General features: G+C 38.3%; 3 protein-coding genes across 6 annotated transcripts; 1 reads left to right on the forward strand and 2 right to left on the reverse strand.

Annotated features, from left to right (window-relative positions):
- The first annotated feature begins 14,054 nt into the window (after nucleotides 1-14,054).
- On the forward strand, nucleotides 14,055-17,852 carry LOC103957129 (leucine-rich repeat receptor-like serine/threonine-protein kinase SKM1). The gene is given in 5 exon segments (XM_048580308.1): nucleotides 14,055-14,158; nucleotides 14,274-14,331; nucleotides 14,469-15,997; nucleotides 15,999-17,079; nucleotides 17,280-17,852. Coding segments are annotated over 3 exon segments (2,943 nt in total). The 5' UTR covers nucleotides 14,055-14,158; nucleotides 14,274-14,331; nucleotides 14,469-14,503; the 3' UTR covers nucleotides 17,648-17,852.
- An 18,598-nt stretch (nucleotides 17,853-36,450) lies between these two features.
- Nucleotides 36,451-43,108, reverse strand: LOC103957082 (homeobox-leucine zipper protein ATHB-8). Its single transcript, XM_009369165.2, has 19 exons — nucleotides 42,788-43,108; nucleotides 42,355-42,590; nucleotides 42,054-42,213; nucleotides 41,363-41,475; nucleotides 41,114-41,204; nucleotides 40,283-40,378; nucleotides 40,066-40,179; nucleotides 39,877-39,960; nucleotides 39,468-39,623; nucleotides 39,294-39,368; nucleotides 39,011-39,117; nucleotides 38,734-38,923; nucleotides 38,339-38,524; nucleotides 38,124-38,207; nucleotides 37,821-37,955; nucleotides 37,384-37,709; nucleotides 37,125-37,224; nucleotides 36,861-37,010; nucleotides 36,451-36,771 (listed from the first exon to the last, which is right to left on the reverse strand). Exons 2-19 carry the CDS (start codon nucleotides 42,573-42,575, stop codon nucleotides 36,625-36,627), a joined length of 2,535 nt encoding a protein of 844 aa, XP_009367440.2. The 5' UTR covers nucleotides 42,576-42,590; nucleotides 42,788-43,108; the 3' UTR covers nucleotides 36,451-36,624.
- Nucleotides 43,109-56,445: 13,337 nt separating this feature from the next.
- On the reverse strand, nucleotides 56,446-59,059 carry LOC125475511. 4 transcript variants are annotated; one of them, XM_048580312.1, is made up of 5 exons: nucleotides 58,750-59,026; nucleotides 58,593-58,637; nucleotides 58,253-58,322; nucleotides 58,120-58,161; nucleotides 56,446-56,708 (listed from the first exon to the last, which is right to left on the reverse strand). In XM_048580312.1, exons 1-5 carry the CDS (start codon nucleotides 58,906-58,908, stop codon nucleotides 56,680-56,682), a joined length of 345 nt encoding a protein of 114 aa, XP_048436269.1. In that variant the 5' UTR covers nucleotides 58,909-59,026; the 3' UTR covers nucleotides 56,446-56,679. The 4 variants fall into 4 exon arrangements, with proteins under 4 accessions (XP_048436269.1, XP_048436266.1, XP_048436268.1 ...); XM_048580309.1 differs by lacking the exon at nucleotides 56,446-56,708 and adding an exon at nucleotides 56,715-57,276 and having other exon boundaries at nucleotides 58,750-59,034; XM_048580311.1 differs by lacking the exon at nucleotides 56,446-56,708 and adding an exon at nucleotides 56,715-57,345 and having other exon boundaries at nucleotides 58,750-59,031.
- Nucleotides 59,060-60,948: the final 1,889 nt, after the last annotated feature.

Genomic DNA, 60,948 nt, shown 5'->3' on the forward strand with positions numbered 1-60,948 from the left:
CCAAAATTGCATCAAATTACTCTTCTAAATATCATAATGGTGATCAAGCATTAAGATAATTAGAAAGTTAAGAACAGTGAAATGAATAAGTTATGCATATTCATAATTGAAATCATAGAAAAATATTATTATGAAGAAAAGAATGAAAACACCTTAGAGTAAAATTCTGAAATTCTCCAAGAACCCTAGCCAATTTCCTAACTCCTAAGTTGCATAAAAGAGAGGTAGAAAAGACTAAGGCCGGCCAAACCTTAAATATCCTATAGCTAACGCATAAACCCTAATTCAAAGTCTTTTGTTCCAACTAGGAAACCAAATAATAATAAAATATACTAGAAAATAAAGTCCTAATTAGGTTAGGAGAATCTGCAAGGGATTGTCCAGCAACGTTTTAGCTTCAAATATCCTCCAAATCTGGCCCATGATAACTTGGTTTAAAGATCGGAACGTTTTAAACACATCTCCAGAAGGCCACGAACCCATTAGAGGTCATCTTGGGCTCCAAAAACACAATTCAAGCCCCGAAATATCATTTTCCAGTACCGCGCACTGCTCGTTTATTCCATCACCAGAAAATAACTGTTTGGTGAAAAAATCCAATATTTTGACATGATTAAGCTAAGCAACTCATGAACATCCTTCAATTAGAATTGCTCCAAAATTCATCCATTTGGTTATGTTTTGCTCCAGATGAAGTCGAAAGTCCTATATTGAAAATACAATTCAAAATATCAAAATTCTTCCAAAATATACTAAGAATAGGGTTACATATATAATATAAAATCTACTCGTCAGTAAAGGACCTTTCATTTATGATAAGGAGTTGGACTCTCCTTTTAGTGCCAATTGACTTTAGACTACATAGAACTCAACTTCATCTATGATATTATAGCATGTTAGTTCACATGTGAACACCTAACAATCACGTTTATCACATAGTTAAGTTGAATGCCGTGACACATAAAGGAGCGTATAAGAATACAAAGTATTGTCCGGCAATAATAGGACTCGTCATTAAAAATTCACCTCTAGAAGCAATTAGCCAATTGGGCGATTCCTGAATCACAATGCAATTAATCCAAGGAACAAGCTTTAGCCCAAAGTAACAATGGGCTGAAGCCTGAGCTGTGCAAACTCCAAGTGTCATCGTCATCTAAACCTTGCCAAAAAAGAAAAGTGAAAGGAAAGGAGGAAAGACAAAGATTAATCAGGCTTAAAACGTATGGGGTTCATGTTCGTTACTGGTGCAAAATCTCATATCGCTCGTGAGTTTCACACGTGCAATATGTATACCATCTACTTTAGGTTTTCAAAACTTGAATTTATCATGGAGCATGTGGATGCAAATTTCTTCCTCCTTGTTCTTGGCCAAAATTGCACCTATAAAACAAATAACACCTTAGGTCAAGGCCAATAGCCTCACGTGCCCACGATGAATTGGGAGGGGGGCTTTGGTAGAAGAACCTTTGATGCCAAAGTTAAATTTTTGAGGGAAAAGTGTTTAGAGAATTTTGAGTATTTAGCAAGAGTGTAGACCTAGCTTTTTAGAGAAAATGAGGTCAAATATATAATGCATGTCCGGTCCCTTTGGGAGAGAAGGTGACCGGCCTCTTGTGTAATTTTTTGGTTGTGATTGATAGTTTAATTGGCAATTAATGGATTAATTAGGCAATAATTCCCTTATTTAACCAATTAATATAATTTAAAAGGAATGTTTTGAGGGTTACCTTGTGGAGAATATGGATGAAATAGGTTTTCAATAAATACCTATTTTGGGCACTTTTGACTTGATTGAAAGATGATTGCCCACTGCTTGCGTGTAGGAATCCCGATGTGCCTCAAGGGTATTCTTGTCTTTTTCATCTAAAGATCCACGTGTCGCCTTGTGATTATTTTTGGCTCCACAAATGCCCCATATCTGTTGGGCTGCTTGCAGAAAAAGGGCAACAAGTGTAGAGATTTTCTTGCTTTAGGAAACTTAGGACTGCTTCCTATTTTGATGCAGATTCCCTCTTTAATAAGAAATTAGATCCTTCTAGGAAAGGGAAATAAATTTCTCTCAAAGCCTATTTAAGTCCACCTTAAGTGGATTATTAAATCAACTTTGGAGAGCAATTTATTCTACCCTACAAGAGAGAGAGAGAGTTTAGAGGATATTTGTTCCCCCTCCCCTAGCAATCTTCTACATCTTGCTCGTTCAAAGGACAGTTTTTCATTGCTTTCTTCGTCTTCTCCACGCAGCACCGAGGTAAGAAAAATTTAATTTTCCTTGTCTTCTTCTTAGATAGTACTGTCGTGGGGCAGCTGTCGAGGTGGTAGGCATGTCGACTGGCAGGGGCCAGGAGTAGGCTCGACATGGGCCAAGGAAGTGTTGTGGCAAGGACCACTGCTTGGGCTACTTGGCTTGGCTAGAGCCAAGGGCAGCCGAATTGAGGCGCTAGGGCGCAGTGTTAGGGGAGCCGCATGGTTCATGTTCTTTGGACTCTTGGTCTTGACGCAGGCCAGGCCGATGATGGAGAGAAATGAAAAGGCTGCGGGCCTCATGGGCTACTAGAATGTTGGGCATGCAGGCCTCCTGCCTGCTGGTCCAAGAGAGAAAATGAGGGAAAAACCAATATGGGTTGAGCTTCTCTGCTGAGTACCATAAATGGTGTTAACTGCTTAGTTCTCTTCGCTGGGAGAAATGTGGGCTGCTCCCGAGAGAAAAGGTAAAGAGGATCAAGGCGGATACGTTGACTCGTCTGAACGCTATCGTGAAGCCTACTATGAATAAAGCTGGCAAGAAGAGATCTTCCCCGCCTACTTAAGAGATGTCGGTTAAGAAAACTGAAGATTTCATCCGCTGCTTGTGAGAGTCCGCCTGCTGCCAAGAGTTCTGTGATTGACATGACTTATTCCAATAGGAAGAAAAATGAGGCTGCTAGATCTGAGCATGTGGCGCCTGCCATGTCGAGAATGGCTTGTATGATTGCTGATAGGATTGCTCAGCGTAAAGGTCCTATCATGCCCCTAGTGCTGAGGTCTATACCAAGTCGTCTGTTAGGCGCTAAGTCCGATTCACTTTTGGAAAGGCTTGTTATTATGAAGAGCGATAAAGTGGACTTTACTGCTAAAGTGGAGCCAATGCCCACTTTTTCTGATGCTAAGACTGATTCGCCTGCTGGGAAGGAGGAGACTGCTCGCATGGGCAGCTGTGAGAAATCCATTAAGCCTGTTTCTAAGGAGACTGCTAAAAGCTGTGTGTTCTTGAAACTAGATCTTCTTAAAGACATGAACGCTTGTGCTAAGTTTGTTGATGGCGTTAGAAATGTTTGTTTGCCCAAGTTCCTTTGCGAAACATATGACCCAATATAGCATGACTGCTTTACTGGCTATGATGCAGATATAGCAAGGCTGCCAAGAAGGTGACGAAGACTATGGCAGCTGAAGCTTATTCCTCAGCTGAGGAGATCAAGAGGTTGGATTCTGAGCTCGTTGTTTTGAAAGGGTCTAATACTTCTGCCTCCACTTCATAGCAGTTTAAGACCGCTCGCCAAGAAATCGTTGACTTGAAGACTAGGCTTGACACGATCCAAGTTAAGTATGAAAGTGCAGAGAAAGAGATTGGATGTTACATAACTCAAATTCAAGATTTTGAGTTTACAATTTCTGAGCTTTGTTTCGCTACTTATGCAAAGGATGAAGAGTTTGATTGCTGCTTATAATTAAATGATCCACTTCAAGAGAATCGTTGATAAGCTTGAACCTCAAGTGTTGGAGCTTAAAGGTGTACTGAAGATCAACAAAAGTCTGAAGAATGAAGTGGATAAGCTTTAGTGCGTCTGTATTGGTCTGCTCGAGGAGGATGAGCAGTTGAAGGGTGAGAAGGATGGGCTCGAGGTTTCGAGACCTTCTCTATTTCTTCGAAAGACTTGCTTGCTTTTACTTTTGAGTCTTCCATTAGTGAAGTAGTTGGAGAAGTTGGTGCCCAGGCTAGGGCAGTCGGGGGTGAAGTGCTGGATGATGCCGCTATTAAGAGTATCGCGGCTGTTGAAGGTGTGGCAACCAAGTAGTCGTGGGATATCTAAGCTGCTGAAGTGTAGTCTTCTAGGTAGCCTTTTGTACTAACTTCTTAGCATCTCGGTGCATGGTAGGCTAGTAGTAGCCTGGGTTAAGAGTCTTCTGTGCTAAAGATCGACCTTCCGAGTGATTTCCATAAACTTCTTCGTGGATTGAGCTTAGAACCTTCAAGTCATCGGGAGATGCTAGGCAGCGGAGATATGGTCAGGTATAGGATTTTCAAATGAGAATGTCGTTCCACATGTAGCAGCATGCTGCCTTGATTTGGAACTTCCTAGACTCCAATCTTTTCGTGGGGAATGTGTCATTGACCAGGTAGTCTATAATGGAATCTTTTCAGTTTGAAGTTGTATTAACTTGTGACACCTCGGCTGCTAGCTTTGCCTATATGTTTGGCTCATCTAGATACTCCATCGAAATAGAGTGTTTGAGTTGGTGGTCGAGGCGAAGCCTAGGCTGGCTAGTGCGTCCACGTAAGCGTTGTTTGCCTGTGGAACTTGAGTGAGGGTGTAAGTCTAAAATGCCTCAAGTAGTCTAGCTAGTGATTAGTTGGGAATCAGAATGAATTATGAGCTTTTTCACTGCCAAATCTTTTGCCATTCAAAGGAATACTAGTAGGGTCTCGTACTCTACTTCGTTGTTAGATGCTTTGAAGCCTATAGTGATCGCTTACTCGAGTATCGAATCGTTTGGGGTGACAAGGACTACGCCTGCTCTTGAACCTTTGTAGTTGGATGCGTCATTGACATGCAAATGCAAAAGTCTTCATCGGGTGGAGCAGGCACGGCTAGGGCCTGCTAGGCTTCTTCCGGGGCATTTCTGGGCCGCTCTATTACGTTGTGAATGCGTGGTAGAGAGTCGTGGCGCTAGGGCCATGTTACACGTAGCAGGAGGTGCTCAACTGCCGGTATTGGACCGCTCTAGAGCTAAATTATGGAACAAGGGTTAGCTAGGGCCGTGTGACATGCAACATAAGGTGGTGCTCAACTGCCGGTACATATTGCTCATATCTAGAATCTTTTGGGGTGGCAAGGACAAAACTTGCATCCGAGTATGTCCTTCCAGTCTTTGTCTACCCTTGGCGTGTCTTTTAGGCCGAGTTGTTACGTTCGTCAAAAAACTTTGCATCCGCTAGAGTCTACGTCTTTATCTTCGCAGTCTGGATTGGGCGAAATAATGCGTCATGAGGATGACTGCGTGCATTTGAAGGTAAAACTTGAGCTTCCGGGTTGTAACAACTGTCGCCAAAATTAGCTTTTAAATTTCTGATAACATCGAGGAAAGCTTTTAAACTATGTAATACAGGTAGTCGGCCCCCATCTCTTCTCGTATGATGGAAGAACTTATTGCTGTTTTAGATACCATCAAACATGTGAATAAGTCATCCGTTGCTTCCGGTTTGGATAGCAAGGAGATGATGTCGGGTACTTCTTCAAGTCCTTGAATATGCATCGGCGAGCCTCATCCTAAAGTGTATCCTTCTCTGCCAGAGCGAAAAAGTCTGCCAGAGTTAGATCTTCTTTCATGATCAATTTTGACCAGCGGGTGGTCTGCTGGAAGTCCTTTTTGGAAGGCTACTCTAGCTATCTAGTCGTTGCATCCGATTATCCTTGCCTTCTCTGCTTTGAACTTTTTCACATAATCGTAAAGTGACACTTTTGGGTTTTTCTTGACGTTGAACAAATGGTCGGACTTCTTTCTGATCGAGCGATAGGATGAATATTCTTTGGTGAAAACGAAAGAAAGTTCGTCGAAACTCCTAATGGATTGTGGCGGCAGGGTGTAGAACCAATCTTGCACCTCGCTTTATAGAGTGATGGCGAATATCTTGCACAGTAGATCGTTGTTGTTTTGATAGAAGATCATTGCGTTTCAGTAGTGCTTTAAGTGTTTCTCTGAGTCTTCATCCCTTTTGAAAGATGTGAAATATGGCATGCTGAACTCGCGTGGAGGCTCTGCCTGCTTAATCTTGTCCGTGAAAGGTGACCTGCTTATGTTGGTCATGTTTCGTCATAGTGCCTCGTCGATGACCTTGTTGTTTTGGAAATTTCGCAATCGTTTGGTCAAGAGTCTCTTTATTTCTTCCCGAATTTTCCTTTGTTGGGGTAGTGGAGGTCTCGACTGTCCCCAGCCATGACTTGCTGGTCTAGGCTGCTCTTCTATGTGTTTGGCACTTCTATGTCGCGGATGCGGTACGTATGATGCGTTCCTAGTAGGCGAGTGAATTCTTCACAGACTACCGGTTAAAGTTAAGGCGGATTCAGTGACTGCTTATCTCCATTCGTCGTGCTGCCTACTCCAATGTGAGGTGGATGATGCTCCTTACGGGCTTAGCCACGAATGAATAGTTCGCCTAGAAAGTTGCTCATGTTAACTATCGGAGTGTGACCTCAACCGTGTATGTATGATCGTCCGTGGGCCTAGTCGAGAGTGCACGCTCCTCCACGTGCTAAGACGGAAGTATACGCTATCTAGGGGGCCCAATCGAGAATGTACATTGCCTGAACGCTCAATTCGTGGCTGGTCGAGTGGCTGCTTACCGGGATGCTGCTGGAGAGGTTGTTTCTTTACCCTTATCTTACTTCGAGACACCTCGTCTGGGGCACGTTGCATTTCGGTGCACTGCAAGAGTTGGTTCACCAAAGTCGTCTGATGTGCGAGGGCGCTCGTTAACTCTATGACTTGTCAAGACAAGTGTTGCTCTCCATTTGGGTCGGAACAACTTGGAAGGAATGCGCCTCCTTGAGCAGTGGAGGTGTGGTAGACTCTAGGCACGAGATTTGAGTTGAGAAATGTTAAATCTGTAGAAAAATGTGGTGAAAATGCTCCCAGTTTGATCATCGGTCTGAAAATTTGGAGCCGGGATGATATAACTAATTTTGGATCGATTTGGGCTGCTTAGAAAGCCACGGGAGTAAGCTGGGCCATGGGAGTAGGCTGGGCCATGAGAGTGGGCTGCTTGGCGTGTGGCGCATGTGGGTGCGAGGTTTAGGCTCGGCTTGGCAACGGTTTGGGCTTGCGTTGGGATTGTAGTGACATGGCTTGGGCCGTGGCCTTGGTGTCGTGAGCCTTGGATGGCACAGCTTAGGCCGTGGTGGTGACACCATGGACCTCGCCACGGGTGGCTACCGTGGTGGCCATCGCGATGGTTCTTGTGGTGGAAACTCGTGGTGGTGGTGCCGTTCCACTTATTGTCACATTTAGCCTTGTGAATCGCCGCGGTCCTATCTCTTGAATATTGGAATTTTCACTTGTTAAATTTTCTAAATTTCTAGCCATTGTACTTCTCATTTACGTTTTATCAAAGAATTTTTGTAAATAAAAAATTCTGAAAATAAGAATGTACGAAAAATCTACAAATGGACAAGAAAATAGAAAACCTTGGATGTAAGAGTCTTCTACGAGTGTGGGACTCAACTCTCAATGAAAGCACCAATTTGTGGATGCAAAGTTCTTCTTCCTTGTTCTTGGACAAAATTGCACCTACAAAACAAATAACACCTTAGGTCAAGGCCAATAACCTTATGCGCCCACGATGAATTCGGGGAGGAGAGCTTTGGCTGAAGAACCTCCGATGCCCAAGTTAGAATTTTGAGGGAAAAGTGTTTGGAGAATTTTGAGTATTTAGCAAGAGTGTAGACCTAACTTTTTAGAGAAAATGAGGTCAAATATATAATGCATGGCCGGTCCCTTTGGGAGAGAAGGTGACTGGCCTCTTGTATATTTTTTTGGTTGTGATTGATAGTTTAATTGGCAATTAATGGATTAATTCGGCAATAATTCCATTATTTAACCAATTAACATAATTTAAAGGAATGTTTTGGGGGTTACCTTGTGGAGAAGATGAATGAAATAGGTTTTGAATAAATGCCTATTTTGGGTACTTTTGACTTGATTGAAAGGTGATTGTCTGTTGCTCACGCATAAAAATCCCGATGTGTCTCAAAGGTATTCTTGTCCTTTTTTTATCCAAAGATCCATGTGTCGCCTTGTGATTATTTTTTGCTCCAAAGATCACTTATTATTTCAAACAAAAATGTTAAAACCCAAATTGCATGTTGCATGTGAATTCTTTACTTTTTAGTCTTATATCCTGGCTCATCGATCTCCCAATTTAAACTTGGCGGGTCCATAATGTGACAGTCCGACATTATGCTAAAGCACTTGTGATATTTTTGTTCAATTCATTTCGCAATCTTTGCAGAGCAAAATATTATGTAAAAAAAAAATGAAAAATCGAAATCAAATTAAAATTTAAAACTTTACGAAAGTAGCTTTCAGTTAAAGAAACCAAACAATTCAATTACAATATTATCAATAATTAAGTATCAAATACAACACAATTATAATACGTGCTTGTCAAAGAATCTATTTGATGCATATTCGATACAAAAAATGCTATTTGTATTATTATTTGTACCATTTTTCTAATAGAGATAAGATCCACGTGTGTTGGTAGACCATACCTCTATTAAAAAGATGATACAAATAATGGTATGAATAGATTGTCAGTGTAACACTTCTATTTGATATTATTAGGTTTGTTTGTTTGTTTGTTTGTTTGTTTTTTATTTTATTTTATCGTGTGGCTCAATTTGGCTAAATTAATGGCTATGTAAGTCAATGTGAGTCAAGGAAAATGATCCTCGTCGGATCTTTTTCCTGGCGATTCTAGAGATCTAGTGATCGTGACCGTTCATCGTACATCATGCAATCAGTTTTCGTTAGGTACTATTTATATTTAATTTTAAAATTTAAATTTTGAAATAATTTCTAACCACACGATGTACGATGAACTATTACGATCACAGGTTCCTAGGATGAAAAGGATCCAGCGAGGATCCTTTTCCGTGAGTCAAAATGGTAGTGGACCTTTCCGCTTGACATTTGCAGTCATAATACATTGGAAAGCTATTGTTTTGCAAAGAACACACAACGAAGTGCAAGCCAAAGTTGTTAATAATAGTCATTAAATTAAACAAAGCAAAGTAAATATAATTAAAGTTTCGTCCAAGTGAATGAACTAGGCCACTAACTAAGAACATGAAGCCCTACAAATTTCAAAAGAGATTATTGAGACCCTTATTCAAGGGAAATGGGTCGGCTCCACGTCATGCATACAACTCACTGATCAAATTAATCAATGAATAAGAAACAAGCGGAGGCTGAAAAGAATAATACTTCTACCATTCCTAATAAAGAAGAAAGTTCTCCAAATTGCATGAATATTTTATAGATAATCTTTAGATTATGACAAAAATAAATGATTCTAATTATGATGTTTGTATGCATAGTGTATTAGTGTTAGGAAGAAATAAGGACTTTCTGCAGTGGAAATGACGAAAGCATTATCCTTAAAAAAAATTACATATAGAGATTGAAAAAGGTGTATGTAATGAAAACTGGTACATATTTACTAGTATAAATACAAAATTAATCACTAAAACCTGGTTTTGGACTTAATGCGCTCTTTACAGCATATTGGCACAAGTTAACTTTTCAATGCTAATATTTGCCAAAAGGATTTTGAACTGAATTCACAATTAAAATAAACATATTCGACTATAATGTCGTATCCACATGGTCACATCCAACTCCAAGTAGTGGATATATATGAGAATAAATTAATTAAGTAAATAATTAATTAATCTAGAGCCTGTTGTGTTTGATTGGGTATATATATCTTATTGCTATATAGCTTCTTTTCAATTTCCGCTTTTGTTTGGTGCAAATAAAGAAGTGTTAGAAGCAAATATTCTTTCCCTGCTTGTCACTCTCTAGCTGCCGAGCGCACTTACCATTTTTGCCCCCAACCAGCAGGTCTTTGTGTCAATGTGATACAAACTAAAAGTAGTATACTTTTGTATTTTCTATTCCTAATGGCCTTTTCACATGAGAGACATAGTGGAAGGAGCACGACTGCACAGTGTTTTCAGAAGGCTGATAGCTAGGTTATAAAGATCCGATCCAACCAATATAAATACAAAAGCTCGATCACCTAGGGTTACATATGAAAAAAATATAGTGGGAATAAGACACGTAGAGGAATACAATTTGTCGACTCGTAATGTTACCTAATCCATTTACCTTTGGTTGCTATCAACTTTTTTTTTTCACTCAAACCTTTTTAATTTACCTTTTTCTTTTCATCCTACCATGTAACTTAAAGAATATACATGCCAAATTATCATGTAATATTGTAAGATGAGAATAAAAACCGAAAAAATAAAATCAAAAGGTAGCTTGTATTTTACTCGTCGAATAAAAAGTTATGGATGGTGAGCTGATACTTGATAGTGGGGAAAGGCCCGAAATGCTGAGTGTGGGCATAAAACTAGAGAAGGAGAGAAAGAAACGGAACCGAAACTGGGCAACGTAAAGCCCTAGAAAATGGAGATGAGCAAAGCATGCCGGTTATGACAAAGACCACACGCTGTATATTCCTTCGAGAAAAAGACTTTGGGTCCCTCTATCCCCTCAGTTGAGAGAGAAAGGCAATAGAGGAGGAGGAAAGTGTGCGCACGAGTACTGCCACTAAGTGTATGTATGTAACGTAAAGACCCCCCACTTTACTACTTTAGTTTCTCTTTTCAATCCATCCATTCCCCTGTTTAGACTGCTTTGCCCTAATAATTCTCTCTCTCTCTCTCTCTCTCTCACTCTCTCCTCTCTGCCTTTTGGTTTTAGCCCCACTGCGACTGTTCTTTCTTCTGGTTCATTATTTACCTTCACTTGTAATTCCTTCCATATGTTTGTACTGTACTCACATCTCAGAGGCTATTTCTCTCCAAAAGTTTCCTTTCTCTCCTTTTTTCTCTCTCTCTCTCTGCTCATTAGGAGAGAATCCTAGATAATAATAAAAAGCTAGAGTCCAAGCAAAAAGGGTTCAAGAACATTGCTTTTTACATGCAGGGGAATTTCATCATGATCAGCTTCAGCTCACTAGCTATACCTACCAAGTTGCCCTTGCTTACGCACTATAATTACTATAAAAATACCAAGGTTCATTTGTTCTATAAATTGTATACACACACTAAAGTGGGATTGAAGAATAATTTGGATTTATTAATTTGTCATAATTGTGTCTGACAAAGTAGTCATTTAGAAACAAACCAATGAATGACTGCACAAGTGTAGATATTGCAACAATGATTAGTGTGAAACTCCCAACCAAGCCGTTGAATGGGTTTGAACAATTGTTGTTGTTAGGCTGCAAACAAGAGACGTGCTTTAATGATGAAATCTGAACGGATGTAGCGTTGTCAAATTTAACATTTTGAAATGATATTTGAATGGAAAATGTTAGAGAGGTCAATTTTTTTTGAAGATAATTGGATATAGAACTAATTCTTTCATTAGTCATTTTTTTTTTTAACAAACGATATTATCTACTCTAAGACGGAAGGGGTTGGCTAAGCCTCACAATAGGCTAGCAATAATGTAGTTCAAATTACAATTGAAAAGGAATACCACTAGATCTCTCACTCATAATTGAAGAAGAATATCATTAAAGCGTAGTACTAAGTGACAATTCTTTCATCAATCATTAGGTTTAATATTTTACTTTTAAGTATAGGTCTATTGACTTTTGATCTAACTAAGAAACTTTCTAAATTTGTGATGATGTCACCCTTATTAAATTGAGTGCTTTATAATCTTGGGGTCTTTTGATATGGGTTCAAAATAACTAAAAATTAGAACTATTTCAAAAGTCAAAAGTCACTAAAAATTGGACCTATTTCAAAAGGTGGTTTATAAAATTGGACCTATTTCAAATTTTCCATATAATCTTTTACAGAATATCATTTAAACCATTGAGCAAGTTTGGATGTCTAAATTCATTTTTTTTCTTCTTCATAAACTATTGAAATTACGCAAATGACACTTTACCATAGTAGCCAGAAACAATCATATTTATGCACCATACTACAGATTCAATCTTCACTGATCTCCCTCCTTCCTAACAACTAATAGTTTAACTCACTAATACTATCATTTGTATAAAATAAATAAAAAATAAAACTATTGAGATTATATGCACCACACACACACACACACACTATATTTTGTTGACTGCCCTAGTTATTGTGTTTCAGGCTGGGTTAGATGTGAATCATAATGAAAAGTTTTGGTTTTCTTTGGTTAGCATGTTTGGGTTCTTTCGTATTCTTATTGTCGGAGGGGCAAAAGTGGTATGAAACTTGATATCTGATATTGTTTCAATGGCATCGGCATAGTAATATGTTTATATAGCCCCCAAAGAAACAGTGTCATGCACAATTTTTTTTTTCTTCAGATGTTCATCTCTAATTTGGGTCTCATCCTCAATATAGTGAAATTTCAGTATGAAATGATAGATTAAAAATTCAAAATATACATGTAAGTGTCATGATGTAGACCACAATAATAACGATGGTATCTTTAAAAATTCAAAGTATTAAAATATACATGCTGAGGTCGAGTCGCACAGGTTCACTATCGTTTAGAAGTCTACTATACAGGCTCATTAATAATAGAAACAAAGGCTCGCACAACTTCACCAATATGTAAAACAAACGGTAATAATTATGCATAATTTGACGTGGCATGTGATATTTATATGCTACGTTAATTAATAAATTTATATCATTGTATATTGGTTGTATGTATTGCTTGCTACATTATATGATACATCAACGGGGTATAAATATAGAGGCGGAGCCATAAAGAGGTCATGATGGTTTCATGCCCATCTGACAATTTTTTTACACAGAAAATTTAGTATTATGCTTATATTTTCAAGATTTTTCCGTAGGCTTAGGACCCAAACTGACTTTTACTTTAATTTCTTTTTTCGAGTTTGATTTGAGGTCGGCGACTCCTATGGAGTTCATACAATCGATTTCTTGTGAGCTTTGAGGTGGACTCTGGTCTAGGGATAGTGGAGGGAGAGAGGAAGAAAGTCAAAGAAACTTGGGGTTTAGGCTAAAGGAAGAGGATGCTGAGGATGATACCATACTAGACCCAAACAACGATAGTCAAAGAAACTTGGGGTTTAGGCTGAAGGAAGAGGATGCTAAGGATGACACCATACCAGACCCAAACGACAATAGTCAGTTGCTCACCAGAGTAAATTTTGTAAGATCAGGAGAGTATTTTAGATTGAGACTTTTGGGTCCCTCCAAGACTAAAATCTTAGCTCAACCACTTTATAAATATATGGACTTCCTAACATTTGTCTACTTTAATACAAGTCCTTCTAGGAAAATGATTTATGCACATTATTTTTCTCTTGTTGCACAATCATGTTTATTTTTTTCGTCCTATAATATTCTTTTTGCTTTCGATTTGAAAGACTTAAATCTTCGAGAGTATGCACAATTAAATAAAAAATTTGTATGCAAAAATCATTTTCCCTTAACAAATCCTACAAAAATACTCCAAGTTTAATCTTCTTAATTGCGTTTTTCATGATCTTGAATTTTGATTTAGACTATGAAAAGCACTTCTACTACACATACCATTACGATTATTACTTGCACACCCATCTCTCCTCTAAAGGCAGAGTTTGTAAGTAAAAACATTTCTCCATCCAATCAACTTAATTTTCGTTCCTCATTAATCTTCTTGTTGAAGCTAACTTGTTAACAGACTTCTCTTCTTAATTTGTAAGCAACAACAAATTTGTAAAAGCACTTCAAAAGTTCTCATTTTTCTTTCTTTTGAGAAAAAACATAAAAAAGTTTGGAAGGTCTTCAACGGTTACAAATACATGCCAGTCAGTCAGTAAGTCAAAAGAGCATTTTAGTAATTAACCCGACAAAATCAGTCTTTTTTCCCAACATCTGTCCCTGTTGCTCTTTCAACCGTTCGTGTTCAAACTTCAAACCATCATTCCAAAGAAAGTCAAGGTTCCATTTCGTAATTATCTCCAACTTCCTTGCCCACTTTCCCCATCTTTTGATCCCTCTCATCTATTTAAGCAGTCCAATCTCCCACTCTCCCTCACTGAACCCTCTTCACCAAATAGTTTCATTTCCAACCCCTCTCCAATCGATCCTTTCTACTTCAAAACACATATTCTTCATCATCTACAGACAGAAACCCTAATTAATAATAGGTACGTCATGGACATTTTACCAAAGATTTATTTATTTATTTTTATATTCATTCAATTTTGTTTCCCTCAGATAATAGTTATAATCTAACTATGTGTTGTTCCAATCTTTGTATAGGATCTTATAAAGCTATTCTGGGTTCGTGTTTGATTATAATTTCATGAAAGCTAATGTGGTAAGTATATTCTTCGTGTAGTTTTGTCAATTTGAAATGAATTTCTTTAATTTTGAATGAAAACATTTACATCAGCTGCTAAGATATGAACTACGTGTTAATTATACATTAAATAATACTACTCTCTCTCATTTCAGTGCTGTTTTACGTGGATATTAATTAATTTGAGCTGATGATTAAGATGGAAAAGGGACAACCTCATCAAACACGTCTCTTATGGTGCATTCTCGTGTTCTTATTCTTCTCAAATGATACTTGTGCATTGGATGGTATTGATGAGCTTCAGCTTCTCTTATCCTTCAAAGCTTATATCAACGACCCTTTACACTACCTCTCAAACTGGAACACTTCAGCCAACACTTTATGCAATTGGCATGGCATCACATGCAACGTCAACAACAACATCAAAGCCATCGAGCTTCCCGGAAGAAACATCTCTGGCAAGATATCATCCTCCGTCTTCCACTTGTCCCAAGTCGAAACTATCGACCTCTCCAACAATCAGCTATCCGGCCAAGTCCCCAAAGACGTGTTTATAAAAGGGTCTAATTCGCTTCGCCATCTCAACTTCAGCAGCAACAACTTAACCGGCACAGTTCCACAAGGCTCACTCACAACCCTAGAGGTACTAGACTTGTCCAACAACATGATTTCAGGCACAATCCCAAATGACATCGGATCGTTTTCGAGCTTGAAATTTCTTGACCTTGGAGGAAATGTGTTGGTGGGAAACATCCCTAGTTCCATATCAAACCTGTCTAGCTTGGAGTACCTAACTTTGGCCTCAAACCAACTTGTTGGAAGAATTCCTACACAATTAGGCCAAATGAAGAACTTGAAGTGGATCTACTTGGGCTACAACAATCTCTCCGGCAAAATCCCTGGACAAATTGGTAACCTTTTCGGCTTGAATCATCTCGATCTTGTTTACAACAACCTCACCGGCGAAATCCCATACACAATCAGCAACCTTTCTAATCTTCGGTACCTTTTCCTTTATGGAAACAAACTCACAGGTCCAGTTCCACAATCCTTATTCGGTCTCGAGAAACTCGTTTCTCTCGACCTTAGTGACAATTTTCTTTCGGGAGAGATACCGGAAAGTGTTTTCCAACTCCAAAACTTGGAAATCCTCCACCTTTTTTCAAACAACTTCACAGGAAAAATTCCCAACGCTTTGGCTTCTCTGCCAAGGCTTCAAGTCCTTCAGTTATGGTCAAACAAGTTCTCGGGCCAAATCCCGAAACGTCTCGGAAACCAAAACAACCTCACTGTCTTAGACCTTTCCTCAAACAACCTTTCTGGAAAAATACCTGATACGCTATGCGACTCAGGCCGGCTTTTTAAGCTCATCCTCTTCTCCAATTCACTCGAAGGCGAAATCCCCCGAAGTTTGTCCTTTTGCAGGAGCTTGAGCCGAGTAAGACTCCAGAACAACCGGCTTTCCGGTGAAATATTGGCCGAGTTCACCAAACTCCCACTTGTCTATTTCCTGGATATATCGGGCAACAATCTCTCTGGCAGAATCGATGACAAAAAGTGGGAGATGCCCTCTCTTCAAATGCTGAATATGGCGAGAAATCGATTTTTCGGGAAGTTACCGGAAAATTTTGGAAGCGAAAAGCTCGAGAACTTGGACTTGTCCGAAAATTGGTTATCGGGAACCTATCTCACTGAGTTTCTGGAACTTGTCGGAACTAATGCAGTTGAAGCTTTCTCGCAATGAACTCTCTGGTCCCATCCCTCAACAATTGTCTTCATGCAAAAAACTCGTGAGCCTCGACCTCAGCCACAATCGCCTCACCGGCACGATTCCCACTAGCCTCTCTGATATGCCGGTTCTCGGGGACCTAGATTTGTCCGAAAACCAAATATCGGGCGAGATTCCACGGAATTTGGGAGCTATAGTATCGCTTGTTCAAGTCAACATTTCCCACAACAAACTCCACGGCATGTTGCCGCCCACAGCAGCGTTTCTTGCCATAAATGCCAGCGCAGTGGACGGCAACAACCTCTGCGGCGGAAGTGACACCATTAGTGGTCTACCTCCGTGCAAGGGCGTTAAGAGAAACCGTACTTGGTGGTTTATTGTCACTTGTTTTCTTGTTGCATTATTGGCTTTTGGAGTCGCCGGTTATTTATTTGTGTTAATGAGGAGGAGGAGAAAGGATTTGGAGGTTAAAACGGTGGAGAGCAAAGATGGGATTTGGCAGCTGCAGTTTTTCGAATCGAGGGTTTCTAGATCGGTTACAATCCATGACATTTTATCGGCAGCCAAAGAAGGTAATATCATTGCAATGGAAAAGACTGGGATTTTATATAAAGGAGAATCAGTTTCCAACGGAATGCAATTCGTGGTAAAAGAGGATTCTGTGAAAGCAATTCCACCAAGTTTATTGTCACAGATTGTTGCACTTGGGAAGCTTAGGCACCCCAATGTGATCAAACTGATCGGAATATGTCACTCCGAAAATGGTGCGTATGTGCTCTATGAGTATTATGAAGGGAAAGTGTTGGGTCAAGTTTTGAGGGATTTGAGTTGGGATCAGCGCCGGAAAATTGCTGTTGGAATTGCGAAGGCTCTACGGTTCTTGCACTGTTGTTGCTCGCCAAGCGTTGTAGCTGGTTGTGTGTCGGCAGAGAAAGTGATTGTGGACGCAAAAGATGAGCCTCGAATTCGATTGAGTCTCTCCGAACAAGTTCGGACGGACTCCAAGGGATTCGTTGTTTCAGCATACATTGCTCCGGGTACGTACTTGACTAACATATATTCATGCATGCATATACATTGGTTTAAACTCTATATACTATATGTAAACATGTCATATCTTACATGTTTGAATAAATAAATTTGAACAAATAAAACACAGTCCCATCTATTTTCTTTTGGCAAACAATCTATAACTCTAGAAATGCTCTATACTAAATTCTAAAGCTTCATTTTGTAGAAGACAAAGAAAGCAAAGCCGGCATTACAGAGAAGACTGACATCTATGGGTTTGGGCTCGTCTTGATCGAATTGCTGACCGGAAAAGGCCCCAGTGACACTGAATTTGGCGCGCACCAGAGCGTCGTCGAGTGGGCTCGGTACTGCTACTCAGACTGCCATCTTGATGTCTGGACCGACTCGATGATCAGAGAACACGTGTCGAGCAATCAGAACGAGATTGTGGAAACCATGAACCTAGCCCTTCACTGCACTGCTAGTGACCCCATGGCTAGACCATGCGCGAATGAAATATATAAAACCCTAGAATCTGTAATGAGGACAAGTAGTTCTTGTGTTCCTGGATTAAAAGCTACTTCACCTTTTTGATTTCTCCCTCAAGGAATTTTTGTTCCTGTTTTCAGCTTCTTTTAGCTTTTTTATTTTCACTTAATTTTTTTTCTTGTGTTTCTTTTAACGTAATGTACGTGTTAATGAATTAATTACCACCTTTTGTTGTATTTTGTAACATAAGGTGTTAATTAATTGTTAGTATTATAGCTCAAATGTTTTGTTTGATGGTATGTTTGACATACTACTGAGTGTAAAACTGTAGATATGTAAAGTAAATGTTACCGCATTAATATAATTATGCAACTGTTTCAGAATCCAATTGTTTATCAATATTACTCCATTGGTAATTTCTTTGCTAAGTTTTCTTCACGGAATGATTTACCAGACTTCGTCAAACATATGCTCACTATACAAGTATATATGAATGTGCAGATCATTTGGAATGATCTTGGTAAAAATTGTTGGTTTTTGGAATCACCCTCATCCCTTTCTTTATGAGATGCAAGGGAAAGGAAACAGATCCTATTAATCTAGGAGTAATTTTTCTCGTGTTAAAAAAAAAAAAAAAAAAAAAAAAAAAGGAGTAATTTTTCTCTTAATTTTCTTTTATTTTCTTAAGGAAGGAAGAAAAGAAGACCACCAAAAAGATGAATGAATGTACCGTTCCTAATCGCATGCGTGAAAGTCAGTTTCATTGTTATGACCTAACTTGTACAACAAAATAAAATAAAAAACGTTTGAATTCTTCCTACTATATTCTTGATTCCTATAGTGAGTGGGTATCACACTAGAGCTCTCCTCCTCTCATAAATTTATTCAAAGGGCAAAAGAAGGGTTTACATATGGAGGTAAAGAGAGGAAAAATATAGGAAGAAAGGGGAGTAATTAAACAAGATAGTAAACTTCTATATATACTTGTAATTTTTCACCAAAGAAATGAAGAAAATTTCAACTTAAGTATGCTGATTATATCTTAATTACGCAGAATTTCCAATCAGTTGTTTACATTGGACTAAATTATAAAGTTTTTAATTGAGAATTAGGACGACATATGTATATATACTAGCATAAATTTGTTTAGAGTGTCAATAATAGCTCGTCATATAGAAGAAAAAGAAGAAAGTAACTAGGACAAGCATAAAACAGCTACAGATGGTTGAATTTGTTTGGCTGCTATTACTCATGGAAGAAGAGAAAATGCGGCAACTGAATGGTCGTGATCAGCAAGTTAGGTCAAAGAACTAGCGGACATCATGTATGGGCACTTCTTTTGCAGGGAACAACTGTACTAATATCTGATCCCTCGATGATTATTTTTTGTCACATTGTCGGACTCTTTTACGATTGAAACAGGCTAAAGAATGGTAACTCTACAATCGCAAAGCTGCATCTAGATAAGTAAAAGCTGTTGACAAAAAAAAAAAAAACATGTTAAAGCTCATGCTAGACAGTGAAGAAGAAAACCCTTTTTTGCTTTTATCCCCACAGTAGGGTTTTTACAATCTCAAGAGAATTTTCCTCAGAAGAAGGTGCAAACCTTTGATCATTAACCTTTTTCTTATATTCTACTTCATCTTTAACTTAAAATTTGACTACATAATAACTTTTTGCAATACATGATTGTAACGGAATGATGATCAATAGCTCTTAATTCATTCAAGATATTGTTATTTTTTTCAACGTGTTTATTGGCTCCTAATTGAAGCTTTGTTCAACTTACAATCTTATATTTAAATTATATAGATTAGATGGTGGAATGGACTAAAGATCAAATTGAAAGGCTCAAATCCGACAATAAGATCTAAGCATTTCAACTTTGAACTTCAATGTCTGATTTGAGCCCGTGACCATCTATTTTGAAGAGAACAATGATGCAAACAAGACCTAGAGCTTTGCCCTGACATATAGGCATTTTGGTCTAATTCTATCGTATACTAGCTCAAAAATGAGATTTTAAGATTTTAGAATATTTTTCGGTATCTTGTTATATGTTCATTTTGTTTATGTTTGTACTCTAGAAAGTCTAAGGCTAATAGACGTTACATATAAACAACTTTTAGGGTGCTATGGCTTGTTATCCTTCATATTATCAATTAATAAACATTGAAATTTTCTCATATGTCTCTGGTGGATTCCAGTTTACTATCACTTGATTTCTTCTCTATGTCCTGCTGCATTAATTAAGATCTTGTTAAATGTTGGGTCAAAAGATCAAAGAGTGTTAACATTGATAGGGCTGTTTCCGACGAGGCCACCATGCATCAGTCTTTCTTCTGACTTACATTCTCTTCGACGTAGCAATTATGGTGCTTAATTAACAAAGAGTAATGTTAATGATTTCCATTAATTCCTTATTCTTCTATTCACTCTATTTGCTCTTATAGCAATGATGAAAGTGCATGATACAAGAATCCTTTTCTTTGATTTGTACAGCTGATAATCTATCAGCTGCAGAAACTCCACATCATCATAAGGGTTAAAATAGTTAGAAGATTCCACTAAAGAATGTATGTCTAAACACATAAGTTTAAAGTAGCTGACATTTTTTAGGAGAAAAACCCAGCTCAGTTTTGCTGGCATGCACGGATACGATCATCTATATTTTGAAGGCTTTCATCTTAAAAGCCTCAAAATCTTAATGATGGTTTCTTGGAGACCATGCAAAAGGTTATGTGGCCTTCTTCTTTCTCATTCAAAAAGCTCCTTTTAATATATTATTCAATTTCTTGGGGGGAGCTGGGTGCATATATAAGATGATGATCTCTTTACATGCAGCATTTTTCTTCTCCTTTTTACGTTTACTTTGTAGATAAAAAATCAAACATTTATGGAGTGGGTTTCTTTGACTAAAGATAGGCGTGTTTTGTTTACGACTTTTTTATTGTAATGATAATAAATGGATACACGTGCATCCCATCTCAAACATGATTATGGCATATCACAGCAAGAACCCACTCATATAAGCACAACCCAAAACATAAATTAAAGTTAGTAAGTTTTGGTTAATAAATAGTTGCATACCGTTCCATAGCGATCGAATTTCGGTTATTTGAATTAAAATCGTGGATTTCTGCCGCCAATGTTGATGATAGTATGCTTAGAAGTGCTTTTGACGACATGGTCGAAAGTGCAACTATTTATGATTTATATCTCTGAGGATACAAACAATGAATAAGCACGTCTGGAAAACGAATGAAGGAAACATTAAGTCGTAGTGTAAAAAGCAAACATCTTTAACAAAACGAATGTCGGCTGACATGCATTCACGTACTTCTACGGAAACCAGGTCTTGTACTATACATGATAGATGTGGAACCAAAAATAATCACAAGACGACACGTGGATTTTTGATGAAAAGGACAAAGTTAATCCTGAGACACACCGGTTGTCCTACGCGCGAGCAGTGGACAATCATTCTTTAATCATGCCAAGAGTGTCCAAAATAGGTACCAAATTCCAAATTATCTCATCCATTCTCATCTTAGGTAATTACTTCATAACCTACAAATTAATCCATATAAATTGAGATTAATTGGCTAATTAATGGATTAATTTCTAATTAATCCATTAATCACCAATTAAATCACCCATTTTCACACAAAAAACCTCTAAGGGCCGGCCACCTCCATTCCCTATATATATGACCCTATTTTCTCTAAAAAGCTAGGTTCATACTCTTGCTAAAATTCTCCAAAACTCTCAAACACTTTTCTCTCTAAATTCTAACTTTGGCATCGGAGGTTCTTGGGCTAAAGCCCCCCCCCCCCCCCAAATTCATCGTGAGCGCGTGAGGCTATTGGCGTTGACCTAAGGTGTTATTTGTTTTGTGGGTGCAATTTTGTCCAAGATCAAGGAGGAAGAAATTTGCATCCACAAATTGGTGCTTTCATTGAGAGTTGAAATTCACACTCGTAGAAGATTCTCGCATAAAAAGGTTTTTTCTCTATTTTCTAGTCCACTTGTATTTTTTCGTACGTTCTTATTATTAGAATTTTTTATTTGCAAAGATTCTTTGATAAAACGAAAAAAAGAAATACGATGGCAAGAAATTTAGAAAACTCCGTGAGTGAAAATTACAATATTCAAGAAATGGGACCATGGTGATCCACGAGACTAAATGTGATCTTAGGAGGAGTGGCACCACCACCACAAGGTTCCACCCTAGGAACCACCGCGGTGGCCACCCGTGGCGAGGTCCATGGCACCACTATCACGGCCCGAGCCGTGCCATCCAAGGCTTATGGCACCAAGGCCATGACCCAAGCCATGTCACTCCAAGCCCAACGCGTTGCCAAGCCGAGCCCTAGCCTGGCACCCACGTGTACCACACGCCGACCAGCCTACTCCTGTGGCCCAACCTAATCCAGCCGAGCAACCTGCTCTCGTGGCCCAACCTGCTCCTGCTAAGCAGCTTGCTCTAGTGGCCTAGCTTGCTCCTGTGGCCCAACCTGCTCTAGTGGCCCAGCATGCTCCCATGGCCCAGTCTACTCCCGTGGCCTTCCAAGTAGCCCAAATCGGTCCAAAACCAGTTCAACCGTCCCCGTTCTAAATTTCTGGACCGATGATCAAACCGGGAGCATTTTCACCATATTTTTCTACGGATTTGACATTTCCCAGCTCAAATCTCGCGCTCGGAGTCTACCACACTTCCACTGCTCAAGGAGAAACATTCCTTCCAAGCTCTTCCAATCCAAATGGCGAACAACACTTGTCTCGACAAGTTATGGAGTTGACAAGTGCCCTAGCATAGCAGACGACCTTGGTGAACCAGCTCTTGTAGCACACCAAGATGCAACGTGTTCCAAACGGGGCAGACGAAGAACCTCTCCAGTAGCGTCCCAACAAGAAGCCACTCGACCAGCCACGAGCCGAGTGTTTAGGTAGAGTACACTCCCGATTGGGCTTCCAAGATAGCTTATACTCCCGTCTTAGCGCTTAAAGGAGTGTGCATTCTCGACTAGGCCCACGGACAAGCATACACTCACGGTTGGGGCCACACTTCAATGATCGACATGAGCAACCTTCCAAGCGAAGTGTTCATTCGCGGCTAGGCCCGTAAGGAGCATCCTCCACATCACATCGAAGTAGGCAGCATGACAGGCGGAGAGAAGCAATCACTCAATCCAACTCAAGTTCTACCAGCAGCCTACGAAACCCCTCGTCTGCTAGAAATCCACCATATGCACCGCTACCGCGGCATAGACGAGCCGAGCACGTAGAAGAACAGCCTAGACCAGCAAGTCAAGACTAGGGGCAGCCAAAAGCTCCGCTACACCAACAAAGGCAAATTCAGGAAGAAGTAGAGAGGTTCCTAAACAAGCGATCGCGTGATTTCCAACGCAACAAAGTGGCTGACGAAGCTCTATGACAGGACATGACCAACATAAGCAGGTCACCCTTCACGACGAGATCAAGCAGGTAGAGCCTCCATGCGAGTTCAGCATGCCACAATTCACATCTTTCAAAGGGGATGAAGAACCGGAGAGACACTTAAAGCACTACCGAAGTGCAATGATCCTCTATCGAAACAACGACGATCTCATGTACAAGATATTTGCCATCACTCTACAAGGTAAGGCACAAAATTGGTTCTACACCCTGCCGCCACAATCTATCCGGAGTTTTGACGAACTTTCTTTGGTTTTCACCAAAGAATATTCATCCTATCGCTCAATCAAGAAGAAGTCCGACCACTTGTTCAACGTCAAGAAGAACCCAAATGAGTCACTTTGCAACTATGTGAAGAGGTTCAAGGCAGAGAAGGCAAAGATAGTCGGATGCAACAACTCGATAGCTAAAGCAGCCTTCCAAAAAGGACTTCTAGCAGACCACCCGCTATTCGGAAAATTGATCATGAAATAAGATCTAACTCTAGCAGACTCTTTCGTTCTGGCAAAGAAGCATGCACTTTGGGACGAGGCTTAACAATGCACATTCAAGGACTTTAAGAAGTACCCAACATCACCTCCCTACTATCCAAACCGGAAGTAAAGGATGACTTATTCACATGTTTAACGGTATCTGAAGCAGTAATAAGCTCTACCATCATGCGAGAAGAGCTGGGGGCCCGACTACCTGTATTCCACAGTTCAAAAGCTCTCCTCGATGCTATCAAAAATTCAAAAGCTAACTTTGGCGATAGTTTTTACAACCCGAAAGCTCAAGTTTTACCTTCAAATGCACGCAGTCATCCTCATGATGCATTATTCCGCCCAATCCAGATGCATGACAATAAAGGCGTAGACCCTGGCAGATGCAAAGTTTTCTGACGAACGCAACAACTCGGCCCAAAAGACACGCCAAGGGCAGACGAACACTGGAAGGACACACTCAGAAACAAGTTTTGTCCTCGTCGCCCCAAAAGATTCTACATAGGTGCAACATGTACAAACAATTGAGCACTACCTCCTGCTGGGTGTCACAAGGCCCTAGCCGACCCTCGCTTCATAATTTAGCTCTAAAATGGTCCAATACCGGTAATTGAGCATCTCCTGCCACGTGTAAGGGCATCTCCAACCGATGGCTGGCTAGAGGGATCATTTTAGCCCTCTAGCCCTCCAAGATTCTCCAAGATATTAATATTTTAATGAATAGTACATGCCATATTTGCCTCCGTCTCGAACCGAGGGCCAAAGGGCTATAGGGCTCGTTTTAGCCCTATCACGAAAAACCATCTCCAACCGAGGGACATATGGCCAAGCATAATTTATTATTTAAATTTAAAAACTACAAATTAAATTCAAATCCAACAACTTAAATTTAAAAACTACAACGATAACTGGCCCAAAAAACCAAAAAAATTAGAACTTAAATTTAATGAATGGTTTAGGTATTTATAGGGGAAAAAAATTAGAATTTTTAAGAATTTAAAAAAAAAATTGGCCCAAAAAACCAAAAAAAAAAAAAAAAAAAAAAATTGAATACAATGGCTAGATGACTAGCCGTTGTATTCAAATTTTTTTTTAAGCAATCATATCAGTTATAACCGATAGGAATACATTTAATTTTTAATATAAATATATTCTGTTGGTATAACCAACTTGAATGCTATATTTTCTGGCCAGTCCCAGGCTAGCAGCTAGCCCTCCAACCCTCTATCCCTCTCCAATTCCGTGGGGCCCTCTTAGATTCCACAGCCCTCTGGCCTAGCCCTCGGTTAGAGACGGTTTTCGGGCTATTTTCAGCCCTCTGGACCATTCGGTTGGAGATGGTCTAACATGGCCCCAACTTCACGACTCCCTACCATGCACCAAGATGCTAAGAAATTAGTACAAAAGTGCGACCACTACCAGCGCTACAAGCCAATACCAGCACTGCCTGCTAGCGAGCTACACTCGCATACGAGTCCTTGGCTGTTCGTGCAGTGGGCAATCAACCTAGTAGAACTTATGCCGCCTGCTACTAGGGGCAGAGGCATGATGATCTTGGCAATCGACTACTTCACCAAATGGGTAAAAACAAAGCCCAAGACGACCATGACTCAAACGGACATAGAGCACTTCATATAGAGGAACATCATTTGTCGATTTGGCATCCCACAATCCATCTTCACTGACAACGGTGCGTAATTCGTGGGCAAAAGTATGGCGAAGTTCTTCCAAAAGTATGGCATCAAGCAGCACATGTCCATGTCGAGATATCCTCAAGGCAATAGGCGAGCCAAAGTATCCAACAAGATGATCCTCGACTGCCTCAAGAAATCCCTCTCCAACAAGAAGAGAAAATGGCCAGACGAACTCTCCCGATGTCTATGGGCATAACGCACCACCAAAAGACGAGCAACCCGTGAGACTCTTTTGTCTTAGGCATTTGGCTTAGAAGCAATCATTCATCCTAATGTCATCAAATCAAGTATCACCACTCTACTACCAAGCATTGAGAAGAACAGTAAGGAGATAGCCACAAGCTTATATCTGGCAGAGAAGAAGTGCGAGCAGACCATCACCCGCATAGCAGCCTACCAGCAGCAGCTCCTTTCCAGCTACAACAAAAGGGCCAAGATCTGGCAGTTTTAGCCCGAAGATCTAGTCCTAAGAAAAGCCTTTATCATTGCCCACAGAGAAGGCTCCAAAAAGATGGATCCTATCTGGGAAGGTCCGTACAAGATCAACAGAGTAGGCGGCAAAAGTAATTACACCCTCGCCACCATGAAACGACAAAAATATCGAAAAGTAGTGGAGCGCCTACAATCTAAGGAAGTACCATGTGTGACCTCCCACTACATCAAAGCCCGAAGACTTAAACTGCTCAACAAGGACCACCTCACAAACGGAGGACTATCTAGTTGTTATGACGTTCTTACCTTATAGCTAAATTGTCGTTCGTTTCACTAGTTTTTCAATGAGGAATTCAAAAGTAATCACAACTTGGCTCGGCTGCATGCTTACAACAACTGATCACTCCTGCACTTCAAAAGAAGACCGCGCCCTTCTTAGGGTCTCATCGCAGGAATTGCGCCCCCCGAGGGACCAACCATGCTCTCGAGTGCAAGAGGGTAAACCAATTCCTCAACATCCACATGGTTTAACTCTCCAAGACAAGAGGATAAACCCTACACTCCGAATATGCAGACGTGAATAAGCCTGGCTGCCCTAGTATAACTAAATGCACGATGGCTTGCGCCGGGATTCCTAGAAGTAGCCACAATGGTCTTTTTCAAGGCATAGTTAACTGAAGGATTTTGGGTCTCTTGGCCTAATCTGTGGGGAACCGGGCCCTAGAGATGGAGAGAGGCACATTATGCAGTACATCCGATGGATGACTACCCTGTAACCCTAAAACTGCTACTAAGTGCACTAAGGTAGCCTACGGTTTCCAGAAGACTGCCTATGGCTTGCCCTTCGAGTAGTAAAGCCATGCTAGACTTATACAACCACACATTCTTGTGAAAGGTTAAACAAGCTAGCATGCATATAAGAAGTTTTATCCACTGCCAACATGCTACGTAGTCGATAAGCTTCACCTCTGCCAAGCGCGGAACAACTTACACCAAGTCCTAAAGTGTTGTGATACTTGCTATGCAACCTACGGAATTGGAGAAAGCCAAGGTTAACAGCCTAGTGGTTACACGGATTTGTCTGCTTCTGTAAGTAAGGCATTCGGTTGCCAACCCTATGGCTAACAACTTTGCAAAGTTCTATACCAACACCTACGGCTGCATAGACTACACGGGCCTGTCTACTAATAGAAAAGTAGACGCCTGCCAATGGTCTATAAAGTCTAAAGGTTACGGCATGAACAAAAGAAAGCGAAGGAATGATGTTTATAAACAACTTGAAAAAACCAAAGAAGTTCAAGAAAAACAAGAACTACAAGGAAAAACAAAGAAAATGCTAAAGGCTATCTAGAAGACTACACTTCAGCAACTTGGACATCCCACAACTACTTAGTTACCACATCTTCAACAGTAGCAACGTTCTTAGCAGCAGCATCATCCAACGCTTTCACCCTCGGCTGCTCTAGCTTGGGCACCAACTTCTTCAACTACTTCACCAATGGAAGCCTCAAAAGTAAAAGCAAGCAAGTCTTCCGAAGAAACAGAGAAAGTCTCGAAACCTCGAACCCATCATTTTCACCCGTCAACTGCTCATTCTCCTTAAGCAGACCAACACGGACGCGCTGCAGATCATCCATTTCCTTCTTTGAACTTTTGTTGATCTTCAGTACATCTTGAAGTTCCAACACTTGGGGCTCAAGCCTATCGACGATTCTCTTGAAGTGGATCACTTGATTATAAGCAATAATCAACTCTTCATCCTTTGCATAAGCAATGAAATGAAGCTCATAAACTGTAAAGTCAAGATCTTGAATCTGAGGTATGTAACATCCAATCTCCTTCTCTACATATTCATACTTAACTTGGATCGCGTTAAGCCTAGTCTTCAAGACAACGATCTCTTGGCGAGCGGTCTCAAGCTGCAGAGAAGTAGGGGCAGAAATATTAGACCCCTTCAAAGCAACGAGCTCAGAGTCCAACCTCTTGATCTTCCCAGACAAGGAATAAGCTTCAGCTGTCATAGTCTTCACCACCTCCTTGGTAGCCTTGCTATATATGCTTCATAGCAAGCAAAGCAGTCCTTCTATTTTGGGTCGTATGCTTCACAAAGGAACTTGGGCAAACAAACATTTCTAACGCCATCAACAAACTTGGCACAAGCGTCCATGTCTTCAAGAAGATCTGGTTTCAAAAGCACACAGATCTCAACAGCCTCCCGAGAAGCAAGCTTAGTGGATTTCTCACAGCTGCCCACGCGAGCAGTCTTCTCCTTCCCAGCAGGCGAATCAGTCTTAGCAGCAGAATAAGTGGGCCTTAGCGCCACTTTAGTAGCAAAGTCCACCTTATCGCTCTTCATAATAGCAAGCATTTCCGAATGAGAACTGAACTTAGCTCCCGACATACGTCTTGGCACAGACTTCGACACTGGGCATGACAAGACCTCTACACTGAACATTACTATCAACAATCAAATTAGCCATTCTTGACATAGCAGGCGCCACAAGCTCAGATCTAGCAGCTTCATTTTTCTTCCCATTGGAAGAAGTTATGTCACTCAGAGGCTTCTCGACAAAAGGTGGACTCTCACGAGCAACGGAGGAAATCTTCAGTTTTTTCTTAACCAGTATCTCTTAAGCAGACGGGGAAGATCTCTTCTTTCTACCTTCATTCACAATAGGCTCCACGATAGCAATCAGACGAGCCAAAGTATTCACCTTGATCCTCTTTACCTTCTCTCGAGAGAGAAACCCACACTTCCCCCGGCAAAGAAAACTAAGCAATCAACGTTATTCACAGTACTTAACAGGGGAACTCAACCCATACTGGCTTTTTCCTTATTTTTTCTCTCAAACTAGCAGGCAGGAAACCTGCATGCCCAACATTCCAGCAGCCCATAAGGCCCTCGACCTCCTCATCTCTCTCAATCATCGGCCTGGCCCGTGTCAGGTCTAAGAGCCCAAAGGAGATGAGCCATGTGACTCGCCTAGCATTGTGCCCCCAATGCCACAATCTGCAACCTCAGCCGCACAAGCTACCCTTGGCTCTAGCTAAGCCAAGCAGCCTAAAGCAGTGGTCCCTGCCACAACACCTCATCGGCCCATGCCAAGCCGACTCTTGGCCCCTGCTAGCCGACATGCCGCACCATCCCGACGGTTGCCCCACGACAACACTATCCAAGAAGAAGACAAGAAAAATTAAATTTTTCTTACATCAGTACGGCATAGAGAAGACAAAGAAAGCAACGAAAAACGGTCCTTTGCATAGGCAAGATGTAGAAGATTGCACAAATATCCTTTAAGCTCTCTCTCTCTCTCTTGTAGGGTAGAATAAATTACTCTTCAAAGTTGATTTAATAACCCACTTAATGTGCACTTAAATAGGCTTTGAGAGAAATTTATTTCCCTTTCCTAGAATGATCTAATTTCATATTAAAGAGAGAATCTACATCAAAACAGAAAGTAATCCTAAGTTTCCTAGAGCAAGAAGATCTCTACAGTTGCTGCCCTTTCCTACGAGTAGCCCAACAGGTGTGGGGGTATTTGTGGAGCCAAAAATAATCACAAGGCGACACATGGATTTTTGGTAAAAAGGACAAAGTTACCCCTGAGACACACCGGTTGTCCTAAGCACGAGCAGTGAACAATCATTCTTTAATCAAGCCAAGAGTGGCCAAAATAGGTAACAAATTCCAAATTATCTCATCCATCCTCAACTTAGGTAATTACTTCATAACCTACAAATTATTCCATATAAATGAAGATTAATTGGCTAATTAATGGATTAATTCCTAATTAATCCATTAATCACCAATTAAATCACCCATTTTCACACAAAAAACCTCTAAGGGCTGGCCATCCTCCATTCCCTATATATATGACCCTATTTTCTCTAAAAAGCTAGGTTCATACTCTTGCTAAAACTCTTCAAAACTCTCAAACACTTCTCTCTAAATTCTAACTTTAGTATCAAAGGTCTTCGGCCAAAGCCACCCCCCCCCCCATTCATCGTGGGCACATGAGGCTCTTGGCCTTGACCTAAGGTGTTATTCTCAAACACTTTTCTCCAAATTCTAACTTTGGCATCAGATGTTCTTCGGCCAAATCCCCCCCCCCCATTCATCATGGATGCGTGAGGCTTTTGGCCTTGACCTAAGGTGTTATTTGTTTTGTAGGTGCAATTTTGTCCAAGATCAAGGAGGAAGAAATTTGCATCCACAGTAGACTGCGATTAGGATTGAGAGAGTTGAAATCAATACTTTCAGAACCACAGAAAGTGGTCCAGTGGTGAGGGCACGGACTGCGGCCTCGAATAAACAAAAAATTTAGGAGGTTTCGAGTTCAAGACTCCAAGTTGGTGAGTCTACTTGATCCTAGCCACAAGCAGGGTGAAATTCCCCATGACCTTTCGGGGCCCGAAAATTATGAATAACCGTGACTTACCACCAGTTGTCCCCTTTGCATATAAAAATATAAAATATAAAATATAAAAAAAATCTATACTTTCAACAAATTCTTTTTCTTCACTACCAATGATCGAATGCAGTCCAAACATAGCAATCAATATCATTAACTCCGAAGAAACCAGGGTTTAAGTGCTGTCAGTATAAAATTTTATTAGACTCATTATCCTTAATCAAAAAGATTCTTTAGTACGTACTAGTTATTCAAAGAAAAAAAAGAAGTGTTTGTTCTTTGCCCGCGAACGTAAAGATTGGCTATAAGTCCAATCATTTAAATCTTGTGTTTTGTGTTGTTTTGTTTGTGCTTTTGGCGGGGTTTGATGTAAACAATATAATTTCTGAGCGCAGCAAGGATTTGACAACTTTCAACATGGCAGGTAGGATTGCTTATCTGGTTAATGTAACAAGTTTAATCAATGCGACAATAAAGAGTACTTAGCAGAAATGATACCAATTATATTATATACGTTATTATGATATTAAGTAAAGAAAAACTAGAGAAGGCATGTACTCCAAAGGCAGATTTGTGGTTGATGACAATTACGTACTCTTCTTTAACAGTGACAATAGCGCATTGATTGATGAAGGAGGATGGACCTTCAGCATGAGATACTTAAATAGTTTGATAATACCAAATGCTTACCAACTAGTATTACAATCTATATTTTGATTTTTTTATTACTTGTAAGTTGGGAGAAGTAACAAGTTCAAATCACATATGACGATTAATTATGTGTAATATTTGTCTTATGAGCTCCTCTCTTGTCAATTGTTCATTCACAGTGCTGGTTTGCCACCATAATTAAGTTGGAATCCCCCTTGTAGACTAGAGGGCTGATTTGGTAACCTGTAGATTATACTAATTTACGTTTGAACTGGGATGTAATGAAGTGCAGATATCTAAGGACTATTTAGCAAACGTCGGTTTGGAATTTGGTATTTTGGTGTTGGCATTGTAGGGTTTTGGCATATCTTAGAATTTTTGGGCTTTACTATTTGTATTTTATCATTTTGGGATTATATAAAATGACATTGCTTTGCTTTTTTCCTCAAATATGAAATTCTTGTCAATAATAACTCTAACAAATGTCGTAAAGAACACTGTAAAGGTGCATTTAGAGGCAATTTAGAGGAGACTGAAGAATAAGAGATCATATAAGAAAAAAAAAAAAAATTGGAATACTGGTTTTGACCCAATTGCATTCATGTCATCCATCTATTACTGGCACCAATGCCAATGACAGTGGTCCCAAATGTGCACTAGTGAAAGGGAGAAAGTAGGAAGGTGGGAGTAATTGACAACTACATTGAAGCAGACCTTGAACAAGTAAAATGCTCGTTGCCCCTCAGAACTCGTTTGGTTTATAGACTTGGATTGGGATAAACAATAAATTACTGTTTTTAAAGTATGATGAAAGAAAAAAAAAATTGTGTTCAACTTAGAGGTAGAAGATGAATCAATTATGAAGAAAAATGATTCATTAATATCAATCCCCTCAAATTGGTATGATTAGAACGAAAAGCCCATGTTACTGTTCACTCTAACGAAAAACCACATTTTTACACTAAAAAGTCAAACCTGATACTATTCACTTTACTTTTTATTTTGTCCTTATCGTTAAAACTCAAAGTTTTCAAACTCTTTTCATTAGTTTTCCTTTACTTTTATTATACCTTGGATTTAAAGAAATATCCATTCCAATATAATCATAGAGAGAAGAGGATATACACACGTTAAAGGTGAATTTCACTCAGCAGTGAGATCATACAAAGCATTCAAAGTCCGGTGCTCATCTCCAAGCCTTACAAAGCTAAAATACAATATGTTTCTTTCAAGAGAGAAGAAAGAAAAGGCAGGAGCATTATGATTCATAAATAAAGCATAAAGAAAAGTACAAAGAGTAATATGATAACCAAAGATTAAAAGTTAAAAATGGGTCCAACATGCGTTTGGGTGACCATAACAGAGAAGAGGTTTTAATTTCTATTACTGTAGTTTTTGTCTTTCTAAATTCTATGATATTTTTCGTGTCCTCCAAAGTGTTAAACATATGACCAGTTGATGAACATGAAACAGACGCAGTGAGCAATTTCTTCTTCAATTAACGCCTTCCGTGCGCACTACTCTCTCGTACAAGATCATTCTTTTTATGCATGTGTTAGATTTTAAAAATTACAAAGCCTACATGACGCGCATGTCGAGTAATTATGAATTAATTATGTTCTTCTTGTGAATGCGGGCATGTCAACTTGTGATTGAGTTCGGTCGGGCGAGTTGAATAGATGTGGTGGTGTTGAATGCGCAATTGACTTCTGCACTTTAGTGACTATGACTGAGGAAGGAACACCTCTTGGTCTAGGGTTCTTGAACCTGAAGACAAGGTTGCTTAATTCACTACAAAGTTCAGGATCTTGTGCACTGGGTTTGGCCGATTCAACTATATTCGTGAGAATATAACTACACCGTATCGGTATTAGGTTGTAGGGGCAAAGGTACTCCAAAGAGATGTGTGTCTTTATAATGAACTGTTGTTCAATCATCTGAATGCCGAAATATGAAGTGCATATAACCGATCGTAGAACACCTCACTTTGTTGGAGCTAATGAAGTGACCTCTTTAGACGAAAGAATTAAGAACTTTTCGCCGGCAGATACTTAAATAAATAACCAACCGACCAGAAGTAGTGTTTTTTACTTGCCAAACTGAAGGTACTCCTAAATCTTCTGGTTTTACGGCTCCATTACTGTTTACTTATCCAAACTCAAGGTGTCACCGATTGTCAACATGGTGTTGTTTACTTATCCAAACTGAAAATGTATTGAGTGTTATGATAGCTAGTATTTTTCTCAAGTGTGTGAAAAGGATTTCGCGTAGAGCATTTTGAGTTGTTTGCAGAGTTGAAGGGGGTTTCTACGTTGCAAATCCTTCTATATTTATAGGGATATATTTCTTGGTGCCCAAGCCTGCCAAGTGATAAATTCTAATAATATTGCAATTCCTCGACATATTCACTGAATATATTCGGAATTATTCTCTACCAAAATTCTATCACCATCCTTGCTTAGCCTCTTGCACCTGAATTCGGACTCTGAACCTAGTCCTTCATGTGTTCAATTCATTCCTTATCCTTGGAATATTCTGATACTCATCAGAAAACATCTCAATTAATCCTTAACAATCTCAGCCTATCTGGGACTCAACTACTCAATCAATACTACACGATCGAGTAGAAACTCATAGCCCTTTTTTTTGGCTGACTTCAATTTGGCCAAAAATGTGAATTTAGGCCCAAACAGCTGGAGATGCATATTCCTCCTTGAAGACACAAAACCCTGGACCCCTAATATTTGAATAACGAAAGGTTAGTTACTCACCTAGTTTAAAAATATTGAAAATCTTCGAACACAGCCATAGTGCAACTGCAGCAGCACCTATTGGGTATTTCCAACCCACGATGAGTTGTCGTAAGTCTGTTAGAATTATAGTCTTAGAGGATTATTACCCAATTGGAGTTGTTTACCTAATTTAGATTTTTTACCCAATTTAAGTTGTTTCTCCAATTGGAGTTAGTTTCTCAATTGGCAAAGGATTCATAACTAGATTCCAATTAGGATTAGTAATCCTTATTGAAGAAGACCTTTATAATGTCGATATAAAGGGCTATTGCAATAGTTTTGAATTGGAGCAAAACAACAAGTTGTACACCACTCAAGGAGTCAGAGTGAGAGAAGGGCAAAGTGTGTGTGAGAGAAAATAAAAGAGATAAATAGTGTATTTCTTGTTCTTTTTGATTTTTCGTCAAGTTCTTTATTCTAGAGGTTTGGCAAGATTAATCGTTGTACTCACTATTAATATAGTGAAATATTATTGTTGCTGCCTCGTGGACCTAGGCATATATAGCCCAACCACGTTAATTCTTGGTGTTGTTTGTCTTGGTTATTTTGTTTTCAATTTCCCGAGTTTGTTTAGTTTTTCCCATTCTTAAACATGATATTCACAAAAAGTGGTATCGGAGTCTTGTTTGGCTGATAGTCGTTTAAAATGACGGGTGCAATTATGATGAAACTCACCCGCTTCAACTGGATTATATGGAAATTAAGAATGAAGGACATGCTTTATTGTAAAGATCTCCATAAGCCAACTGAAGGTCTTAAGAGCAAGCCAACAAGTATGTATGATGCCAAGTAAACCAAGATGAATCGTAACTATTGGTACGATTATACAATGAGTGGATGTGATCCATCATCATGTGTCTAAAGAGACTGATGCGCAAACTCTTTGGAAGAGTTAGAATTCCTCTTTGAGAAGAAGATTGTTGCCAAGAAAGCATTCTTTATCAAGAAGCTTGTCAACATGAAGTATGCGGAAGATGTTAGTGTAATTAAGCACTTGAACAACTTTTAGAACATGATGAATTAGGTGGCCACTATGGGTTTGAATATTGAAGAATTGTTGCTAGGATCTTTGCCAGATAGTTGGGAAACCTTTCTTGTAACTGTAAGCAATTCGGCTTCTAATTGTGTACTGTCTATGGATGATGTTAAGGATAGTATCTTCAATGAAGAAACAAGGAGAAAAGCTTCAAGTGTAGACGCTGGACAACTCTTAGTCACAGAGAAAATAGGCAAAACATTTGGTGAGACAAGATTCAGTGGTAACTACCACTATTATGGAAAAAAGGGTCACGTGAAGAAGCATTGTCGTAAATAGAAAAAAAAAAGGAACAAAAGGATGGGAACAATACTATAGGTGTTGTGACTTACGTTGAAGAGCTTCTTTAGTGCAGATGAACGATTTTTTTTGGCAAAGAAGTCTATAATTGCCTTTACCAATGAAGCTGAGTAGTCAATCAGGTGGAGCCTGGTTATAAGTAGTTTGATCATGAGGAGTCTGGTTATGAGTAGTACAATTAGGGGGAGCCTAGTTATGAAAAGTTTGATTAATGGGAGTTTTGTTAAAGGGAGCAATCATATTTTGGTATACCATCCTCATGGTGTGGAGGGGGAGATTGTTGGGTTTTTCTAGCCCATGATGAATTGTCCTAACTCTATTAGAATTATAGACTTAGAGGATTAAATTGTTACCTATTTGGAATTGATTTCGCAATTTAATTTGTTTACCCAATTTATGTTGTTTTCCCAGTTGGAGTTAGTTTCTTAAATGGAGAAAGATGCATAACTAGAATCCAATTAGGATTAGTAATCCTTATTGAAGAAGACCCTTATTATGTGTATATAAAGGGCTATTGCACTAGTTTTGAATTGTAGGAAAACAATAAGTTATACACCACTCAATGAGTCAGAGTGAGAAAAGGCAAAGTGTATGCGAGAGAAAAGAAAAGAGATAAAAGAGTGTATTTCTTGTTCTTGTTCTTTCAGGTTTTTCGTCAAGTTCTTTATTCAAAAGGTTTGGCAAGATTATTCGTTGTATTCATTATTGATGTAGTGAAAGATTGTTATTGCTGCCTCATGGACGTAGGCACATATCGCAAAACCACGTTAATTTTTGGCGTTGTTTGTACTGATTATTTTATTTTCAATTTTCCAAGTTTGTTCAATTTTTTCCATTCTTAAACATGATATTCACAATAGCATCTTCGACCTTTTCTCAATAACCTCGACTTCAAGATCCCCCCCCCCTTCCGGCGGGTGTCATGAATTTCTAGGTTCCAATCAAACCCCGACTCGCCACCACCTGAGATTACCTCTCCCGACACCCTTCTGGTATATGTGCCACCATGCACCATTGCCTACAGCCGCCCCCACATGGTTTTCTGGTGAAACCCTCAAACCCAGCTACGCTGGTCTTAGATCTCAGCCAACCCAAAGTAGGCTTGCCCAAACCGGCCTCTCATTTCTTTCTTTTGGGCCTAATTTTATTTGGCATGTATGAATAAACATACCCACATATTGGGCTTTATTTTTTCACTTTTTCTTTCTTAGCCCAATAATTAAGGTTGGGTTCTGTTGACCCACCATTTTTCTTAGCTAGCCCACAACCCAACAATCGCCAGATGGGCCTGTAGCCCATGTCATCCTACAATTTTGGGCTGTGACCTATCATTTACACATGTGGTCCCAAAATAACCCCCAATTCAAAATATATGTTCTTGTGTGTCTATATATATCGGTGTGTTTGTATGTAGGTACCCATAAACCTGAAGTTCAAATTTAATCTCGAACCCACAGTTTGAAACATGAGTGTCATGGAAACCCGCAATTAACAGGACTTATCATATGACAAGAGTGACATAGAGAAGGTATACAACCCCGTCGTGAGCGAATTTTTCTTTTCAACGTGATCCTAAAATGCATTCAAATGCAGTGCTCAACTCAACTCCAAGATTACAAAGCTGATATGTAATCTATTTTAAAGGGGAGAAGAAAACAAAGGGCGGCAGCATTATGATTCATAAATAAAGCATAAAGAAAAGTAGCAAAGAGTAGATGATATTGATAACCAAAAAAATTTGGGCCCAATATGCCTTTGGTGCAAAGAAGAGGTTTTAATTTCTAAGTTCTATATCCTATGATGTTGTTCTTGTGGCCTCCAAAGTGTTAAACAAATGACCAGTTGATGAACATGAAGCAGATACAGTGAGCAGTTTCTTCTTCATTCAGCACCTTCCATGCCACTGCTCTCTCGTACGAGATCGGCCTTCCCATGCTTGACATGCATATTCCTCCTTGAAGACACATAAAACCCTGCACCCCCATGATTTGAATAACGAAAGGTTAGTTAATCGCCTATTTCAAAAGTACCGAAAATCTAGGTGGACTTCAAAGTACTATACCTGCTGCATTATCTGCGGGAACTCGGAGCATAGGGTCTTCCTTCCGTTGTCATCGAAAATCTTTTCCAGTGTTATGTCTTGAAGTGCAACTAACGTCGTCTCAAGCATGTCAAGGCCTGCCTGGTTTGCGAATGTGAAAACTGGCATTGCCTGCATAAATGATGCAGTTAGATTATGGAAGGGGGAGGGAACCAAATTGTTACGAAAGGCATGAAATTGAATGCTTCATATTGTAAAACCAAAGAAGAATGGTAAGCAATTTACCTTCAAAGAGCAGCACAAGATTGCATCCGAGTGATGCCAAAGGGATTTGAGAATGGACTCGCTTCCTTCGGTTTTTAGTAGTTCTCCACCTAGATAGCACCTGAAAAGATCAAGATTAATCAGCATACGGCAGTCACCTTTGTCCAATTCTACGACGAACGATTGATGGCAGGATTCGGCAACAAGTGTCATACTATCATTGCCATTTTCAAACCATATAGCCAATCTCTTGTCAGATAAGAACTTGTACTATACGCACCTATAGCTCTGACAGATCCAACCAGCAAGTGTTTGTGCTTCAGGGGTGCCAGGTGGAGGCCGGAAACCAGCATGTGAACCAAAATGAGACGGGGAGAGTGCCAGTGCCACCCTCTGCACTGATGCAATGATACTGCGCACATACTGCCGAGCCATGGCGGCCACATTTTCTTGGAGGTGAATTTCAAATGCAAACTGGAAAGCTATTGTCATCACAGACTTCGTATTGCCGGAGTGGCCAGCATTATCACCAGATGCTCTGCTTCCTGCAGGTCCAACTTCAAGAGCTGAGGCAAGATCAAGCGTACGGTTTGGACTGGGAGTATCCTGCACAACAATTTAAGCATATAGGATATAATCACACAAAAAATATCAAACAAAAGGGATGGAAAATGAATTCTATAATATTATGATATATCATATAAGATGAATGGTTACCATCCGAGAATCAAGAGGGATGATGCGAAAACCAGAAGGTAGAATTGGAGCATCATCCGAAAATGATGCATCAATGGGAGCAAATACTAGTTCAGCGCAGGTCCCGATGGCATTCTCATCCACTCCACTACACAGCTGGGGTTTGATGCAACAGAAACAGCAAAAATCAGTGATCATAGCCGGTAAGGATGTTAAGAGCTATCAAATATGAAGAGTAAAAATATACTGCAAATACTTCTGTCGAGCATTACTGCAAGAACATTATGTTACAGATCAAATCGAAAAGAAAATATATGTACTTACTTGCAAGAGGAAAATGTCAGCTGCAGGCATCATCATATCCTCTCGATAGTGGCCCATGTTCTCAATCTTAATGACCTCCATGAACTGTTTACAGAAAACCAAAATATATCAGAATTCAGACAGCATATTGCTATGCTAAGATGAAAAAAAACAGCTAAATTAATGAGAGAATGGCCTTTTACGGTTAACTGAAAAATTCAAAACCAGGTGCCTACCTCTTCATGCTCAATTGTGTGAGCCAGGGGAAGAATAACCTGATCCCCGAAACTTCCAGCTCGAGGCCCTAGCATGTTGCAGGGACCAGCTTTAATAGCAGCAGCTGAATAAGCATCAATGCTTCTGTCAGCCCACTCTGATCGGTGTTCTCGCAAGAATCTAAGAAGTATGGCTGGAGGCACATTCTGTAGGCAATGGAAACGATACACACAAGTCAATAACTAAATTCTGAAATGTTTGTTTAGAGAGAAAAAAAGAGAGCAATAAACCAAAATGTAAACCAAAATCATTTGATGTGTGCCTTCTGGATACTTTTCCAAGTTGCTGCTTCGTATTAGGTATTATTGCAACTTAATTTTGTTAGTTATTGGCCAAAACGCATCTAAATCCTTACTTGGAGTAACATGGATGCCTTGGCACATAAGACTGCAGTGCTCATAGATGGAACTCCATTGGTATAAAGATTTGCACTCATCATCTTGCCCGGAGACGAGTTCACAAGAAGGGTAACATCATCAACACCATCACTTTCTAGAACAGACCATCCCTCATCTGTAAACCCGTTAACTGCTTCATTGAAACCCCTGCAATACAATATTTGTAAGACTCCAACATGGTGAAAGTTGACTAACCATTCTAAGAAATCATAAGGAGGTGAAATTATAACACACTTGCTCAATCTCTGACTAAGAGCACGGAGAGCTGCAGGCCTTCTTCCCCAACCAGCGGAATTAGGCTGAGAAACTTCTTGAGAAATCTGCCTCAGGTTGCGTAACGCCTGAAAGAATAAATACGTCTACATTAGAACACAAGACGTATGATGCTTCATTCTTCGAATATTATTCAAGCTCATCATTTCTACGATTCTAACTTGTTTTAAACAAACATTATCGACTAACAAATTTTAATATCCAAACAAGAAAAATGGCATCGATTAGGAGAAAACAATCTTACCGCCATAGTTGTCTTCTGAGCAAGAAGTGTTGATGACTCATAAAGCGGGCGCAACACTTCAGGTACACTCCAAGGCTGGTTTAAAGCAATCAAATTAACAAGTCAAAATTGTGATCAATCAAGCAAAGGAAATGACATTGCTTCAACGTACGAAAGCCAGACTGCTCTGCATACCTCCAAATCCATATGATCAACAATGTGAAGGATCGAGCCACCACCTTCACAAGGTCTAATTAGATACCCGCTCGGCAGCATTTCTGCTCTCACAAAATTCTGCACTGGTGGCATGCTAGGACCATTCTGTGTGTTGTTAAGTGATCTTTCACAGACCTACCAACAGCAATTACAGCATAAAAACCAAATTAAAGGTGCTTGAAATGGGCAAAGTTACAAACAAGCAACACCAAATTATTGAGTGCTCATACAAAAGAAACAAGGACATTGGTTACAAAATTTTAATAAAAAATGGAACGGGGGACACTAATTAATGTACAGGGCTTATAGTTTGTTTCGTGTTTTATATTAAAACTTCGTAACTTAGTTCCATTTGTGCATACAGATTGACAAAAAAATCATCACATACCACGAGACTACCATCTTCTAGTACCGATGTGTAGCGAAGCAACCAGAAATCTCGAGCTGGTGCCAACGTTGTGGGTGCATAGAGCTAAAAGAGGCAAAAAAAATTCAGATATTTGTTAAGCATGTTTATTAATATTGATGAAAACAGATACGAGAACTACAGAAAGAGACTGGAGAGGATCTTGGTTACCTGCATGTAAAGGAGTTCAATGGTTCCACCATTGCCCGTGGACAACACGTTCAGCACATCCACAGACCGGCAGTTTCGGAACCACGAAGGCCGATCTTTGAGGATTTCAGCGACCTGTATACAGCAAGAGTATCTTTGATTAACACTTAATTACCAAAATTTTACAAAGATTAGTGCTTTAATTTAGTAGAGCAAGTGGTGGAGAAGAAGAACTTACTCTTGTAGGGTCTAGACCTACAAGGCCGCATGCACGTGCTGCCACACCAGTGCAACCGTGAGAAATTGCAACGATTCCAATGGAATCCGGACCAGGCTGTGCAGTTCAAAACACACGTACAAAGTACATAATCAGCACCCGACCCAAAAAAAAAAAAAAAAAAAAGAATAATTGTAATTACTTCTTTAATTCTTTAAGGAAATGTGCATGATTAAAATCGGTTATAAACTTTTAATTCAAAATAAAATTAGAGGAATACTAAATAGACAATAAAGGTTTAACTGTTTATTGTTAGATACGGTCCTCATTATTAGTTTTGATGCAAAATGTATAGCAGGTTTAATTTGTGCATATTTATCAATTCTTTATCAAATTTTATCCGTTTTGAGAAAAAAAATTACACACATTCACTGTATCTTACACCGTGTTTTCTTATGCATCTTGATTATCCTTTAAGTCATTTAACAAAGTACATAAAAAGAATGCTTTTGCACTTTGTGTATCTTACACAAATGTTTTTTATGCGTTTTGAGAAAATAACTTCTCTTCGTTGTACATTTGAATTTGATAAAGAGAGAACTTTAAAAGCTTTACCAGACAATTATGTGGCATAAAAGAATGCAAAACAATATTCTTCTATTGCCTTGGGTGAAGCAAAAATAAGAAGAATGGGGGACCCAAAAGTGCAAAAGCAAAAGATTAGTGTGTCAAAAAAATTGAGATAATGATGTGTTTTGGGTGTTGCTTGGAAGCTTAGCAAAGTATGCTGAAATGGTATTGAGAATAAAAAAAAAAATGTTTAGAGAGAGAGAGAGAGAGAGAGAGAGAGACCTTCATCCCAGGCAATTGGACCCACTCCACAGCAGTCCCAGTGGCCTTTGATAAAAACTCTGCTAAAGTTTCCTCTGCAATGGACAGAAGTCTAAAAACAAACAAACAAAACAAAAGAAAAGAAAGAAAGAACAATCAAAATCTGATATATTCTCTTCTCTCAGCGGTCCAAAGAAAAGAAAAAAACAAGTGAAAAGGACATAACAAATACAAGAAGAATAAAATCATGAAATGGTGTTGAACACTTACCCTGCAGGGCTCGCATCCCTTGGCGGTTGTGGTGGATGCTGCTGCGGAGTCAAATGGTGTTGACCGCTCGTCACCACCGAATCACAACTTGTGTCTGTCGTGGCTAAAGTTGCCTGCAAAGTGCAAATCCAACAAAGAAACAACAAATCTCAAAACCCCATCATGCAAAAAACTTAAGTGGGAAAAAAAAAAAAAAAGAAGTTTATTATCTTCAAGAAATAAAATATCAAATTTTTCCTAGATTGAGTTGAATTCCCATTTATTGGAATTATGAGAAGAACAATTTTGATTCACCAAATTGAGCCAATATAAGAGAATTCTCCTTTCTTAACTCACAACAACTATGATTTCAATTAATTCTAGCTTTACGATTGAATAACTTAACGAGAAATAAGGAACAAAAATAAAAGAAATACTATATATGAAGAAATTAAGAGTGAAAAACTACATGTGATTTCAAGACTCATTTTTTAACGTCTTGCCGGTAGGTTAAGAAAAACTGTAAAATTGTCGATTTGAAGTGCAGTGGCTAAAAGATGAGTGTCAAAATCGCTTTTCAAAATTTACGGTGATTTGGTGAGAATTTGCATTTTGCTTCTCCATTTGTGTAAGAAAATTGACTGGGATGATTTTTTTTTTTTTTTTTTTTTTTTACTTGAATGTTGTAAAGGATGGAGGTGAATGATTTTACATTTTGTGTTTGTTGGCGGAAGTAGCTGTTCTCGTAGACCAGCTGAGACACCTGCTTCTGCAACCGATCATTCTCCTCCATCAGAAGCTTATTCATCGCCGTCAGCTTTCTGTTCACGGTCTGCAACCTCGACGCCTCCTTCCGCTGCTTCTCTCTACATCTGTTCAAACACAACAACCCAAGCCAAAATAAATAAATAAATAAATAGATCCAACCCAAAATTTAAAAACCAAAAATAAATCAACCCAATTGAGAAATTTGACTGCTTGATGAACAGAAAAGATATTAAACTTTTTTTCACCTGCGGTTTTGGAACCAGACTTTGATCTGCTTAGGCTCGATGTTGGAGAGGATAGGGCAATCACGGATGAGCTGCTGGCGGCGCATGGAGCTCGGCTTCGGGCACTCATGGTACAACCGCTCCAAAGCTTCCACTTGCTCCGGCGTGTACCTTACGTACTTGCCATTGTCCATCTGCATCTTCATCCCACCATCTTTGCAGGATGACGTCACCGCCATCATGACAAGGCCTCCTCACTATATAACACCAAAGTCACAAAATTTACATATGTTTATACGGATCTATAAGCTCACGAATCATACATCGCAATTTTGGTACTCATACTTTACGCTGCACGGAGCGTATGAGACTAAAAGATGAGTGTTAAAATCACTAGCAGAATCATAAAGGGAAGAAGAGATAATATTGAAGATTTTTGAGGCAAGAAACTTACAGGTTTGGATTTGCTAGGAAGGTTTTGTTGATGCCCGGAAGCTAGAGAGACGATTAGTGTGATTTTGTTGTTTCATTCATGGTCAGAGTTGTCGAGAAGTGGCTTTTGCTTTTGGTTTTTCAAACTCAAACTGTTTATGTATGTATAAATATATATGGAGCAGAAAAATGATAAAAGGAAAAGGTTTTTAAGAAGAGAAAAATCCCTTAATATCAGACAGAAGAGGAATAAAAGCGACCATTTCTTGTTTTCACATCATTTCTCTCTCTCTCTCTCTCTCTCTCTCTCTCTCTCTCTCGTTTACTGCTGATTTTTCTTGCGGTACTGGTTTGTTTGGGCGCTTTCCAACACTTAAAACTCTGTCTCACCAACTGTCCTCTCTCTCTCTCTCTCTCTCTCTCTCTCTCTCTCTCTCTAGGAATCTTTTTATCTCTGAGTTTTCCGCATCAATCCACACTTTGATGTACATGCCATACGCCAGACGGTCAGTCCATTCGTATTTACCCTCCAATATTCATGTGAAAATGAGGTGAAAAGTTAATAGGGTAAAAACAATGGTTTGCATGTGAAAACAAAGACAAAATCATGAGGGTTTTAGCATGCGACCTCATTTTCTCATGCCATCACCCCTCATGCAAATACATATATATCTATAAACATATATATATATGCACTTATATATACATGCAACTTTTATAAGCATAGTTTGGCTGTCAAGCAATATTGGATGTTGTCATATGGTTGTTTAATTATTTTGGGTCTGTCTGATTTCATGCACAAGTGTCCAACTGCTTGCTTTATACTTAGAAAACAAATTATATATGTTTGATTAATCAACCTCCCTTATGAGATTAAAATATAGAAAAATATGTTTATACATCAAATTATATAGTGGGTTATTTCAGTACTGTGGCGCCTAGTACTTGAATCTTGATTCAAAGTATTTTCTCTATCGACTAGTTTGGACTGAATATAGAATATTCATCCTTACATGTTGATGATGTAGTTCCACAACCCTATTATATGTACCCTTTCTTTATATATGTCCTTAGTTGATTAAATAAGCAAGGAAACACGTTTTCATCCCACTATATTTTACTAACCCACTAATATTCAAACAATAACCCAAGTCTTTATTGTTTTTCCAAAACATAGCAACTTTAATTGAATATATGTCACTCCCTCCACTTTCGGTCAAAACAATATAAATTTTTTCATACTTACCAGAGATTTTTCAATATGTCAGGCATACGGTCCGGTATACCAAGTGTAGTAATATAATTGGTTAGAAACTTCAAAAAAAAAAAATTCAATCAATTGTATTATAACATTTGATGTACCAGGCCGTGTTCTCAGCGCACTGAAAAATTTCTCCACATGTACCCATCAATTAGTCACTTGTCACCATAGTTAACTAACCAGAAGAAATTTTGATACTACCAATTATGTTAATTAACTCTCGAAAAGGCTTTTGAGTCTATTTATTTTCCGACTTGTCAACAAGATTGTCTTCTAATATAAAAAAAATGCAGATGCGAACTAAGTCGCTTAGCTAAAAAAAACTTACATGTAACAAATGTACAGTATACCTCACTAACACGTTTTATACTTACGTTTTCCTATAACGCAATAGTCTAATTTGCAGAATAATAGATCAAACTAATGTGCAAAATGGCTGGCACACTACACTAAGTCAATCCAGCTAAACAATCTATATCTTAATGAGTCCTATGCTATGACAAGTCACAATGGGTTGAATTTTGCAGATCCATAATTGTCCTAGGTAAAAGACTAAGTATGCCACTTTCTTAGAACCCCCTCATAGTCTTACACAAAATAATACAGTACCTTTCTCCACCATAATTTCACTTTACTGAACATGTGCAAGTCAATACAACTTGGCAAATTTTCCCCAAGTCAATGTGGCATGGTCTTCTCTCATCTCCCACCATCCATTTTTCAAACCTTCCCACATTCTCCACTCCTCAAAGTTGGCCGTCACTAAAAAGGAGAAAAAAAATAATTAAATTTGATTGGCCAAAATTAGAAGCTAATGGCAGACCAACCTAAGTGGGTGTTTGCTCCAAATCTTAAGATAGACTTAAGAATTCAATTATTACCTAATTTCTTTTCCCCTTCATGATCTTCACTTTTTTGCCCCATTTTGTAAAAGTTACGAAACCCTAAAACTTTTAAAGGTCTTTACAAGTAAGTCCTCCATTTGATGAAAATAAGCACTTATTTTGACTATAATAAGGTCTGGTTTGGTACTGAGGTGATTCTAAAAAAAGTTGGTATCAAAAAAAGCAGGGAGCTGTTTTTGTGTTTGGTAAACATTCAACTTCAGCTTTTTTTCACAGTTTTGGGTAAAAAAAAAGCCAAAAACAAGAAGTTGCAAAACCCAACTTTGAAAAACCGGCTTTTTTTCACATCTGTTTTACATAAAAGTTTATCAAACACTATAATATTGCTTTTTTTTTTTTTTTCAAAAACGCTTTTACAAAAAAGTTTACCAAACACTCTGCTGCTTTATTTCACATTTGCTTATTCTCACAACACAGTAGAAGCAGTTTTTTTTTTTCAAATCACAACAATACCAAACCAGCCCTAAGTTTAGAGAACAATTAAGCCCACCTCCTTGTCCTATTTAATGACATATTTATCCTTTTAGGAAAAAGACTTTATGACCCTATTGGTTTTCCCTTTTTTCTCCTTGAATGGGAGAAATTACTCTACCTCACAAGCAGGCGCAAATCAATCGACTCCAACCTCGAACTCAAGAAGAATCGGAGAACCTCTTGTGGGGCCTTCGCGAGGTAGAGATATGTGAAGAAAAAAGATAGAAACAAAAATGTAAAAAGCCATGGTTAACTGACAGCCGCACGATCTCATTATAAGAGAAATCCAACGGTTGAGCGTGTGTTCCCCATTTTTATCCTTTTGTTGGGCTTGTATATTAGAGGTTCTTCTAAGAATAATAATGAGTGAGGAAATAACATTTTAATTTCTTACTTTTTATGGTGGCTGGGATTATAATGTGGCTGGAAAAAATAAGACAATAGGGTTGGTCTAACAACAACCCAAATTTTATTTTAACACACAAAACTTACGCATTTTGTACACTCTAATATGGGCATGACCTTCCGTAGTATGTAAAACTCATCTACACTATCACGTATAAATTGTGTTAGGAAGTATATTCGTTTTATCTGTTTAAATAGCATTGTCGTTTTGAATAAAGCAAAAATCTTCAAAGTTAACTGTATCAACAGTTGATAAGTGATAAGCATACGTATTTTCAAACTGATTATTGAACTAATTGTCGAGGAGACTACACTAATTAACTAATAAGCTCTTAGCGTTAACCCCAAGACTTAATCTATGTTAATTGTTAAAAGATAAGGAGGCATGCAACATCAATGGCCTAACACAAAAGAAAATTAAAGCAAAAGCCCTAATCTAATTTTACTATTTATTATATGTCAACGGGGTGTGACAGAAGCCTGTGGGCTGGTAAAAGGGACAGCATACCCCGCCACGCCCGGTGGTAGGACAGAAAAGCGTGCCACCAAAGTTATGTGAATTATTTTTTTCTTTTTACTTTTTATATTTTTTTGTTGGTAAAAGCTTTGGGCCTGCAACGGGTCGACAAGTGTCGATTGATGTGTAGAGTGTGCTCGACGCCAGCCAGCAGACCACTTCTGGGTGTGGTCCACACTTGTGGGCCCAAAAGGATGTGGCCCCCGCACGCGTGCAGCGCCCTCCCCTCAGCTTTACTTACAGCGTGATCCTTCTTGCCAACCACCTCATGTTCACCATTTTCTTTTTACTTTGTATTTTTTTTTCTTTGGAATTTTGCCTTTTTCCCATTTTATTTTGTTTATATAGATCTGTAAAATTTATGTGCTAGCATCAAATTTTCATTACAAAATGAGTTACGATAGCTCAATGGCAAAACTAGAAATTGTATAATTAGGATTAGGTGATTAGCTAATCAGTGATCATTAATACAATAAAGAGAAAAAATACAATATGTTAAATTTCATTCATGAATTATAACTCTGAGGATACGGATCAAAAAATCAAGTATCACACTTACTTTTCAATGGACCAACAAGGTCAAAACCTTAAAAATTTTGATATAGAAAAAAAAGATACAAACAAGGCATATAACAATAACTTGGACATGAGAAGGGTCGAGTGATCCTCCTGAGCCTTCATTGGATTCACCAGCGCTATAGCTTCATTCGTTTATGATGCTTTTATCGTTATTGGTTAGCATGTAATCTACGATTATGAATAAATGCTAGTATGATAGTATCGCACACAATTGACGATTGCATTGCATATCTTAAACATTTGTAGCATGTAAGGTACCAATAATACGAGCGAAGAATTACTAAAGAAATAGGTTAGAGATTTTCTAGGGCTAATTTTTCATTAAGAAAGAAAGGGAACTCCACAAAATCAATGGAGGATAGGCCTATAGGGTTGAGATGGAGGAAATAAGATGACATCTTTCGGTGAGGAGGGGGTTGTCGCTGACGACAAAAGATGGAAAACAGGAGGTTAAGTGAGAGTTTCGGAAAAGAAAATGAATATGTGGCATTTTTACTTATTTTGAAACGGGAAAGTCATGAGTCAGAAAAGAGAAATGCTAATGGGACTTTCTTAAAGTTGGACTTTATATGGCATTGTTACTTATTTTGAAACGGGAAAGTCATGAATCGAAAAAGAGAAATGATAATGGGACTCTCTTAAAGTCAGACTTTTAATGAACTATCTATCATCTCACAAGTTTAACATCAATTTCCATGTCAACATTACGAAACATTATATAAAAAATGAGGTAGTAGAGAGTCCATAGAGAATCTTACTTTTAAAAATGTCCCCTTAGCATCTATCACCGGCAAATGAAATGAGAATGAGATAAATTAGTTCTCTGGTTGATATGATTCATGATTTTTAGGTACATAATTATGAATTTTCATGCATACTTTTATTCTCTGTGTGTCAATAAACACCAAAAGAAGTTAGAAATTGGAATAATTTCATAGCCTTAATATATTGTTGCGCATATATAGTAACTTATGAAGCTGACAAATAGGGAAAAAAACCAAGCATGTACGGTGTACCCTAAAATTACTAAAGAAACTACGATAGTTTGGTTTGGTTCAATTTATGTTAATTGTGACGAACTTCTCATCGAATAAAAAACAAGCACAAGTTAATTTGTGTCTTGAAACTGAATCTTAACCATTTTACATTACCAACTTTTGAAGATCGAAAACTAAATAAAAACAAATACGTAGTCTATCTTGTAACATGAATGCATGAGATCCGAGGGCGCTTTGTTTTCATGGTATATTTGCTTAGGACCAGAAACAAAACTAACACATGAACTTTGGATGGAGTTGCTTAGCGGGCATAGGGAAGTGGATATATAATATAGAGGCGCGGGACCACCGTGAACAGCAGGCGTGTCGCCATCTTTCGGTGGTGGTGCTGTCAGAGAGAGACAGAAACCGAGTGACATTCTCTTCTGCTCTGTATTCTCCTCGGGATGCGTGGTTTATGCTTTTACTTTCGTTTCGTCAACGTAACGGACTTTACTTTTCACTCACTCACTTCACTCCTTTATCTCCAGCATCGTCTCCTTTTACTGTGACACGACGGATCATTGTCTCCTTGTCCTCCTCATCAGTTTTGCGTTGGCGCGATTTATTGTGATTTGAGTAATTGTGGGGCGCCTGTCGCCGCCGTGTACGCTGGCCCCCAAGTTATTACCTCCCATTTTCCTCGTAGTGCAACTGCAAAGCATCTTTTACTTGCTCAAATCTTTACTGGTTTGCTTGCTCATTTCTGGTACTAATTAATTCACATCGCAATTGTCTTTAGTCACTTGACTCACTCACTTCCTTGTTCATCGTGCCTGCCACTTTCACAGCAGAATCTGTCGACGATGTTGGATTTTTCAGCTCCAACGTACATGCATACGGGCATGCGTTGTGCATACACATAGAACTTGCATTCATATTCTTTGGATGATGTAATTCATCAAAACTTTTAGAGTACATCAATGCATGATGTTCATTATGAAATGAACTTTTAGATGTGATCAAGTTAATATACAATATATGTTATACACTTATGTAAAAGGACTCGAACTGTGTGAATTGTGGATCATTTATTTGATGATATGAATGGAGTCTCTAGAATTCGAACTATTTGTATAATTTCTTGAGTTAGTTTTGGAGTGTTCTACCCAGTTTATGTTACCAAAAAAAAGGAAGGACTAGCTAGGGTACAATGATCTAATTTCTTTTGCTTTGTAGCCTCTATAATTCCAATGTTAAATGTATTAATAGGGTGAAAATTTCACAAACTGTTTGATTTAGTTGAACTTTTGTATTTTAAATTACGAGAAATGTTAACGGAGCTCTCTCAAAATGGGACACTGAACTCTTTGTCACCTCACAATTTAACTTTAATTTCTATGCCAACATATAAAATATTATACCAAAAACATGAGGAGTTAGAGAGTCTATAAGGAGCTCCACTTTGAGAAAGTCTCTTTAGTATTTCTCTTAAATTATTTATCAATGACTTAAAATAAACAATTCAAGTTATCTTTTGAAATTGTACAATAAGAAAGAAACTCGAGAAAGTAGATAACACCACCATTGAAGAACGGCACGCGAAGTAAAAGGATGAATATTCATATAATGTTAGGGATATCAAACTTACAAACTAAATGATGTTTCATTAGTAACAAAATAAACACATTAATCGACACTTATTTAATAATTCAATGCTCAATAATCAAATCATCTAGTTTACGTAATTTGATTTAAAAATATGATATTTCTAACATTACTCTTATCCTATTATTAAAAAGGAGAAGAAAGAAGGAAGGATGGAAGGAAGGAAGGAATGGAGGGAGGGCACATCGCAGAGCACAATCTAATGGGAGTGAGTAAAGTAAGCAGAGTGCCGGCCAGCGTGCCTGCGTGAGCCGACAACCAAATGGGAGAAGAGAGGAGGTGTATTGGTGGGATCCACAAAGCGGCGTACAAATAGAGATATGGATCGGGACCCACCTGGATCTCGATTTGATATTCTCTTCGGCGATCTCAATCAAATATCACCATCAAATCATACTCTATTAAACAATTTCAAACGGCAGAATATTCGGCGGCGCCACTTTAAACGGCCGCGACGGGACGCCCGTTCTCGGTTTTCCGTTTTCCCACCACATTAAAGCTAGTAAGCGGCTGCCGGCCCCACTGCAACTCTGACGTGGCGCTCTCGGATTGGGGCACTGCTATTGCTTTACCCACCCTCCGCACTTTCTTCACTTCCCAACTTCAAACCCGCGTAACTAGAATTGAAGTTGGAAATGGTCACTGGGCAAGTAAGATGAAACAAGTCCAAAATATTAGGCCCAATTAAGATGAAACAAGCGTAACATATTAGGCCCAACCCACCCTTGTCCCCGTAAATGTTTTTGGGAGGAGGGTTACCGGACACAAAAGTTGTAGGTACAGACGCTCTAAGGGCTGGTTTGGTATTACTGTGCTTTGAAAAAAAAACTGTTTTTGCTGTGCTGTGAGAATAAATAGATGTGAAATAAAACAGCAGAGTGTTTGGTAAACTTTTTTGTAAAAGTACTTTTGAAAAAAAAAAAAAAAACAGTATTATAGTGTTTGGTAAACTTTTATGTAAACAGATGTGAAAAAAGGCCGGTTTTTCAAAGCTGGATTTTGCAGCTTCTTGTTTTTGGCTTTTTTTCACCCAAAACTGTGAAAAAAAGCTGAAGCTGAATGTTTACCAAACACAAAAAAAGCTCTCAGCTTTTTATGATATCAGCTTTTTTCAGAATCACCTCAATACCAAACCAGACCAATCACTCGAGATACAAGCATTTGTATGACTCCATGAGGTTAAATATCTATGAAGTATGTATCACAAATCAACCATTTATGTCAAATTTATACAAAAATTACAAGAGTTGTGTGAACGATCCAAATTCCCTGCTTGAATTTTCTCTACTACAATCTGCTTAATTTGTTCAAAATACAAAAGTTATGAGGATTCCGAACAATTCACAGTTGAATCAATGCCTGGATCTGCTTAATCACGTTTGCTCAAAATCTCACCTTCCGTGTGAAATGGAGGAAAAGGTTTATGTGTAACTTATTATGTACTCAAGAAGGTGCTTGTCGAGCTTAAAATGGCACCAAAAGAATTTCTGCAACACAAACAAGAAGCCCGTAAATGAAATGAGTCGGAAGTCGGACCACATTAACATGAAACCACATGTTGAATTATAATTTTCAAAACTTTGATGCATTATCAAAGCATGATAGATTGAATTAGCAATGTTTGATTATGTTACCCAAACAGCTGGTGAACCCAACTCAAATCATCAGTCTCACTGAGGTTCTGGGAAGTTGAAAACAATGAGAGCAAAGACTACGAAATTGGTTCATACCTAGCTATGTTGGATATGTAATTTGTCCCAGTACCTTAGTTACGGGATCACGAAATGCTTTTGCTTGAGATTCTAGTTGTGGATACCGTACAACTTCATCTCCGTTCGTGAATAAGACATAGGTAGGAAGTTGGCCCATGCTCCCTGCAAGTACATGGTCTCAGTATCGATTGCTGAGCAGTGAGCCAGTAACTAAATATAGCCACACAGAAGATATATTATGTACTTTGGATTTAGAGGTAACTGAGGAATGACAACAGCCAAAACTATTGCATTATTAGGTGGGAAACATACGTAATTGAAAGCTCAGGAAAGCACCGACTTGAGCGTCTGGAAGCAGGAGAGTAAGAGGAACGAAATTCAATCTGCCAAATATGCCATACTAAATATATCAAAGGAAAGAATGCTAACATTGCAACTCTCCTTCGTATACTATCACAGTGCATTTATTGAAACGATGTGTATACTGTATAGCAATAGCACAATACACTATATCTTATGAAAAAAAAAAACTCGAGAAGAAGTCTGCATAACCAACCAGCCAATGTTTAGACGTGCTCCCTTCAGTCAGCAAGCTTTCTAACTGCAGCGGTGTCAATTAACTTGAAGTACCTGAGAGAAATTGTAAAATGAAAACACAGAATAAGTTTTTAGTTTAAGACATTATTGTAAACACAAAGATCTGGCGATAAATGAGCCAAGAACACGTGTACAAAGTAAATGTTTGTATTGATGAAATTGTAGGGTTACAATCTGTTTACAACTTGATCCTCTGATTCGATCTCCGAAAGATGTAGATGTGTGATGTAGGGGTTGTTGATCTAAGGGTCATGATGACTTGATCTTGAATGAACGATTGCCTCAAGGATTTGGCTTGTGGCGAAGGAAGAACCGGCACATGTAGTTGTGCTTGTTGATTCTTCAAAGGTTTTGACGAAGAACACGAAGGATTTTGCGAGTCTTCTTGAGTGCTTGAGTGTTTAGGAGGTTTGAGTGCTTGAGAGCTTCGGAATTTCAAAGCTTTAGCGTTTAGGCATGAAATGAATTCTGAACCCCTTCCTTTGCCTTGGAGCCTTGTATTTATAGACTTCTTAAGCCTTGCCAATTAACATTTGATTTAATTAAATTAAAAAAATCAAATAATTCCTTTCCGTCAAGTGTTGACACGTGTCCTTCTTGATGACTCATCCGATTTTGTTGAGTCACATGCCATGTGTACAATTTATTCAAACGTGGCGCATGCCACGTATCCTCTGGCACGTCAAAACTTTAATGCGTTGGTGAATATTTATTTCACCGAAATTTCGATGTCTACAAATGCCCCCACTTCGAGGCGCGTCGTATACATGTGCTTGTCATGTGTAGAAGATGTGTTTTGAAGTCCCTCATTGTAGATGTCGATTCAACGGCCGTCGAGGCTTGATTTTGAATTAGGCTCGAGGTTTTTTCAAGGGCCGTCGAGCCTTGACCTTGAATGAAATTGGACCACGAGAAGCTTCACGTCGCGAGTGGTCTTTGGCTTTGTTGGGGTTGAATTGGCATGTGTAGTTGTGCTTGTTAATTCTCCACGAGCTTGGTGAAGAACGTGAGTGTTTTCTTTGGCCATAGAGCTTTCTTGTTTCCTTCAAAGGTTTGGATTTGCTTCATTTCTTTGGAGTCGAATTTGATCCAAGGGTGGTGTACACTCACTACTACAATATTAGCTTTAGGTGGCGGATGATGGTGGCGGATGTTAGAAAAATCTTGTTGGATAAAATATATCCGACACATCATTTAATTAGTGACGGATATTAGAAAAATCATGTCGGTTATATCTGACATAAATTCTTGACGGATATTTAATGGCGGATATCACATAAATACTATCGGTTATAACCGACAGTATTTTTAAATCCTTTTTTTTTTTAAATATTTTTGAAGTTTTTGGCGGTTTTTAAGTTAATTGTGATGGTTATAACCTTCAGAATTTGACTATTTTATTATTTTACTTGATGGCGGTTATTATTTTAGTATTCTAACAGTTATAACCGACATAAATGAAAATTTTATTATTTTAATATGTGATATTGGTTAAAAATAAATAAATACACACATATTTTAAATATATTTTTTTTCACTCATGACCCTAAAGTCTAATGAACCCAATTCCCACAAGTCATAAATTTTATGAGAGAATAATAACAACAGACTACAATCTGAAGCTCTATCATTTTTGTAATAAGGATTATGCTCCCTCACAGGCAAGCAACAAGATACAAAGAAATTCAAAAAAAAATTTCAATGCGTCACAAAGCACATTGTCTGGCACATAAACACACATGAACATCTAGTGTACTCTATCATGTCTGATTTTATTATTTTAAAATGTTATATTGATTAAAAATAAATAAATAAACACATGTTTTAATTATTATTTTTTTTCACTCATGGCTTTTTGCGATTTTTTACACATGATATCTCGGAGTATATACAAACATATATAATGGTTGGATCGTTAAAATTAGTTTCGTAGAATGCATATCCTATCAAATTGATAGATTTAACAAACACTTAAAAGTTAATGTTATACTTCCATTAAGTATAAAATAAGATTTATCCACTAGTGTAAATATTTTAAATTGAAGATCGAATTCATTCATTGCATTCTTATAGGATCGAGGAGTGTAGCTGTAAAAAATCATCAAAATCAGAACTAAAATAACCGTTAAATTGTGATTTTTCGTTTTTAACTGTCGAAAACTTTTGTTTTGTTCCTAATCTCTGAATGTTTGTTTTTTGTGATTTTTTAAGTATGTGATCTCGGAGTGCGTACAAACAAGTTTGACAGTTAGATCATTGAAAAAAGTTTCATAGAATGTGTATTGTGTCAAAACGGTAGATTAAATAAACACTTAAGAGTTAATGTTATACTTCCATTAAGTATAAAATCTTAGTGTAAATAGTTTAAATTGAAGATCAAATTTATTCATTGCATTCTTATAGTGTCGAGGAGTGTATTTGTAAAAAATCATTAAAATTAGAGCTAAAATAACCGTTAAATTGTGATTTTTCGTTTATAACCGTCAAAAACTTTTGTTCCGTTATGTAATATATGAATGTTTGTTTTTTACAATTTTTTACGTATGCAATCTCGAAGTGTGTAGAAATAAGTTTTACGGTTGGATCGTTGAAATTTTTTTTGTAGAATGCATATCAGGTCAAAAGGGTAGATTAAACAAACACGTTAATATTATACTTCCATCAAGTATAAAGTAAGATTTGTGGTATCCAGTAGTGTAAATATTTTTAATTGAAGATCAAATTTATTCATTGCATTCGTATAGGGTCAAGGAGTGTAGTTGTAAAAAATTATTAAAATCGGAACTAAAATAACCGTTAAATTGTGATTTTTCGTTTATAACCGTCGAAAACTTTTGTTCCATTACGTAATCTCTGAATGTTTGTTTTTTACAATTTTTACGTATGCAATCTCAAATTGTGTACAAATAAGTTTTACGGTTGGATCATTGAAAAAAGTTTCATAGAATGCATATAGCGTCAAAACGGTAGATTAAACAAACACTTAGAGTTAATACTATACTTCCATCAAGTATAAAGTAAGACTTGTGGTATCGACCAGCGTAAATATTTTAAATTGAAGATCGAATTCATTCAATACATTCTTATAGGGTTGAGGAGTGTAACTGTAAAAAAATCATCAAAATCGGAGCTAAAATAACCGTTAAATTATGATTTTTCGTTTATAACCGTCGAAAATTTTTGTATTATTACCTAATTTTTGAATGTTTGTTTTTTGTAATTTTTTATGTATGCGATTTCGGAGTGTGTACAAATAAGTTTGACGGTTAGATCATTGAAAAAAGTTTCGTAGAATGTGTATTGCGTCAAAACAGTAGATTAAATAAACACTTAAGAGTTAATGTTATACTTCCATTAAGTATAAAATAAGATTTTGTGGTATCCACTAGTATAAATATTTTAAATTGAAGATCAAATTTATTCATTGCATTCTTATAGGGTCGAGATGTGTAGCTGTAAAAAAATCATTAAAATTGGAGCTAAAATAACAGTTAAATTGTGATTTTTCGTTATAACTATCGAAAACTTTTGTTCTATTACGTAATCTCTGAATGTTTGTTTTTTACGATTTTTTACGTATGCGATCTTGTAGTATCTACAAACAAGTTTGATGGTTCGATCATTGAAACTAATTTTGTAGAATGCATATCTCCGTTAAATTTGCCTAAATTTTTAAGTGGGAAAAGTAATTTGTGCTAAATTTTTATTTATGTTTTTCAAGTATTGATTAGATAATATTTAGTTTGTGTGATGACATTTTCATTGTACAATTATCTTTTTGTTTTTTTATTGCATATTTTACATGAGTTATTATCTATTAAACCAAACAATTATTTATTTAATTTTTAAAAATGTATTCTATTTAAATACATATTATTTATTTATTTATTAAACCAAACAATTAGTATTTTATTTTTTAAAATCGTAGCAAAATTTTTTGGGGGGGGGTGTGGGAATTAAAATTTTGGGAGGGAATGTTGGCGGGATTTTTGCCGCCTTTTTTTTGCTGTCGGTTAAAACCGCCAGTAATGAAAATGTTTTTATCGATTTTAACCGACAGTAATGCAATTTTCCAGAATATAACCCCCTCCTTGCACTGGTGCCTTCTCCCCTTCCCCTTTTCTCCTCTCCTTATTTCCTTCTCCTTCTTCTCTCCTCATTTACTTCCAGTTCAACACTTGCAACCAAAGTTCAAAAGGTAACACTCTTGCTCTCGCTCTTTCTCTTTCTCCCCTCTCTCTCTCTCTCCCTCCCTCTATCTTTCTCTCTCTGTGTCTCTCATATGGGGAACTGTGCATACGAATTTAAACTTGCTAAAATTTGTTAGTAGTTAGATGCTGTTGGAAAACTTGAATAATTTTGTGTTGTTTGTTTCAGTGGCTTGGATGTTGTTGGTGGTGGTTCTACGAGCGGATGTGATCGCTCAAAACGGTTAGCACAACCTTATGGTGCTGATGCTGCTCGAGACACCTCAAATACAGCCAGTGAGGTCACGAAGTATAGGAGGAAGCCGAGGAAAATTGCTGCTCAAGGTATATGCGTGTGCTAGACATGAGTTCAAGCACATTTATTTAAGATAACTGTAAGAAGCAAACAATAATGGATGTTGTTTAAGATATATAGTCCATACAAATTTTTCAAGCACATTTATTTAAGAAGCAAACATGTTGTCATCAGAGAAGAAGGATTTGAAACAGGTTGAATATGGAAGGATTTGAAACATGTTGTCTAACCATGTTGTGTACAACAGCGAAAGATAGACCCTGAAGCCTTCGCCAACAGCAATAAACCGATGCGACACCCACCGATCACCAACACTTCAACAACACCACGACAACATTTGCAGCACTGTCGCCGTCAACAAAAGAAATATGCATACACATGAGTTAAAACAAACAAACAGGAGGGAACCTTTACAAAGGTTAGTCATGTGAAGCCTCAGTACTCGTCAGAACTCGAGAAAGAAGAGGTACTAGAGGTTGATTATTCGGAGTTTCAATACTTGGTAAAACTCCAGATGGCAAAGGCAATAAGCGCCTTTGGAATAAAGCCATAAACATATGATGATCATTTTGAATCCGACTTTTGGATTCCTGCAGTTGGTCAAGTTTTCTTTCCATGCTCGTTGAGTAATTATTTGCAAACATGTGCAACTCTCTATTTTCATGCTTAAGCCATCTAATCTCTTGTCTAAGACTTGCCACCTCAGCCATCAATGATTCAACTTAGCGAGTTCGAGAAAGTAGGTGTTGGCCCACATTGGATACAGAGCCCACACACTGAACACTAAAAGTCAGAGAGTCTTGAACAGCCAACTCATCAGACCGTTAGGAAAGTATCATGTTATCCTTGGGAGTGAGGAGATTCCTAGCTACCACTGTAGCAGTTATGTCATTCTTCATCACAGAGTCCCCAACTGTAAGAGGACCATTAGGGGATAAGAATGATGAGTGTCATATGTTGTCTTGAGAAGACATGTCTTCATCTTCCACAACATTCAAATCAAAACGACGGTTAGATAGGCAAGCCATTTTCAGAAATGATAAAAAAAAAAGGAGATCAGATAAATTGAAATCTCATAAATGCAAAAAAATAAAAAAAATAAAAAAGAAAAATTTCTACAGGCAACAACTTTCTGAGCGTGCTATTAACACAATTGATGCCTCTATAGAAAGAAGAGGCAACAAAACCACTTGTTCAAAAAATCGAAGAGGTGCCACTCTCCAAATTTGGAAAGCTAGATTTTTCCTGAACAAAGTTGGTCGAACTTTTTAGATGCAATCTCAGCTTTTCGAATATCATGGACAACTTTGTCAAAAATCTCTAACAAAGTTGAAACGCGTGAATTTTACTGTTCCAACACCATTATTGCTGACAAGAGTAAAGAAATAGCACCACTACTTGCTATTGGGAAATCCCTATATACGTCGACCTCCGTCCTCCATAACAAGGCAGACCTGCGAGAATACCTAACTTTTCTTCCTCTCCGAGAATATCTCTTCAACCAAGTCACTCAAAATGCTCAACTCATTTCCTCAGTAAGAAAATAGTTTTAATCGAGAAGTTTTGCATCAATATCAAAACCTTCTACTGTTTTCCTCAGTAAGAAAACAGTAGAAGGTTTTGATACTCATGCAAAACTCAACTATATAGCAAGCGAAACTCGTTCACAATTTGCATCTAATCTACTTGATGTTAACAAGGTAAAAGGAATGGAAAAGAAAGAAAGAAGGGGGAAATAAAAGAGTTTAGCGTGTACCTAATTTTTGAAAGGCGGGTTGTTGTGTGAAAATATGTATCACTGCAGAGAATGAAAAAACAATAGATGTGCATTTAGGTCAAAATACATACATCACTGCAGAAAAAGAAAGGCAATTTGAAGATATACCCACCTGTAAACGCCACAACGTACCAGAGAGTCAAGTGGCGGTCCAGAATTAAAGTGAGACCGATAAGAAAAATCTGAAACGAACAAAGATATTACCTCGAGTAGAAATCAAATAGGTGAATACAACAAATACATTGTTAAAATGATGATTAAGACTAATAAGTGGTGGAAATGGAGATTATTTTTTGTCTCACCTTTGCAGAAAAGAGTGAATCAGCAATAAATCCTTCTAATTCCAAATAAAACATTTAAAAAACAAAATAACAAATTGCCCAGAAACACAAATTGAAAATTAAACGTGGGTTTTGCTCCAATTGCAATGCTGAAGTTGAAAAATTCCAAACCTTGATTGCAGTCAAGAGGCCGAATGTCAAAGCCGCTCGAATTTCCTGAAAAAAATTACAATCATAAAGAAAACGGTAAATTTATGAATCAAAATGGAGATCGAAATGGAGAGAGAGAGAGAGAGAGAGAGAGAGAGAGGGAGGGATGGGAAATTACTCGGTGGAGGAGGTGATCGGTGATGTGGGCGGAGAGGACATGGGCGGCGGAGGTGCGGAGGACGAGGTAGGAGAAGAAAGTTAAGAAATGGAGCAGATAGTATGGCTCTGATACAATCGCGTTTAACAGCTTCATTGGTCTGCTTTGCTTCTTCTCCATTGCTTTGAATCTCTGTGATTTCGCGCTCGATCTGACTCCGGTTCAAGCTCTGAGAATTTCAGTGCTCCACCGCACCGCAATGCACAAAGCCGCTTCATCTCGCACTCTCCAAGTCCCCAGTGTTCCTCAATTGATTATTGGTCATGGGCCTATTTTGGACTGGAAGAACCCAGCCCAGGCAAAGGCCTCATAAAACCCAAGAAAGAAAATGTCGTGCGTACTAAAATCTAGACTGCTTCTGTCGGAAGCACTTTTGTTCTTAAGCACTTGAATCAGAAGAAGGGTTGAAGTTCAAAAGAACTTGGAAGGGTTTTTATGATTGCAAAAATCACTTTTAACCCTTAGGAAGATAAAAATCTAACAATTTATTTCTGGTTGTTTTGCCAAGTTAATTAAAAAAAAAAACACACCTAGCACTCAACTCCCTCCACAACCACACCACCCACCACCCCACACCCCCCCCCCCCCCCCAAAAACCCAAAAAGGGGCCATGGTTGTCAATTAAAGCTCAGGTGACCGTCTAATATGCAACATATCATTCTCCTAATAGAGGTAGAGTTTAATCTCATCTCTATTAGAAGAATGACATGTTTAACAACCAATTAAAATTGAGTAATCTTGAGTGTAATTGATTGTATACCATCAATAGTAAAGAAGGTTTTCACGATCAGATGATAAAAATAGTGGTAAATTACATAAACATATTTCAACTATAGGTCGAACCACAATCTCATACCTCATGTTTTAAACATTGCAATATCATACTTTAACTTATGAATTCGTTATAATGTCCTACCTCTGTTAAAATTTCTGTTAATTTGGCTGTTAAATGATGACGTGGCATGAATGAGGTCCATTCATTCGCTAACTAGAATAAAAAATTAATTAATTAATTAATTAAAAAAATAATTCTTTCCCACCTTTCTCCCTTCACCGTCCAAACCATCTTCCGTCTGATATCCCCACCCATCTTCCACATTCTCAGCAATTTCTAGGGTTTCTGATACCTTACTTACTAGATGAGTTTTTCTTTTTTGGGGCATTCATTTGCAAGTATTAAAAAGCTTAATTAAGCACTCGACTTAAAGACCATCCGAAGAAACCAAGGACTGCATCTGCATGCGCAGCTAGGATGGCCAAGTGGTAAATATGCACCCACCACAGTACCAAAATTTGAAAAAGAAAAGGACTTGGGCTTGCAACGCAAACCTGTGGGCCTTTGCTTAATCCATTGGACTAAGTAACTTTTGGTCAACGCAAACTCACAGTTGCCCATTGCCCAGAATCTCAAGAGGCCTTTGAAGACGGTTGCCAAGTGGCTTAGCCATGCAGCATTGCATGCAGCTTTTATTCCTTTCTCGTTACATTACAACATTATAGCTCCTTTCACGATGAGGAAAGTTACGATGGTAAGAGTATTTTTTGGGAATTTTAATAAAAAATTTCCAGTACTGTTCACTTTAATAAAAGATTATATTTTTACACTAAAAAGTCAATCATGGTACTATTGATTTTACCATTTATTTTGTCATTTTCGTTAAAACTCAAAATTTTCAAGCTCTTTTCATTAGTTTTCTTTATTTTTTATCAACTTACTGAATTACAGGTTAATTTTTTTTGGGTGTGATATCCACACACCCCTTTTTACTTCTCTCACACATTTTTAGTTTTCAGCCATTAGATCAGATGAATTGAAGAATATCAATGAACAGAAATTAACAAGGGATGTGTAAGAAGTAAAAATGGGTGTGTGGATATCAAACCCCTTTTTTTAGTCTAGCTTAAAGTAGTAATATAGTTTGTATAAAAAAAAGAAATATTGATCCAGCTCCATCACGATAGTCAAATTCTAACTACTTCTTGCTTTCCTTTTAGCCTTGCCGGCAGAAACCCTAATGAGTTATTCTTTCAACAATCACATGCATACTTAGGTGTAGAATAGTTTCTTTTCACAAAACTATCTTAGTACTTCTTCATCCTTCTCTCATTAATTATTGAAAAATTACTAGATCTGTCACCGGCTTTTGAACCATGTCTTCA

This window comes from the organism of the source record quoted next, unplaced genomic scaffold (genome assembly GCF_019419815.1).
Source record: "Pyrus x bretschneideri cultivar Hongxiangsu unplaced genomic scaffold, Pyrus_bretschneideri_v1 Contig15, whole genome shotgun sequence".
Lineage (NCBI taxonomy): Eukaryota > Viridiplantae > Streptophyta > Magnoliopsida > Rosales > Rosaceae > Pyrus > Pyrus x bretschneideri.

Bases quoted from the DNA above. Each gene is read 5' to 3' on its own strand.
- LOC125475511 (XM_048580309.1), bottom strand. From the start codon at position 58,908: ATGGAGAAGAAGCAAAGCAGACCAATGAAGCTGTTAAACGCGATTGTA. The intron at 58,638-58,749 runs GTAATTTCCCAT...AATTTTTTTCAG, and splicing joins CCGATCACCTCCTCCACCGA to GAAATTCGAGCGGCTTTGAC. The intron at 58,162-58,252 runs GTGGGTATATCT...CATTCTCTGCAG, and splicing joins GTACGTTGTGGCGTTTACAG to TGATACATATTTTCACACAA.
- LOC103957082 (XM_009369165.2), bottom strand. From the start codon at position 42,575: ATGATGGCGGTGACGTCATCCTGCAAAGATGGTGGGATGAAGATGCAG. The intron at 37,225-37,383 runs GTGCGTATAGTA...TGATCTTTTCAG, and splicing joins TGGATCTGTCAGAGCTATAG to GTGCTATCTAGGTGGAGAAC. The intron at 36,772-36,860 runs GTATAGTACTTT...ATGGGGGTGCAG, and splicing joins TCCCGCAGATAATGCAGCAG to GGTTTTATGTGTCTTCAAGG.